The sequence below is a fragment of the Phoca vitulina genome, unplaced genomic scaffold (genome assembly GCF_004348235.1).
Source record: "Phoca vitulina isolate PV1807 unplaced genomic scaffold, GSC_HSeal_1.0 scaffold97, whole genome shotgun sequence".
Taxonomy (NCBI): domain Eukaryota; kingdom Metazoa; phylum Chordata; class Mammalia; order Carnivora; family Phocidae; genus Phoca; species Phoca vitulina.
The window spans coordinates 172,435-238,205 of NW_022589800.1; the positions used below are offsets into that span (position 1 = coordinate 172,435).

Here is a 65,771-nt window from a genome sequence, read left to right on the forward strand (position 1 = left end):
TCCTCACCTGCCTACCCTGTGTCTCTGCAGCCTCTTCTCTCTCCCACTGCTTGGTCCCATCCTGGGCCAAGTCCAGCCACCTACTTTCTTTGTTCTGCCCTCTTGGTGCTTCCTTACCTGTTCCCCACGGTCTTTCCCTGACAGTTCACTCAGTTGCCTCAGCTCTGGAAACCAGCCTCTAGGGGCAGAGGGCAGCACGAGGAAGCCCTGAGAAAAGGGAGGCCATGCCAGATTAGAGAATGGGAGCGAGAATTCTCCCGGGACCATGGCCTTTCTGTGCGTGTTGACCAGGCCCTTTCCCTGACTTCCTACCCCTCCTGGGGCTCTGTCCCACCAAAAAGGGAGAGAGACAGCTGAGAGCCGACTGTGGGGTTTGGGGAAAGGCTATGTCATCAGCTGGCCCAGTGCCTGTGATCCATCCGGCTGCTAGAGATTCCCCTCCCCTGGGCAAGTCCCATTTTTTTTTTAAAGGAAAACAAAAACTAGGATTTTTGGGAAGCAATGAGACACCCATCTGAGTCCTACCAACAGAGCTCCTGTCTGAATGGCTTATAGCTCAGCCAATCGCAGAAGCTCGGGATGCTTAAAAGAGCTGGCGCGGAGAGAGGCTGGGAAGAACCCACAGGGAGACCCACAGACACATAGACACGGGCGAGAGAGGAGGAGAGAGACAGAGACAAAGGCACAGCGGAAGGAGCCAGAGACAGGGCAGGCACAGAGGCAAAGCCAGACAGTCTGAGGGAGCCCAGAAGGAGAGGCCCGAGAAGCTGCAGAAGACACGGGCAGGGAGAGACAAAGACCCGGGAGAGGAGGGGGTGTGAGAGGAGAGTTTGGAGGAGCCAGGCCACTAGGCGCCTCTCCTAAGCCTAAGGGCCAAGTTTTCTCCATCTCCTCTGAAGGTCCCCAGCCCCTCTGAAAACTCTGCCTCTGCCCCTGGCACAAGTCCGAGCCCCCAGGCTGCAGAGAGGAGCTTTCCAAAGCCAGGGCGGGGAGAACTCGGTGCCCAGACGGCCTCATTCCCTCCCAGCTGTAGCGCCGGTGCCATGTCCCGGACGGACCGGCATCCCAGGAGGGGCTTGGCGGGGTGCTGGCCGGGGGGAGTCCAACCCCGCCTGCTGCTCCCCGCCGTGCCCATCTCCGGGCTGGTGGGGCAGCTGCTGCTGCTGCTGCCGCTGGTCTCCCTCCTGCCCTCAGCCCGGCCGGCCAGCCCCCTCCCCCGGGAGGAGGAGATCGTGTTTCCAGAGAAGCTCAATGGCAGCGTCGTGCCTGGTTTGGGCGCCCCTGCCAGGCTTCTGTGCCGCTTGTCAGCCTTTGGGGAGACGCTGCTGCTAGAGCTGGAGCAGGACCCCGGCGTGCGGGTCGAGGGGCTGACGGTGCAGTACCTGGGCCAAGCCCCTGAGCTGCTGGGAGGGGCCGAGCCAGGCACCTACCTCACCGGCACCGTCAATGGAGATCCAGAGTCGGTAGCATCTCTGCACTGGGACGGGGGAGCCCTGTTAGGGGTGCTGCAGTATCGGGGGACCGAGCTCCACATCCAGCCCCTGGAGGGAGGCACCCTTAACTCTGCCGGGGGGCCTGGGGCTCACATCCTCCGCCGGAAGAGTCCTGCCAGCGGCCAGGGCCCCATGTGCAACGTCAAGGCTCCTCCCGGGAATCCCAGCCCCAGCCCTCGAAGAGCCAAGGTAGGCAGCCCCGGAGTCTGTGTCCTGCAGCGTCCTCCCGCCATGTCTGTCCCACTGACCCCCATTCACCCTCTCTCCACCCACTTCCCCTGCTGGCCATTCTGCTTCTTCCCTGCCTTCTGTCTTCCTCTCCTCTTTCCGCTAGTCTCCTTTCTCGGGAAGGCTCTGGTTTCTCCCTGCCCCAGCCCTTCCCCTGGCCAGGCTGCTGACCCCGAGGAGGGTTCCCAGACGTGGGTCGGAGACTCTGTGCTGGGAAAGAGCACCCCTCTGCCCACCCCAGCCCTGCTTGGCCACGGCGTTCTCCTGGCACCATCTCCTGCCAGAAAGCTTTCCCGACAGCCCCCTGGGCCTTGACTCTTTTCTGTGCCCCAAATTTGATTTTCACCCCCACTGCCGGCTAAAGGAGTGAGGTTTAAAGCCCAAGGGATTGACCTCTGGCTTCTGGTGCTGCCTTCAAAATAGTTCTGGCAAACTGCAAAGTAGGGCAAAAGTGGACGCGGAGGAAAGGCATCCCATACCTCCTCTGGTCAGTCCCCTTCCCACACTGTGGACTGACTGCAAGGCTGCCTGACACTCCATCCTTTCCTCCCTCCCACTCCCGGCCTCCCCCTTCTTCCCTCCTTCCCTCTCTCGCTTTAATCCAGACCAGCCGCTCTCCCTCCACACCCGCCACGCTGAGATCTGGCCCTGGCCCTAGCCGCTGACTGAATTGTTCCTCCAACCACACAGGGCCGACACGTTGCAGCCCGGCCCTCCAGCTCCAGTCCTGCAGGCCCCAGCGCACTCGGCCTGGGGGACCCCAAAGCCCCTCCCAGAGGCAATCCCAGCTGCTTTTCACCTCGGGGCTCAGCAGCCCTGGGACGTGGCATCCCCTTCCCCTCCCCTTCTCAGCACCAACAGCTGATTTCTTCGAGTTACCACAAAACCCTGGAACTTGGGGTTGGGGGAGGGCCCAACCAAGACCCGTCAGGAATCCGCGGTGTATGTGCGGCCCAGCTGGCTCTGCTGAGTTCCAGACCCAGGAAGTAAGGGAGGGGAAAAGGAGCCAGGGGCCTGGGAGGCTCTCTCAGGACGCTCCTCTCCTTTTTCCAATCCAGCGCTTTGCCTCGCTGAGTAGATTTGTGGAGACTCTGGTCGTGGCAGATGACAAGATGGCAGCATTTCACGGGGCAGGGCTGAAGCGCTACCTGCTGACAGTTATGGCCGCCGCAGCCAAGGCCTTCAAGCACCCGAGCATCCGCAACCCCGTCAGCTTGGTGGTGACTCGGCTCGTGATTCTCGGGCCGGGCGAGGAAGGGCCCCAAGTGGGGCCCAGTGCCGCCCAGACCCTGCGCAGCTTCTGCACCTGGCAGCGAGGACTCAACACCCCTGAGGACTCGGACCCAGACCACTTTGACACGGCCATTCTGTTCACCCGGCAGGTGAGGCCCCCATCAGCCCCGTAGGCCCCGCGCCGCGGAGCTCCAAGAAGCACCACGGGTACACTGTGCTGGAAATGGTGCCCCTGGAGGTGTTCCACAGGGCACCTGGCCCCAGCCACACTGCCAACGCCATCTGGGCCCTGACGGCGCTGGCTCCTTAAGGCCCAGGTCCCCACGAGGCTAGATCTCATCCCAGTGGACCCTGGAGTCTCGGATCCTCATGCATCTTCTGTGATCCCTCTTCACAGGACCTGTGTGGGGTCTCTACTTGTGACACTCTGGGCATGGCCGATGTGGGCACTGTGTGTGACCCGGCTCGGAGCTGTGCTATTGTGGAGGATGATGGGCTCCAGTCGGCTTTCACGGCTGCTCATGAACTGGGTAAGTTGGGAGTGGGGCTGTGGGGCAACCGGGATGCATGAGAGCTCTCGGGTTGGGCGAAGGGGACAGTGAGCTCATTAGAAGGCAGATAGGGGGTCACAAAGTGGTGCTTCTTCCTCCCCAGGCCTAGGTCCAGGGCCATTATCTTTCTCTGCTGTGGGCATAGACGTTTAGATTTTTCTATTAAATGAGATAGTGTGTGGAAACTTACTGTGAACTCTGCGTGTGTGCGTGTGTGTGTGTGTGTTTGGGGAGGGCACAATATTGAAAGAGATGTTATTCGTAAGAGTCAGTGATGGAATGGGTGGGTTCAGGGTTAGGAATGTTGGCTACAAGGAAGAGAGGGTTGGGAGGTGCCCTGAGTGTGTTTGGGGGGAAGGGGAGACAGAGCAGTGGGGGCTCCATATTGAGGAGCCCTAGAGCTCCAGAAGGAAATTGGGGACAGTGTGGGATAGGGAATGGATCTGACCATCCACAGCTGCAACCAGGTTATTATGGGCTTGAAGCCCCCTGAGGGCACAGAGATGGGACCCTGGGACCCTAACAGGGCCTCCGCTCTCACAGGTCACGTCTTCAACATGCTCCATGACAACTCAAAGCCATGTGTTGGTCTGAATGGGCCTGGGAGCACCTCCCGCCACGTCATGGCTCCTGTGATGGCTCACGTGGACCCCGAGGAGCCCTGGTCCCCCTGCAGTGCTCGCTTCATCACTGACTTCCTGGACAATGGCTACGGTAAGCAGATGGCACCGCCCTGTCCCTGTGCGGCGCTCTGTTACCCTCCCCGCCCCCCCCCCCCCCCCGGGCTGTACTCTCTCTTCTGCTGCATTCTGCATGGGCCAACCTGAGTGCCTCAAATGAGTTTCCTCTGCAGTGTGGGATGGGGTGAGAAACGCTTCTGTCTTTGTGTGGTTCCCACTTCCTCTAGCAGAAATAGCACAGCCAAGGGAGGCAAGTTTTGGTGCAGTAGAATGAGATCTGACCTTTTAAGGGTCAGAACTGTTCGCACGAGAACGGGCTGGCTGTGAAGGGAGTGACTGCCTGTCACCGGAGGTATGCAAGCCTGGCGGGGTGGCCACTTCTGGGCAGGGATGCTGAGACAAAGCAGGCTCAAGAGGTCTGTAGTCGGTGAGAACAGGTAGGAAGACTTAGCGCTTCGGGTTCTTAGCCTGATTCTGTTCTTTAGACACGTGTAGATGTGTGACTGTGAGTTTCTTCACGTCCGTGTGGCCGATCTGTAAAGCAGGCATGAAATGGTAACCACCTCGCAGGTGTTTGCCATGGTTAAATGAGACAGGCTGGTCAGGCATTTAGCCAACGCTCATCACGTAATAAGCACCCAATAAATTGTATCTGCTACTTAAAGCTTTTTCCAGCGCCAGGATTTGGATTCCAGGATCCCATCAGGCCCCGGGGAGTCGAGACTCTCAGCTAGCAATCTAGACTCTTCCTCGGCCCATGGCTGACTTCGTGTCCCTACCTCCCCCCCAGGGCACTGTCTCTTAGACCAGCCAGCGGCGCCCCTGCCTCTGCCCGTGACTTTCCCTGGCAAGGACTATGACGCTGATCGCCAGTGTCAGCTGACCTTCGGGCCCCACTCGCGCCACTGTCCACAGCTGCCGCCGCCCTGTGCCGCCCTCTGGTGCTCCGGCCACCTCAATGGCCACGCCATGTGCCAGACCAAGCATTCCCCCTGGGCCGATGGCACCCCCTGCGGGCCGGCGCAGGCCTGCATGGGGGGCCGCTGCCTCCATGTGGACCAGCTTCAGGACTTCAACGTGAGATCCCGGGGCAGGGGAGGAGCGGAGGGCCTGGAGGAGAGGGGCCGGCCCTGGGCCCAGCAGAGAGTGTCTAAATGCCACCCTTCCGTTCTGTGTTTCTGCAGATCCCACAGGCGGGAGGCTGGGGCCCCTGGGGGTCATGGGGCGACTGCTCCCGGAGCTGCGGGGGCGGCGTCCAGTTCTCTTCCCGGGACTGCACGCGGCCGGTCCCCCGGAACGGTGGCAAGTACTGTGAAGGCCGCCGCACCCGCTTCCGTTCCTGCAACACCCAGGCCTGCCCAAGTGGCTCAGGTGAGGAGTGGGAGGGACAGAAGCCATTAGGAGGGGGTGGTAGGGCAGGAACCGTCTCGTCCCTGGAGCGGGGCGGGGCGGGGGGAGGGGGGAGCTGTCCCTGCTGTTGAGGGGAGTAACTTCACCCTTTGGGAAGCTTCTCTGGCAATCTGGCTGTCTAGAGCTCTGAGGGGCTTAGGTGGAGGGGCTCACATGGGGTGTCGTGAGGAAAGAGGACTCTGACTGGCCCTTTCCCCCTACAGCATTGACCTTCCGTGAGGAGCAATGTGCTGCTTACAACCACCGCACTGACCTCTTCAAGAGCTTCCCGGGGCCCATGGACTGGGTCCCTCGCTACGCGGGTGTGGCCCCCCGGGACCAGTGCAAGCTCACCTGCCAGGCCCGGGCCCTGGGCTACTACTATGTGCTGGAGCCGCGGGTGAGGGCCAGATGCCCCCGGGCACCGTCTGTCCTCCCTCTCTCTCCTGAAGCCCCCTGCTCTCTGACGGCAAAGATCCTCCAAAGTAGCACCGTTGCTGGCCCTCCCGCAGCCCTGCCAGGCCCGCCCGGGGTCCACTCACACTTCTCTGTCCGCGGGTATTTGGAAAACAAGCCCCAGGTTCTGGATCAGTTGCCAGTCAGGCTGCTGCAGCCCATCCCATTTGCCTTGGGTTCTTTATCTTTCTCTTCCCATCTCCCGGTTCGCATCTCTCTATTGCGTGAGAACGGACATGGCCTTTTGGGCAAGTCTTTGACCCCTTTCTATGGGCTCCTCTATCACTTACAGGGGTGGCCTCATTGGGCTCATGGGAGGCCGCGCCTCACTGGACAGGCCTCTTGGAGACAGTGGCGTCCCTGCACTCCCTCTCTGGGATAGGGCGGGTCGTCCAAGGCAGAAGGAAGAACAAGCCCTCGAAGAATTTTCGGCCCTCCCCTGGGGAGCATTCTTACACGTCGGCCGCCCTCTAGCGTCCGTCTGGGTCGCTACCATCAAGGTTCGGGGCTGGTGTTGAGACTCAGACCTGCCGTTTCCATCTTGGCTCCTCTGCTTGCCAGCCGTCTAATCTTGGGGAGAGTCTCTTCATCTTTCTAAACCACAGTGTTCCATCTCTAGAAACCTCAAAGAGTGGCTGTGAGATTTATATTCTAGCTCATAAAGCACTTAGCACAGTGCCTGATTCAGAGTGAATGTTCTGAACACGGTGGCTTTTACAATTACTATTGTCGTTAGGATTATTACCCCTTCACACGGCTGGGGCTCACTCCACACCTAGTCTTCATCCCCTCCCCCCCAGCCTTTATGATGTCCCCTCCCTGGTGGGATATGGGTCTGGTCTGGCTCACCAGCCCCTCCTGACTTAGGAAGAACCCTGGCATCGCTCCCTCTCTTGGCAGGTGGTAGATGGGACTCCGTGTTCCCCGGACAGCTCCTCGGTCTGTGTCCAGGGCCGCTGCATCCACGCTGGCTGTGATCGTGTTATCGGCTCCAAGAAGAAGTTTGACAAGTGCATGGTGTGCGGTGGGGATGGTTCTAGCTGCAGGAAACAGTCTGGCTCCTTCAGAAAATTCAGGTTCATTCTCTATTGATTTCTTCCTCCCTGGCCCTGGGGGTACAGAGGTGACCTTGACACTGTGTCTCCTCTCAAAGAGCTTACAGTCTAGTGGGGGAGACAGATGAGTAACGAGGTCCAGCACAGTGTTCCACCTGTTCAACAGGTTTCAGCCTCGGGCTGCTGTAGGGCCCTGGTGGGCATCAGGGAGGGCTTCCGGGGCGGGGGGCGGGGGAGGACTTGCTCCTGGAGGGAGAGTAGGAATTGGACCGGCACCAGCCAAAGAGGTGGGCTCAGAAGGGCACCTCAGTAAGGGGTCGAGAGGGGAGAGGGAGGAGGGTGCATGTAGCTCAGATCTAGGCTGGACACCTCACATAGGTTTGGGGAGACAACTCTCTGCACACAGAAACTCACACATACAGTTGTATGAACACAGCTCAGAAGGGCCAAGGGCATTCAGGAAGATGCTGAGCTCCCCATCTTCTCCTTCCACTCAGGTACGGATACAACAACGTGGTCACTATCCCCGCGGGGGCCACACATATCCTGGTCCGGCAGCAGGGGGGCCCTGGTGTCCGGAGCCTCTACCTGGCCCTGAAGCTTCCAGATGGCTCCCACGCCCTCAACGGTGAATACACACTGATGCCCTCGCCCACGGATGTGGTGCTGCCCGGGGCGGTCAGTCTCCGCTACAGCGGGGCTACTGCAGCCTCCGAGACACTGTCGGGCCATGGACCACTGGCCCAGCCCTTAACGCTGCAGGTCCTGGTAGCCGGCAACCCCCAGAACGCTCGCCTGCGATACAGCTTCTTCGTGCCCCAGCCAGCCCCGTCCACACCACGTCCCCCTCCCCAGGACTGGCTGCACCGCAAGGCACAGATTCTGGAGATCCTCCGGCGGCGCCCCTGGGCGGGCAGGAAATAACCTCATCATCCCCGCTGCCCTTTCCGGGCACCGGGGCCTCGGACTGAGTTGGCAGAAAGAGGGGGCTTCTGCGGCTGCCTCATGCGGACACATGGACACGCGGACACACGGACACAGTGGGGAGGGGCTGAGAGGATGAGGCCTGCCCTCCTCCCCGCCCCGATGTGCAGGCTGGCCCTGCCCTGGTTTCCTGCCCTGGACGGCAGGGACGGGTGGTGGATGGAAGGGCCTGGGAGACCGTCCCCATCCACACTGCCCCCTCTGCCCTGCTGGTCACGGGAGGGAGGGGGGAGCAGTTGTATTTATTTAGTATTTATTCACTTTTATTTAGCAGCAGGGAAGGGGATGAGGGCTAGGGTCCTGGGGAAACTGACTTCCATCCCTCATAACCCTCACCCTGGCTAGGAAATCCAGGGTGGTGGTGATAGGCATAACTGGTGTGTGTGTGTGTGTGTGTGTGTGGGTGTGTGTGTGTGTTCATGTATGAGGTACATCCTGCCCTTGCTTTCCTCTCCCTGAATTCTATTTTCTGGGAAGGAAGAGTCAAGGGTAGGATAGGCCTTCAGGGAGTAAGGGATTATCATATTTTTAAAATATATATTGACTTCTGCTATTTATGTGCGCTCCTTTCGGACTCAGACAGAGGTGGGTTGGACCCTGGCTCCGCATCTCTGAACATGAGTTTCCTCGTTTGCCAATAACAATACCTCCCTTGGAAATGTCGTGAGGCCTAAATAATGTAAATAAAGAACCGCATAACGCCTGGCCCTGGGTCAGCGCCCAGCACGTTAGCACTAGGCCCGCCTTGCTGCCCTCTCCGCTGCCCCTGGGGTCTGCAGCGCCCCTGAAGGTGGAAAGCTCCCGCCAGTGGTGCCTGCCCTGGCCCCTGAGCCCAGTTCCTCTGGTTGGCAGAACGCTGTCCTGGACTCTGAGGGATGATCAGAGAAAGGACAATTGCGTCCCTGATCGCCGGAGACCTCCAGTCAATGGAGATGTCATAAATACTCGGCTCCAAGCACAACCGATCAGAACAAGAAGGCGCAAAGAGAACAGGAACGGCTATGTCCACGCCAACAGGCCCTCAGTAATGAGAGCTCTAGGGGGGCCCTGGGGCGTAGTCCTCGGGGAGGGAGAGAGCGCTGGAGAGGGGAGCCCGTGGGTCTGAGTCTGAGCTGCTTCTTAGCTGCGGTGTTGGGTAAGTCACTGACGCTGAGCCTGAGGTGGCTCACATGTGTAAGGGGATAACGATGCCTGTCCCCACCGGCTTGTTCTGGGAACAAACGATACAGTATTTTCAAAATAGTAAAGGCTGAACCGTGTGAGAGGTTATCCTATGACTACTGAGTGATTGGGACGGGGGCCCCCAGAATCAACCAGTGTGGATCCAGCAGACTTCTCTGCCGATGTGAGGTTAGAGCAGGATTTAATGAAGAGGAGCAGGACCTGGGTGGGTGGGGGGCCGTCCAGGGGGCGAGAAGAGTGGCGCGGAGGCCGGTCTCGGGTGACGGGCAGCCAGGCATTGGCTGGAGGTAGCACACTTGACGGGCAGCAGGGCACGAGACACAGCTCTGCTTTTCCTTCTGAGCAGGCGAGGTCGCTTGGCAATCCTGTGTGTGTCGTGAAGGACACGGGGTTGGGAAAGGGCGGCAGGTGGATCCCGCGAGAACGGCAGGCAGTCGTGGGACTGCTGGGGACTGGGGAAGGGACTGAATACGGAGGTGAGGGACGATCCGTGGGTAAAGAAGCCCCTGGGGTGGGGGTGGAAGAGGGGAGGATGGGGGAGCTAGAGCCGCTTCACTCACCTCCAAAGATTCTTGGGGCATGGAGCTGGGGCCGGGGCTTGAGGCAGGCCATGGAGGTTGCGGTGGTTGCATGCGCTGTGCTCGCTGGGCCAGGCTCTGCTCGCCGAGTTCTGTACCAGGCGGTGCCTCACACAGCGCCCCGTACTTTCCGCCGACCGGCTCGGCAGCGACAGGAACAGGGCCGGTCCCTTCTCTCCCTCCTGCGTGCCTGACCCCCCCACCGCTTGGCGCCGGGCTTCCCCTCCTGCGCTCCTACCAGCCAGCCTGGAGGAGGTGTAACCGGGAGTCTGAGACAAGGTCTTCAACTGTCTCACCTAGTTAGCAAAGCTGGAGCCCCAATAGCGTGTTTACAGATCTCAGTACCATGAGCTCATGGCGCAATAAGCCCAGCTCCGCGCTGAGTACCTGCACAGTACAGACAGACAATGCGCGGCTGAAGGAGCTCGCTGCGTGGGGGGGGGGGGGGGGGTGCTGTGCCCCCACGAAGAGAAACAAGGGGGTGGCACAAAGAACTGCATGGCGCGGCCGAGCCCGAGCCCAGACTTGATGGCCACGAGGGTTAAGGAGGGTGAGTCGCAGCTGGGCCGAGGAACAGGTCATCCTGATGGCCTGCTCACCTTCCCAACACACTCCTGGGAATTCCCGCCTTGTAAACCACTTTCGTGTGTATTATCTTAACCGGAAGCTCTTCACTCACTGAGTAGGGTTCTGATTGGCATAAAGAAGTTTTTCCCAGAAACGGATTGAGCTTAGTGGCCACGTCAGTGATTGGGTGGGCGTGTGGAGGCATACCATGAGAGAGGAGGACGGAGAGAGCTAGCTCCCCAAAGGGAAGTGACGGGCATCACAGCCCTCCCTCCCAGGCGAGGCCCCGGGCCCTTTCTGGAATGCCCTCCCCCCTCCCACCCTTCCCATACCCGGGCTGTAGACTCTGCCTAATATCCTGAACTCAAGGGTCCAACAAGTTCTTGCTAGGGATGAGGGGAATTCATACCTCCCTGCAAGAGCTACGATGAGCTTTCTCTCCCCAGTCTGCCTACTCATTGCCTTCATGGGCCTGTGCTGGGGTGTGGGTGTGTATTCAGGAGAAAACAGGAATAACAGGAAGGAAGCAGGCACAGAGATAGTTCAAGTATCTGGTCTTAGAGGGAAAAGAGGGAACAATGATGAGCTGAAGAAAGACCAGTCAGGGAGTGCCGGGGCAGCGAGTTCCCTGTCCCTGGGGAAGTTCAAGCAGAGTTTGGACAACCATTTTATGGGATGGTAAGTGGTGTGCATGTGTGTGTGTGTGTGCGTGCGTGTGTGTGTGTGTGTGTGTGTGTTTGGGGTTGGGGAAGTTGAACAATAACTCTGAGCCGAGCCGATTTCTTTAAGCTCTTTCTGCCCCTCAGATTCTCTGCCTCTGTGGTTAGAGCAGAGGAAATCTGGGCATTTGTCCAACCTCTATTTTTGTGGTGCGGGTGGGAAAGCCAGGTTTCAGGATGAGCTACTCGTGCACACCTCTACTCCATCCCTAGCCCCACTTCTTTAATCTCTACATAGTATCACAGTATTGTGTCTTCTGAAATACCAGGTTGACAGTAAGTGACAAATGCCAGCATCTCATTGGTCAGGGCTTGTGGGGGAAGAAGGGGGAAGAAAGTGGAATTCGATGTATTAATATTTTATTGGCTAAGAGAATGTTTCTGAACCAATTGAATATTTTCCCCATTGACTGTTGCTAGAAGGGAAGCCAAAATCATTGGCAACAAGACTTAAGCAGCTGACAGCTAAGGGAAACCACAAGTTCTAAAAATGCTCAGAGAAAGGTTGAGGGGAACAGGGTTGGGGGGGACTGGGGGGCTGAGAGCAACAATACTGAATAATTTCCCCAGAAAGGACCTTATATAGGGACAGGTCCAGAGTACTAAGTAGCATTAGGAAGGAAAAGGAGGGGAGGAAGTACATTTAAGGCATCCCTCACAGTCTTTGGGAAACCAGCAAGAGGACTTAACCAATACACAAGCACACAAGCACACAAACAGTGACACACTTGGACATACACCTGTCCAACTTCACGAAGACACACCAGCACATTCTCTTGATAAGGTAATAAGCATTGAGAAGCTGAAAATATGAGAATTTGGGCCTGAAAATGGGTCAGAGGAAAATATATTAATTGGCCTAGTTTCCCAAGGAGAATTGACTATTTACCGCATTTGTTTGTTCAATAAATAAAGCCATTGGGTTATACACTGTAATCAAATCATGCTCTCACAGCATCGGGAAAGGACACAGATTTTTGGAGTCAGACTCAATCTAAGCTTTGCTACTTACATGTAATGATGTGATCTTAAATTACTTGATCTCTGGGAGCCATGGTTTCTTTATCTGCAAAATGGGTATTACTACCACCTGCCTTATGGAGAGGTTGTCAGAACTTGAGAATATAATGGCGTACATGCTTGGCCCCATGTCTGGCTTCTAGTAAGTGTCAGTACATGCTGACTCTCTTCGCCTCAGATCTCTTCCTTTGCCAGCCCCCCTTCCCACTCCTGCATTAGCATCAGAAAATAATTCTACCAAGGAACTGTCTAGGTCAGATCTAAGATAGGTTATTTTGTCGAATTTGTGCTAAAAGGTCTTGGTTATGTTCAGGGGATGATAAAAGGGAAGACGTGGTCCCTGTCCTCAGAGTTCACAGTCTGGTGGCTGAGACCAAAATGCCAGACCAGTGTGACAGATGTCATGAGAGATGAGGGGAGCCTAGCACAGAACATGGCGTCACAGAAGGATTCTTGGAGGAGGTATCTGCCTCCCCTTCTAGAAATAGGCTGTAAGACTGCAGGGCCCCTAAGGAGAGTAGGATGGCGATGGAGGAGGAAAGAATTTCTGCTTGCTAAGTCAGCTCCAGGGTTCTTCTCTGTTATGCAAAACCAAAGAGACCCTAAAGTGAACAGACTCTAAGCTGGAGGATAATATTGTAAGGAGCCAAGTAAGTTTCGAAGGGAGAGTTTTGGGGAGAAGCTACCATCTCAATGGACAATGTTGAATGGGGGAGAGGATTTTAAAGACATTGGGCAATGCATTAAATGTGCTCCCGCTCCATGCTCTCCTCCCCCCACCTCCGATGTTTCCTTGAGAAACCAGAGATTTAAATCATTCTGAAGCAGTTTTGAGTAGTAGACTGGGTTTCTTCTATTGCATTGCGTGTCATGACTGGGCCATTAGGAGCCCCAGAATTTATTCAGAACATATAAAGACAGGATATTGTGGTAAAAAACAGCACATTAGAATTTAAGCTTTCAGAGATGTAGCAGTTCTGGGTGATGACTAAGTCCAAAGAGTGGCCAGGGTGAGATGGAGTGGAGGTGCGAGTTCTTGAAAACAGGAAACTTATAAGTGAATGCAGGACAATTGTAGCACATGGCAGGCAGAGAGCTGGGATAGAAGATGAAGGCGCCAGGGTGCTAAGTCAGTTAAACGTCTGACTCTTGATTTTGGCTCAGATCATGATCTCAGGGTCATGGGATCCAGGCCTGAGTCAGGCTCCATGTTCCTGCTTGGAATTCTCTCCCTCTCCCTCTGCCCACCCCCAAAAAAACTCTCAATAAATAAATAAATGAATAAAATCTTAAAAAAGAAAAAAGAAGATGGTCAGTTTTACAGAACTGAACACCATAGAGGAACAGAGGTCCTCGGGGAGAACCACATTTCCATTTTCTTTTCTTTTTTTTTTTAAGATTTATTTATTTATTTTAGAGAGAGAGAGTGGAGAGAGGCGCAGAGGGAGAGGAAGAGAATCTCTAGCAGTCTCCCCGCTGAGTGCAGAGCCAGACACGTGGGGCTCAATCCCACCACCCGGAGATCATGATCTGAGCCAAAATTCACAGTCAGACTCTGAACCGACTGAGCCACCTATGTGCCCTTCCATTTTCCATATGTTTGTCTTTTCTACTACCCAGTGAGCTCCTTAAAATATCAGAGCTTTTACTTGGCTCCTACTTTGTGCTCAAATTCAGATATACTGAATACCTAACTTCCGCCATCACTGTCCCATAGTTCTAATTATCACAAGCCTCCTTTACATGGGGTTCATTTTACAGATGAAACGCAGAAAGTGTATTGTTCAACATCACACAGCCAGTGGGGTTCAGAGCCAATCATACTGAAACCCAGGATTGTCTCATTTTGAGCCCCCACAGGTATCTCGAACTCATTAAGTCCAAAGTTTAACTTGTCATCTCTACTGTTTCACCCATATGTGCCTCTTCTAAGTTTTGTTTCTTACTGAAAGGAGCCGCCATCCACCCAGTGGCCCGCATTAGGAATCGGGGAGTCTTCTGACTCCCTGAATAGGCACATCCATGCAATCACCAAGCCCTATTGGCCTTGTAAAGTCCTCAAAGACAACCTCTTCCCTCTATTCCCACTGATTTTGCCTTTTTTTTTTTTTAAGATTTTATTCATTCATTTGACAGAGAGAGCTCAAGCAGAGGGAGAGGGAGAAGCAGGCTCCCCGCTGAGCAGGAAGCCCCATGGGGGCTTGATCCCAGGACCCCGGGATCATGACCTGAGCAGAAAGCAGAAGCTTAACCAACTGAGCCACCTAGGCGCCCACCGCCCCCACTGATATTGCCTTATTTTGCGTGAGCCTCACCTCACTCCTGGATTTCTGCAGTGACCTCCGAAATGGTGTTCCTGCATCCAGTCTTGACCACTCCAGTGAATGCTCTGTGTTTCCACCAGAGAGAACTTCCTAAAGTTCTGACAGTAGCACTCTCCGTTTAGAGCACTTTTCCGCCTTCCTCTTCCCCCAGGATAAAATCCATTCTTTTTAAGCGTTTATGGAGTCTTTTACTACCTGGCACCTGTTCACCTCTTCTGACTCCTAGCTCACCATGCCCTTTACCTGATTGGCTAGCCTTACTGATCCATTTTTAATTTCCCGAACTCCCTCCTTTCTTCTCATTTTTAGACTTTTGCACTTATGGTTTCCTGTGTCCAGAACTCTAGACAGCTATTAAAATACAATGTTCTGGGGAGCCAGGGTGGCTCAGTCATTTAAGCGTCTGCCTTAGGCTCACAGTCATGAGATCAGGGTCCTGGGATCCCTGCCCAGCAAGGGTCTGCTTCTCCCTCTCCTTCTGCCCCTCTCCCTGCTCGTGCTCTCTCTGTCTCAAATAAATAAATACAATCTTAAAAATATATAAAACACAATGTTCAGAAAAAGGTGAAATTATGACTCTCCCGCTGCTGAAGAGAATTATTCTGACACTTGCTCAAAAGGTAAGGAAGACTTTTTTTCAGGACTATTGGGATAAGTGTGAAGACTATCCCAACCGGAGAGAGGTGGAACTTGACTCTGAATACAATCAGGACGAGGGGATATGTATAGGGTCAGTGGATGATTACATCAGGGATGAGGAGATTCTGGTTAACCTGACTTAGCAGAATTCTTGCTCAAAGTGGCCAGTGGTCCAAGGATGAGGCTTATTTGAAAAGAAGCCTCAGAGGAGCCTGTCTAAAGTTTGGCCAAGGACAGAGTTATTGTCAATACCCAAATAAAAATGAACATGTGTTACAGATTTTATTTAACTCACGTGGGAACTGAGAGATGTGTGTTCTAAAGAAAAGATTCACAGCAGCTGTACTCTCCGTTTCGAAGGGAAAAAAACACTTTATTGATATTATAAAAATCTAAAAGAAACCGAAGAAAAGGAAAATCTAAAAGAAACCGAAGAAAAGGAAAATCTGCGCATAGATGAAGGCAATCTAATCGGGTACTTACAACATCCAACCTCATCAGCGGGTAGGGAAGCCCCCATGGAGTCAGCCAAGCTGGAATGCCGATGGAGAGAGGCCTCTCCAGCTGAGACTTCCAACTGACCATCCCTATAAGGGCCGTACTTGTAGGGCAAATGATGGGGTCTGAAGTTCAACATTTGTTTGCCTATGTGCAGCTTGGAGCCAGCTGCATTCCTATGTTATCATGTCTTTACATATTCAAGGAGCCTGGGCTAGGTGTGTTTGCCTCCCCTCCTGGATTCCATTCTGGGGAGCCAGCCCAGCCTGGAGATGGTGGGCTGTAGGCAAATTTTATAGCTCTTGGCGCCCAGACCAGAAGGGCCAGTTCTGACCTGGAGGCCAGTTAATGTCAATTAACCAGCCTCCTTGGGTCACTTATGTCTCACAAACAACATTCTTTAGCTTGCCTGCCAGTGTGCGGGTGGGGTGGTGGGTTATGCAGGACAAATCACAGAAACCTCCGTCCATTCAATGCAATGTAATACCTAGTTTAAAAGAAATCTAAAGAACACACATTTACAGATCAGGAACACAAAAATGAATATGAACATGGACTGTTCATATTCGTTGTTTTTTGTTGTTTTTTGTTTTTTACAATGTAGGGAGTAGGGAGCTCACTGAACCTCAGTCCTCACAGAATTTGCATGTGGATCAGTTACCTACACAGAGTTGTAAAATAGCTCCCTCGGAAACAGAATCTCATAGGGCAGATGGATGTGCTATAGATGAGTCCTTCTGGTTCCCCATTAACCATCACTTCTGGGAAGTCTTTCCCAAGTCTCTACGTCTGAATGAGTTGCAGTTTCTGGGCAATCATATTTACCGCACTGTATTGTTTATATCCCTCCCTTTTGGAGGCACACACTGTGAGTTATTCTAAGTTTCCTGGGTGTGAACATCTGCTTCTAAGAAACACAACATGCTAAGAGGGTCGTGAAAGCCACAAGATAAACACATTGCGTACTAATGGAGCGTCCATTTTACTCTAATATCTGGGAAAACACAATTTTACATTAAAGCAGACGCCGCCCTTCCCTCCTCACTCAATGTTTCCTTGTTTTATTAACTAATCGTTTCTATTTCAAGGCCTGCGGGACACCATGGGGATACAAAAATGCGCCAGAGCAGTCGCAACGATGTACCCTGAGCAAGAAACAATTCTGATACTAAGTGGCATTAAGTTGCGGGGGCACCACGGACACTCCGGGAAGCGGCTGGCCCGCGGTGACAGGTCTCGGGACGCGCCAGAAACTGTCGCACTGGCCTCTGGGCCAAGCTCGGCCCTGCAAGAAAGTCCTGATTTGAGCTGCTATCCTCCCAGTCTGAGGGGTGGGAAATGGCATCCGGTCAGGAGTGGAACCAGAGGGGAGAGGCCCCCGACGACTCCCCCAGCAGTCCAGCCGCGCTGGGCTGCGCTCGGGCCTCGGTCCCACCCCCCCCCCGCGCCCCGCCCGCCCGGGCGGCTCCACCCAGGCCCCGCCCCGTGACGCGAGGCCCCGCCCCGTGACGCGAGGCCCCGCCCCGTGACGCGAGGCCCCGCCCCGTGACGCGAGGCCCCGCCCAGCGCCGCCCGCTTCCAAGATGGCGGTGACGATGCCTGCCAGGCTGTCGGGGTGGCGGTGACGACGGGAAGCAGAAGAGCAGGTACGTGGGCTGGGGATGATGGGGTGAGAGGCCCGGGAGAAAGGTTCGGGCGACTAGGAGGATGAGAAGTTTCGGGTAAAGGCTGGAGACCAGCTTGAGCAGGGAGGGGGTCCCAGGTGGAAATATGGACAGAGGCCGGTGGGCTCACATTGCAAATGCAAGAGGAGGTTGGGGTGGGAGGTTGGGGTGCTCCGAAAGAACTGGGCTGTGACCCTCCGCAGAGCGCTGACCACGCCCCTTAGGTGAGCCAGCCCAGATACCCCCGACGGGCTCTGCCCAGCCCTCCCACTCCCCATCTCACTTTTAGCGGTAACCCTCCTCCCTACCCCCGCTAGGACTGGGATAGGGTAGAAAAGGTAGACGACGCCACCCCCATCCTACTCCCCGCCGCGCTCCGGGGCTGTTTGCTTGCAGCTCCCAGGTGGTCACGCTCCCTGCACCTGCGGGGCTAGCGCCCAGGCACGTGAAGAACGGAAAGGAACCTGTTTCCTACTCCGCCCTGGGTTCTCCTGAGGCCACTCCACAATCCTGTCGTGACTGCCTCACCCCTTGGCGAAAATAATGTCTCCATTAGCAACCCCGTCCCCACTCCCCAAACAGGTCGGTCCTGTCGGGGTGGGGTATGGTTAAGTACAGGTACACCTGACACTCCAGGGCAGCTGGGGCACAGGCCAGGGACCTAGCATCTCTGGGTCCTCCCCTTTTCCCTCCCAGGCCACTTTCCCTCACTTCTACTGCTGGGAAACCAGTTCCACCCTGCTCTTGATCTCTGCCCCTCTGGGTGAGTGGTTATCCTTGACCACTTCTGTTCCAGCTGGTCCCAGGATCGCTGTTGGAGTGCTGGATGGAGCCTTTCTCTGTCCTCTGTGACATTTCCAATTTTAGATAATGCCTCACAGCTCTGCCCCCCCGGGACCCCCTGAAGTCCCCATGATCCCGAAGAAGACAGCTTGAACCTAGGTGAGTCCACCCCTCTCTAAAATTGGGAGGGAGGTTCTCCAGAGACTCCTTTGAAAAGGACCTGAATGATGTAAGCATCCTTGGGGGTGGGGACTGAGAGTAATTGGCCTGAGTGGTTTGGAGAGGAGGTGGAGGAGAGTGAAACTTAGGCTGGAAATGGCAAGTGGTAGGGCTGCTGGTGGTTACATTCTGTTTCTTTTCGGTGCATGACTGTACACCTGTGTGCTCCCTTCTGTGACCTTTGCTCTTTGCGTCTTTTCCTCTTAACTCTTGGCACCACCTTGGTTCGTAACTGATGATCTCTCTGCTGGCTTGCTCTTCGCCTGCCTGCCCCCAGAACTCTCCTCTCTCCCTCCTCAGACCTGAGCCCAGGATGTTGCGGAGGCTGCTGGAGCGGCCCTGCACACTGGCCCTGCTTGTGGGCTCCCAGCTGGCTGTCATGATGTACCTGTCACTGGGGGGCTTCCGAAGCCTCAGTGCCCTATTTGGCCGAGAGCAGGGGCCGACATTTGACTATTCTCATCCCCATGATGTCTACAGTAACCTCAGTCACCTACCTGGGGCCCCTGTTGCCCCAGGGGGCCCTCCAGCTCCTCAAGGTCTGCCCTACTGTCCAGAACGGTCTCCTCTTTTAGGTGAGTGCAGAAAGGAGGAGGAGGTAAAGGGAAGGCCAGGGTGTGGGGACAGGGCTAGGGCGGCAGGCGTGAGATTTAGGACCTGGGGTTAATGTAACCAAAGGTGGGCAGAGGTTGAGATCAGCAGGCTCTGGATTTGGAATTTAGATTGGACTCCTGGGTTGAGCCACAACCTTTCATTGCCTGGCCGTTCATGTTCTCTTGCTGCCTTGGGCCGGCGATTACTTCCTTTGTAGATGAGCCCCGGGTTGGTTAGTTAGTTAGCTTGAGGTCCTTCTGTGTTCTCCATCTTCTAACCTAGTGAGGCAGGAGTTATGGAACCCTAAAATAAGGTAGGCTAAGTAAAGAGCCTGCACCTTTCAGACTTTGCAAAGCTGTCCCAATGATGGGAAGCTCAAGGTGTGTAGATTTCTGTGTAAGCCCTTGGGGGAGCAGAGTCCGAGAACCAGACTGCCGGGGCCAGCGGTGTTCCCAGGCCCTGCAGGTCCTTCTTTTCTCGTCGCCCCTCTAATCCCTGACCTCGCCATTCCCTCCCAACAGTGGGTCCCGTGTCCGTGTCCTTTAGCCCAGTGCCGTCACTGGCAGAGATTGTGGAGAGGAATCCCCGGGTGGAACCGGGGGGCCGGTACCGCCCCGCCGGGTGTGAGCCCCGCTCCCGCACAGCCGTCATTGTGCCCCACCGGGCCCGGGAGCACCACCTTCGCCTGCTGCTCTACCACTTGCACCCCTTCCTGCAGCGTCAGCAGCTTGCGTACGGCATCTATGTCATCCACCAGGTACTCCCAGCCTCCTCCACTCGGACTTTCTGGTAGGAAGCCTCGAGGAAGTGCCGCACAGCTCTCCGACTGTGGGTCCCTGGAATAATTTTAAGAGGGTCAGACTGTTGAATGTGGAGAAGCACCTAGCCCTGCTCTGCCAGCTTGTTAGCCCCCTAGTCCTCCTTACTCTGTTCAGGGTATTCCGACTGCCCTGTACTCTCCATGATTTTTCCTTGGTTGAATTGGGAATGGCACAAATTTGGAATTGGACAGATTTGGACTAAAACCAGTCTTGCCATTTGTCCCATATGTGACCTTGAACAAGATTCTTAACCCCCTAAAATGAAGCAAAGAATGAAAACTAATAGACACCTGTTTTCCATGGCTGTTGGTTGTCAGGATTAAATGCTAAACAGTAGCATGTAAGTAATCGGGCACATACTGATGCTCAAAAACGATTTGTTGGATGAAAAAATGAAAGTTTGGCTTTCTCTTCATTCTCCTTGCCCCACTCCCCCCACTTTGATTCTCCTCCTTTCACTTTTGTCCTTCTGCCCCCTCTTCTCCACGCTACTACCTACAGATGTGGTCTGGTTCTTCTCCATTACCTTCCAGGCTGGAAATGGAACATTTAACAGGGCCAAGCTGTTAAACGTTGGGGTGCGGGAGGCCCTGCGTGACGAGGAGTGGGACTGCCTGTTCTTGCACGACGTGGACCTTCTGCCTGAGAACGACCACAATTTGTATGTGTGTGACCCCCGGGGACCCCGGCATGTTGCTGTTGCCATGAACAAGTTCGGATACAGGTAGAGGGCATGAGAGGGTGCTGGGAAGTAGGGACACCCACCATCCATTGGAAGAAGAAGAGCCAAGGGGATTGTGGGGTAGGGATGTCTCCCCAAAAGACTCGTGGAACCCACGGATCTTTCTCTCCCTAGCCTCCCGTACCCCCAGTACTTTGGAGGAGTCTCGGCGCTCACTCCTGACCAGTACCTGAAGATGAATGGCTTCCCCAATGAATACTGGGGCTGGGGTGGTGAGGATGACGACATTGCTACCAGGTCAGACTTCCTGCCACCACTCCCCACCCCCACCTTGGCCTGGATCCCTGTCCTCCGAGACCACCCCTGGTTCTAACCCTTTAACACCGGCTTTAGCTCCCTGGTCCTGCACTGTGCCCATTCCTCTCCCTTAGCTTTTCCCATCTACCCAGGTCAGGCTTTTCGTGCTGTTCCCCATTCTGTCACCCTTCAGTCTCCTAGATCTGGTGAGTTCTGTTTCTGGGAGAGAAGGGAAGATCAATAGGCTGTAGGATCATGGGATTCCAGAGCTGGAAAGGGGCCTAGACATACTTCAGTCCTGCCTTCTGCTAACGTTGCATCCAGACCACTTCCTATGGGGCTGTGGAGGAGGGGCTCTGCTCCATATCGCCCAGAATCGCTTTCTGGTTTTAAGTCTGTGTCATTGGCATGATGCCAGCTCATTTTTAGCATGTGAAACATTTTGACCTTCAGCCTTAGCTGACCCAATTTCCTATCTGTGGTGTGAAAATTTGGGCTTGCTATGCTGGACCCATTGCTTCCCCTCCCCCTCGTGTCCTCCAGATGACCTCTCTGAGTTCTTGTCCTCTCTATGTGTGTAAAGGATCCAGCAATTTCTAAATGTACGTGTTCCTTCAGTACTTTCCCAGGCCATCTTCGGCTCTTGCTTCTGTGTGTCAGAGGTGGGGTCCTGATTACTTGGTTCCATTCTTTTCCTAACACTAATGGTTGGGGGGGGTGCAGGGTGAGGGAGTCAAGGCCGCTTAGCCACTGTTCTAAGTAGGAATTGCTGAGCTTGGGGCTGCAACTCCTGGGCTTGTCCTGTCCTTTTGAGCAAATGCCAGGGCAGTTCCTGGGAGCCACTTAGAAAACAAAGATGGGAGGTGCGGACCTACCTGCCCATTGTTAAAAGGCCAAAGGGTGCCCGGACTTGGCTGCGTCCAGCCCTTACATTCCCTCGTGCCGTTTCCTTCGCTCTGTTTGACTTTCTCTCTTCCAGTATGTGGCACTTTTTTTGCCTAACTAATACTAGTCGTTGTGTACAGAAACATGTGTTGCTTCCTTGCTGGCCGTAGCTCTCCCTGTTGACCAGTCAGCAGCTTTCCTCCACTTGGGGTCCTCCAAGGTGCCCTCCCTTTTCCCGCAGGGTGCGTCTGGCTGGGATGAAGATCTCTCGCCCCCCCACATCGGTGGGGCACTACAAGATGGTGAAGCATCGAGGCGATAAGGGCAACGAGGAAAACCCCCACAGGTAGGGAGGACTGCCTGGGAACCGCTATGCCTCCGTAGGGCTCTGCACCCCCAGGGAAAGTACTGCATCCTAATGTTCCCTAGGTTCCTGGCTGTTTCTTTCTGGGCCTTAGTTCTCCAACCTCTGACCCTCAGATTTGACCTCCTGGTCCGTACTCAGAATTCCTGGACGCAAGATGGGATGAACTCACTGACATACCGACTGCTGGCTCGAGAGCTGGGCCCTCTCTATACCAACATCACAGCAGACATTGGAACTGACCCTCGGGGTCCCCGGACTCCCTCTGGTCCCCGTTACCCACCTGGTTCCTCCCAGGCCTTCCGTCAAGAGATGCTGCAGCGCCGGCCCCCAGCCAGGCCCGGCCCTCTGCCTGCTGGCAACCACACAGCCCCCCGTGGTTCACACTGACTCCTCCTTCTTGCCCTCCTCAATCATGAGACTGAATCAGAGGGGTTGTACTCTCCCCACCCTCAGCTCCTCACTGGTCTTAGAGGGATGTGGGGGGACTGAACTCCAGGGCTGCGCTGGAGGCGAGGGCCTCTCCTCACTGCTGGACTGGAGCTGGGCTCCTTCAGTCCTGGGGGTCCCTCTTTCTAGGGTCACCTGCTAGGGCTTATGACTGTGAATCCTTGATGTCATGATTTTATGTGATGACTCCTCAGAGTCCCTGGCCCCTGGGGTAAGAGCAGGGCTGGACCCCAAGTCCTTCCTCTTCCGTGGAGAGAAGAGTGATCTGGCTTTTCCTGGGACCTCTGTGAATATTTATTCTATTTATGGTTCCGAGGAAGTACGTTTGGTGAAGGAAGCCCCTCCCTGGGTACTTTCTGCCAGTGCTGGAGTCACTTCCTCTTCTGGACCTGGCTCAGGGGGCTGGGATTTTGATATATTTTCTAATAAAGGACTTTGTCTTGCCTCTGCTCCTGCTTGCTGCATCCCAGGCACCTTGTGCCTACCTTTGCGACCCGCTCCTCCACCGCCAACCCCCCCCCAGCCGCCACCATATGCCTGGAGGTGACGGAACAACCAGACCCAGCCAAGCTCCAGCAACTTGTATTTTCGTGGGTAAAGCAGAGCAAGGAGGAGGTGAGAGCTGGGGATCAGCCGTTAGGCTCCGAGCCCAGGACCCGGGCTGCTGCCTGGCGTCCACTCTCTATACAGTCATTGACAGCAACCCCCTCATAGGAGGCTCCGGCCAGAGTCAAGGGCAGCCTCCGAGAAGCCAGGAACTGGGTCGCTGCCTCTGGAAGGAGAAGATGAAGGGACTGTTACTGCTGGGGGTCTGGTTTCCTTGCCCTCCTCACACAGCCGCTTTCCCAACTCACCCAGTTTTTGCCAGTGGCCTAGCGTATACTGGGGGATGCAGTTCTGGGGAGAGAAGAGGGGATGCGGGGAAATTCTGGTTGGTGACGGCCAAGCCCGAGTAGACGGCAACAGGTACACCGGTCCCTGCCTCCAGTGGGAGCCAAGCGGCGAATCCTCAACTCACCTTGTGTAAGTGGACCAAGCAGTGAGTTGGTGGCTCCTTCAGCCCTAACTGGGTGGCAGCCGCTTGCTGCGCCTGCTGTCGGAACAGCTCCTGAGGTAAGACAGAGCCCCTGGCTTCCAGCGTATGTAACCAGGATCCTCCCAGCATCACCTAGGGAGAGAACGTGGCACTGACCAGCCTGGCCTGACCTAGTGGGCACAGAGGGAGCCTCTGGAAACCCCCACTAAGCAAAGCTGCTGCTTCTCACCGTCACTCGGAGGCCAGGGGGGCTCCCATCCTGCTCAGGAAAAGCAACGGAGTCATACACGATTCCCAGGACGCCCGGGTCTTCTGAAGATGGCACCAAGTGTCCAAATCCCTGGAGGCAGCAAGAGCCCGGGTCGGGAAGGAGGGTTCCGGCTGGGCCCGTGGCTCTCGTTCATCTGTGCCCACGCCCACCTGCACAGGCAGACGAGCTCCTCGGTACTGGAGGTTCACCACAGCCACGGACACAGCATGGATGGCGCTCAGGGCGCGGGCCAGAGGTGCGGCCTGGGCGGGGAGCAGCCCGCTGAGCACTGGGGGACAACAGCCAGGGGCCTGCTTCAGGAGGCGTTCACAGCGTGCTCCCGCTGGCCCAGGAAGCTACACTTGGCCTCACTCTGGCTGGGGACAGGGAGGGCGGCTACCCCAGTACCTGAAGCTGGAACAGCGCTAATCACATGGTCTGCCTCCAGACTGCTGTCCCCCAGAGACACCTGACAGGACGAAAACATGTGAGAACAGAGGTAATGGGAATTTTGCCTCCAATTCCCAGGCACCGAACTGGCAGGAGACACTGAGTGCTGCCCCAGGATGAAGAGACCCCCCTTGCAGTCGGCACGGAGCCCACCCCCGCCATCACTCCAGGCAGTGGGCCGGACGGAAGCCAGTGTGGCCACTCGGAGATGTGCAGTGGGGCTGGGCTGTCCCTTCCCCTATCTAAGCCACTCACAAACACCACCTCTGTCCAGAGTTGGATCCAACAGGTCTTGGAGGAACGTCTACAAATAAGGCCTAAGACCCTTGGATAGCCCGTGTTTAAATAGCATCTAGGGCAGGAAAACAACGAGTAACTAGTCCTGCCAACCCTGGCCATTCAGGCAAAGATGGAAACTCGAACACACATGTTACACACCAGGGGGCTCTCCTACCTTCCAGCGCCCTTCTGCCTGGAGGCTGAGGCCACAGACAGGCTGCCCTCTGAGAACATGAACCCCCCTACTAGTCAGGTGGGTGTTAAGGGCCTGGGGCAACGTCTCCAGCCCTCCACGCAGTGACCATTGGCTCCAGCGCTCGGCTCGGGCCCGGCGAATGAGTGCTGAGTCGGGCTGTGGGCCCCGGCCTGCACGAGGGGAGGCAAAGAAGGATCATTGAAACAGCGTCCCTGGCCTCCAGTCCCTTACTCCGGCGGTCCTTAATATCTGCATCCCTTGAACCAGCCCCCCCACTCACCTGCCCCCAGCAGCAGCCCCAGTAAAACGGAACGATGGGTTTGCTCAGCTTGGAAGAGACTGGGAAAGCAGGACCTGATGCTGAGCTCCCGGCTGTCGCCTGCAAACACTCCTCGGCAGAGACTGTCCATGGCTAGAGACGCCACCTTAAGGGAGAGACTGGGAGTGAGAGGCCAAGGAAGAAGCTGCACAGACTACTTTCCAGTGCCGCTGCATTGCAGGGATCAGAGGTGGGGTAGGGTTTGGGGTGGGGAGCAGTCCCCCTATAACAAAAGAATGGGAAGGAAGTGGAGGCATTCAGTCTCAACGCTGAGTTTTGGGGACTACTGGGTGTGAAGAGAGGGAGAGGATGTTCCCAAATGATACAGAAGAGCCCCTAGGTGGAAGGTTTGAGTAGGGGGCTCTGCTGCTGGTTAGGAGGAGAGGGATTTGGGGGCCTCTGGGCCGTGTTACCTCAGGTCCAAGGCGACGCTGGGCAAAACTGTGCACAGTCTCATCAGGGTCTTTGCCCCTGGGCGCAGTCAACTCTTTCAGCCCAGCCCAAAACAGAGGTTTGGAGAAGGGAGGCGAAGGGCGGAATAGCCCCCTGCACTGAGGAAGGCATAGTCATTTCTGTTCATCTGGCTCCTCTTGCTGGGAGGGCGGACAGACTGGGAGATGGGGAAATGGAAGGGGTGACAGGATGCGGGCAAGGTAGAAAGACAGGCGGTAAGGAGGTGACAGCGTTACCTGAGGCCAGAGGGCAGCGCATGCAGGGCACCACCTACATACAGGAACCTGTTCTGGGCAGCTGGGTGGTCTCCCCGGACAGGCAACACTTCTGAGTCCAAGCCAAGCTCAGAAACCTGCTCTCCAAACATCCTCAAGAAGAGGAGAAACTAAGGAAAGGACTGGCCCACCAATACTTCCTCCCAAGTCTGTCCTCTAGTGAAGGCCCCTCCGCAAGCCCTCCTGGGCATTCCATAATCCCCTCACCAGGAGCAGGGTCCGGGCTCCCAGGGCTCCCGCCGGCCGAATTCCTCGAGGTCCAAGTTCAAAGATAGCATCACCTGGCCCTCGGACCGAGCGGATCCAGCCTCCCAGACGCTCACTGCCCTCCACCAGGACCACCTGGGGACAGGAGCGAGACACGCTGCACGGCCTACAGCCTCGGGGTAAAGGGTCCGCAGGGGAAGACGGTGGCGCGCTCCCTTTAGCCGGATACGGGAGGAGAGTATTAAAGGAGGCTCCCTCTGGCATGATGGGGCACTCACCTTGGGGGGACAGGGGGCCCGGCTCAGGTGGTAACTGGCGGCCAAGCCGCTGATGCCACCGCCCAGCACGACCACGGTCCGGCCCATTGGGAAGCCTAGGGGAGAGGGGCGATCGGACAGGCTGACCGGGGAGCACCCTGCTCTGCAGAAGCCCCCCGCAGGTTCCACGTTCCACCCCCGGCCACGCACTGCTTCGGGGGAAACTACGGCAGAGCCGGCGGACGAGGTGGGGCCAGTGAGGTCCCCGCCCAGGGCCCAGGACTCACCCGCGAGAGGACTGAGGGAACCGGAGGGAGAGGTCTCGGGGCCCCCGGCCGGCGCTCGGCGGGGAGGCGGATAAGGGCCCCGCCCACGCTATCTGCCCGCGCAGGGCTCCGGGAGCCGCGGGGCGCCCCACCCCCACCCGGCCCGCGGCTCTGGGGCCGCCGCTCCGTTCGCCCCCTTCGGGCCCTCCGACTCCTGTCCACTCCCTCCCGCGGCCCCGGGCTCCCCCGCCTCCGGATTGGTGGCCCCCGGGAGGCCCCGGATCACGTCAGCCAATGAAAGCACAGGGCTGGCGGCGGCTCCTCCCGCCCCGCGGAGCCCGGCCGCGGCGTGCGGCGGCGGCGCGGAGCGGCGCTTAACTGGAGGGCGCCCGGCCCGGCCCCGCCCGCCCCCAGGGCTGCGGCGGCGCGGGCTGGAACGCGGTCAGCGCGCCCCGGCTTCCCAGGCCCGGGGAGGGTGACGGCCCGCGGGGAGGCCACGCGAGCGCGGGGTGTAGGGAGAGCAGATAGGGACACTGGGGCTGCTCCGTGGGGAGGCGGCGCCGTAAACAGCTCCTTGATGTTAGCAACAGCCTGGGCCTACGGGAGCCGGGGCCGCCCGGCAACGTGCCCCGTGTTTGTCAACAGGGGTCCTCGGTGCCTCGCCCTCGAGGGGCAGCCCCCTTTCGGGCAGAACCCGGCGCCCCAGTGCTTGCACGGGCTTCCCCGCAGCTTCACGGGGCCCCGGTTCGCCTTCCCTCTTTCCCCCCAACATAGACCTTCGCTGCTTGGGCAAACGGCGCACCCGCGTGTCCGCGTCCGGCACCCCCACCTTCACCCGGCTCCGAGAGCACCCCCATCTGTTCAGAGAGGGAACTGGGTCCGAGGAGCACTCCCAATTCGGCCCAGTTCTGTATCCACCCCCTAAGCACAAATAGAAATAAGGACATCACTTTTTCTTAATAAATTTATTCACAAAAAGTGAGATTGTAGAGGGGCTGGGGGCTGTACACGGGCAGGGGCCTGGGGAGCTCTGTACATGGGGCTGGGAGACAAGGGAGCCTCCAGGTGGAAGGATACTTTTTAATAAAAAAAATAATGGGAGCTACAACCACCGCCTCCCCCCTCCCCGATTAAAAAGACACAAAAATAGACGTCTCTGAGGTAAATGGGGAGCCTGGGGCTTAAGGGTGTTGAACGGGTTTCACAGGTGCCAGGGCTTAAAGGGGGTGTCACAGGCACCGGGGTGGCTCCTGCATCAGTTGGTAGAACAGCACGTAGCCCTCACTGGACGCCACCTGGTTTTCACTGACAGGGGAGACACTGGGAGGAAGGCAGATGGGGTGGGGGTTGGGGTCACTCCCGTACATCCCCTCCTCCCCACCGGAGCAACCTCCCAGCAGCTGGGAGAGCACTCTGCTCTCCGGGGGCGGGGCCGCCTCGTCTTAGGGAAAAGTGTGTGCGCCGTGTGCGCGCTGCAGCGGGAATGGGGCAGGAATGGGGCAGGAACGGCGCGGGAGGCTGTTCTCACCGAGAGTCATTGTACACATGCCAACCAGTCTGGCACCGGCACAGGGCTGTGTAGTGGCCATAGTGGACGCTGCCCGAGTGGTTGCAGAGGGCATACAGCTGATAGACGGGGCTTCCTGGGGGGTTAGAGGCCATCGCATTCTACCGTCAGAGCTGTGCCCGCGCCCACTCTCCCTCCCCTTCAGAGGAGCTCAGCAGGTCCTTCCCTTCCAGACTCACCGGCTTTGTCACTGGCAAAGTCCCCTAGGCTCAGTCGCTGCAGCGGGAAATCCACACCTACTGAACTTTTCTTGATAGAGCCTCGGGAGGCGGAAAATCGATTAAGATCTAAGCCCTAGTTAAGGAGCATTTGGGGGGCAGAGGGCCTTCGAAGGGGGCAGAGGTCGTGAATGGTGTCCACTCTCCCCTCCGGGAACACACCCTGGGAGTGTGGTAGGAAAGTTCAATTCCCAAATGTCCAGCCTCTGCAGACATGGAACATGCGGTGGGTAGGGGTGGGGGGTAAAACGGATGGGAGAAGTAAGAATTTGAGGATTAGGATACGGAGCACGAGAATTCGGGGGAATCTTTGTACTGTCAACTTTTTGGTACTTCGTGTTTTCTGCCGACATCGGTCACACACCTGAATAAATGTCAAATAATGTCATGTTAATGCACTCCTCACCTCGACTGGCTTTTCTGACCCCTGACTCACATACAAATTCACTATGCTCCCTGTGACTTCTGTATCCTCCGGGCTACTCCCCTTGGCCCGAGGATTATTAGGACATATCTGAGACTCCAACACAAGCCCAGACATACAAGTATTATTCCCCCATACCAAAGCATCATGCAACCCCTTTTACCCATAGCCCCCCGCCTCCCCAGGTCTCCCACCCTTACTGTATCCCTTGTGAAACTTCACATACTGGAGCATTCTCTGACTCTAGCTCTTCTTCCTTGGTGAAAAGGCTGAAACAATCCCGCAGAGACACCTTGCCCCCAGCAAATCCTTTCTGGGGGGAGGGAGGGGAATGGGAATGAAAGGTCAGCATGTTCTGAATTTCCTTCTCCGAGTCTTCTCAATCAATCCAGGCTTCAGTTCTACTCCAGAGACCCACAGGGCTCCCTCCCACGCTCTGGGGGTGGGTAGGGATGGGTCACAGAACCCATGTCCCATCCACCCCTGGAATCCTCTGGAATCCCACCTTGGGGATGGGCAGGGACAGGTCACAAAAAACCTCGAAGGTCGTGGAGCGATACCCACAGGCCTGGCACTTGAGACAACTTTTCAACTGGCCCACAAACAGGTCTAGATAGAAGCAAAGAGGCAGGAGAAACAGTCACTGTGGGGCGCCTGAGATTCCTTGGGTCCCCGTCTCTTCCCACCCCTCTGCCCGTCCCTTCCTTTCCCAATGCCAGCACTCCTAACAAACCCCTCACCCCTGTCCGTCCACACTTTCATCGTCTAGTCTTGTCCCCACACCCCTTCACAGTGTCAATTCTTCTCCCAAGCCCGCACCCCCACACACACCAATCATCCCGCGTAGCTTTGCCCACTCCGTACCCACAATCTTGCTGTCTTCTCGCTCCAGGTAGCGTTTCCACATTAGGTTGGCTCGGTCGTCATCACTACCGCAGATCAAGGGAAGTAGGGAGCACCCATGAGACGGGGGATCACTGGGCACCCCAGCACCACGGAAATGACCCACACAGTCCTGCACCCCACCCATACCCCAGCTCCTTCTCGACATTTCGGAGAAGTGTCAAAGGAGTAACGCTTCAGAAGACTTTTGGGGGAAATCCAAGGTGAGAGGAAAAGAAAGGGACAAGAGAAGAATAGCTGACTTCCCTGAGCTTTAAACTCTTTATGTGCCTGGCTGTGAATTAGCTATCCCCTCTCCCTCAGGCCAAGGACATCCCTACCCTAGCCTTGGCCTCCATCCCCACCCCTCGGCCTCCTTCCTCCTCCTTCTGCGCTGCTTCTCAAACCATTTTCTAGGTTGAGCCTTTCCCTGGACTGAGCCTTTCCCATCCTCATTCTGTGAAGGATGCATGCTGCTGAGAAACTGCCAGGGAGAGTGACCTCACCTCAACTCAGGTTCCTCCAGCAGCACTCCTCCACGGCGCGGTTGAGAGGGCGCTGGACTGCTGGCCAGGATCGGTGGAGCCCGGCGGCCCCGTCGGTTGATTTCGAGGTGTAGCCGCTCCATGAGGAGCTTCAGGAACTCTTGGGCATCCTGCTGGCTACAGCCAGAAACAGAGGGTGGGCAACTGACACCTCCCCCACCCCCATCCCCGAATCCAAAGACACTATCTCCTGCCCAGACATCGGTCCCCACTTCCTGGATGAAGAACATCTGAAGGCTCCGAACAGCGCTACCAGGGCCCCGGCTTGGCCCAACCCCCACACATGGCCAGAGAGAAATCTCATACCCTCTAGCTCTCCCACCTGTATCCAGAGAAGGAGGGAACATATTTCTGGAAGACAGCTCGGAATCGAGTAGGATTCACAGCTTCACAGGAGTCAGGGTGCCACAGGGCACCAATCACATCCGCGAAGGCTGTTGGGGTGGGTGTGGGGAAACAGAGGTTCATGACTGGAAGAGGCAAGCCCAAGCAGGCTGAGGGCAGAAAACAATCTCTAGGGAAGCAGGCACCAGCAAAAAAACACAACCGCCAGATTTAAGGGTTGGGGCCGCCATGACCGGCACATGGACCCAGAAGTTGGGGAGGGGACTGGAGAGGTGGGAGCAGGAGTGGTTGCCGCACCTTCAGTGAGCTCTTGGGCTCGGCCCCCTCCAGGCACCTCTTGCCGGAAGTCCCTTCGCAGACAGAAGTCCCGAAGAGGCCGAGTGCTGCTCAAACACTGTAGCACTGCGTTCAGGAAGCACTGGGGAGCAGGAGAGACATGGACATTATTTCTGCAGACCAGGGCCAGGAAGCCTAGGAGAGCTTCAGTGCTCTCCTTCCCCACCCTCCCCACCTTCCCCAAGTCAGCGCCCCTCCCCCAACCCCACTCCACATTCCTGTTAGCAACGAAGGGCAGGAGAGTGGCTCTCACCGTGTTCCCCAGATTTCGGAGGCCAACATGACCAGAGCCCAGAAGCAGTGTGTGATGAGCCTGGAAGGTCAGAGGTGAGTCGGCAGGTTCCCATGTATCCCACCTGGCACTTTAACCTTTCAACAGCATGCTGCCCACAGCTTTCCCACCCCTGAGCCTCACCCCCAAACTCCACCCTCTTTCCCTCACAGGGTCTTGGGGGCTCCCTACCTCACAGGCCATGAGCAGTAAGCCCATCACGGCTGAGTGTACCACGGACTCGGCCAGGGCTGTCCCACCTGTTCCCCACCTACTCCTCTGCCCAGCCAGCCGGCGCTGCAGCTCCTGGGGCAGCTCCCCAAGCACTGGCATGGCTGCCCAGCTGCTCCCCACACCCACCCTGCTTCTCCCAAAGCCCCCTCCCGCCCCCGTGGCCCCTTCCTGAGCCCTCTCCTGATGGCTCCAACTGCAATCAAACCTAGCTCACTTAGCTCGGGAAATGGACAACCACACTAACTCAGATGTTCTGAGCCCGCCCCTCTTCAGCTCCAGAGATTAATTAGGCCTAGGCAGCATCCTAGGAGAGAAGGTGAAGCAAGGGAGAGTAAGGGCCTGGGGACCCGGAGAAGAATTCCAAATGGTTGGGTTAATTCCCTGGAGACTGAAATGGCACACCATGCTGGGGAGTCACAGAAAACCTGAAAAAGGTCTATGAAGCTCAAGGGTACTTAAGGGAGTGGAGAGTCCAAGCTGCTGTAATGAAGGATTGAGAAAGGAACTTGGGGAAAAGAGGGAAAAGAAAGCCATGTGATGGCAAGAAAGCTAGAGGCATAGAGGAACATGGGCATGAAAGGCCACGTGTGCTGGCAAGTCCTCACCATTTTGTCATCGGAGTAGAAAGACTCAGAGGGCCGGGCAGATATGACGTGGAAGGAGCCATGGGAAGTAGGGGGCTCCGTCCGTATACTGAGCAAGGTGGGGGGACCAGGAAAGCCCCCGAGGCGGCGGAGAGAGGCGCTACGTCTCAGAGTGGGAGGCTCAGGCCGGAGCGCCAAGCGGCTCAGTGCAGCCCCTAGCTCTCCAGTACCACGATGCCCTCCCAAGGCAATCCCCATAGGACGCAAGTCCCCACTGCTCACAGACTTGGAACGAGCTAGGTTGGTCCTGGAAGGGAGAGGCAGAGCCACAGTTGGGGGTGGTGAGCCAGGCAGGGGAACTCCATGATCTGCCCGAAGGGGTCCTCTGGGACGAGGGCCTGAGGTCCGTCCCCGTCCCAGCTCCAGTTTCTTGAGCCGTTCCTCAGGGGGACCTGGCCGGGGAGGCAGAGGTCTTAACATGGGGTTCGGCCCAGGGGCTGGGTTTCGGCGCTCCTTGCTTCGGGCCCTCGGGGCAAATGGTAGCTTGGATCCCACTCGGGTCTGGACATTAACAGGTGGCTCTCGGGTCCGGCCCAGGCGGTGCTCAGAGGCCTGGGGCATTGTGGACACCACAGGCTGGACCTGGGAGGAGAAGAGAGGGTCAGCATTTGAATGTGGAGGGAGATGGCAACCTACATTACCACACTAGCTTCTACATACACTGAGGGCAGGAACTGTGTCTATCATATCAGTCATTGTATCCCCAGTACCTAGCAAAATGTTTGACACAAAGTAAATACTTAGTATCCATTGAGTAAATGAATGAATGATAGCAGCCCACCACTGTGATTCTTTCTAAATTCCTCACGCCCTTCCTGCAGAATACAGCTTTACTGAAAAGCCAATGATAGTCTCTATATGCTGTCTTTATAATCTAACCGCTCATGACAAGGGCCCCCACACCTGGCTAATCAAGTGGGATGTGCCCTGGGTCACTCAGAATTTCTGGACAAATGAGGGTGTGGATGTCAGAAAAACAACCCAAAAGACAGCATTCCACCCTCAAACCCCTGTCCCTCTGGGCTGCAAATGAAGCAGACTAAATGAGTGATTTGCGAATCACTCCCTCCCCCACCCCTGAGCTCCAACGAGGTGTCGGGGCTCAGGGGCAGCGGCGGGGAGGGAGGAGGAACGACTTCCCGACCCTAATCTCCGCACCTCTCCCACCACAGCAGGGCTTCAGCCGGGTCCGCCCCCCTCGAGGGCAGAAAGGCCGAGGCCGCTGATTGGCTACGGGGTCCAGCGGCGTATTCCCTGCGGTCCATGGATGCTGTCCCTCCAGCCCAGTTCCCCCAGGCCTGCTGGGCCCCCCGCGCCCTGCCTTTGTGGAGGGCGTCCTCTCGGGTCCGGAGCAGTCTTCCCGCGGCCCCCCCCCACGCCATAGCGCCCCGGCCCGTACCTGTCCCCCGGTGAGGCGGCGGGGGAGGCCAGCCGGGGCCAAGCCCCAGCTCAGGGCCACCCCCTACTACCCCCGTGCAGCCCCCCCGAGGGCCGGGCTGCAGCTTTAGCCGCAGCTGTTGCCCAGATCTCTCCCGCCGCAGGGGCCGCCGCCATCTTTGTTGGTCCCGCCCGGCCACCGGCCACCGGCTTCACCGCCTCTCACAGCGCCTGCGCACCCCCACTCGGAATCCACCCACCTGCTTCCTCGGCGCTTGCGTGAACCCGCCCCTTGGCTCCGCCGCCGCCACCATGGAAACGCAGCCAACTTTAGGACCGCCGGTTCCCAGATCTGCCCTGAATTGTTTTAAAACCATCGCTCCAAACCATAGGGATGTAGATCTGATAATCGTAGTATGGCCCCCAGGATTGCAGCACAGATCCTTCCCAGGGAGCAGGGGTGCGAGTGTGGGACGCTGCAATGCCTGGGTCCAGCCCGCAGACTAGTGGAGAAGCATCCAGCACTCCACATAGGGATGGGAAGATCCCTGGAGGGCGGGGAATGCTGGTCCTGCAAAACCATTCTTCAAGCATCTTGCAGACCAAAGCAGTAGGCACCCCGCTAAAGGACACAAGCAGATCTCTGCAAGCAGATCTCAGCAGGAGGGAGAGCAGTCCAAGATTGCCTTTCATTTCCCAGCTCCTGACCACAGCATCCTCCTCCATTTTCCCCTCCCTCCCAAACTAATGTAGTTGTACATGTGCTTTGGGTCTTAGCCTGCTCACCCTCTCTTCACAGCCACCAATGAGAACCACGGGCCACCAGAGGAAGCAGCTTTTATTGATGAGTTATCTCCAGAAACCAAAAAGACTATGCACCCACTTTCAGCACTCCCATCCTTCCTGGATCTCAAATTGCTCCACCTGGGGAAGAGATACAAATTGCCTTTTGGTTCCCCAAAACCCCAGTCTTACTCCTCCCTGTGTAGCCTTAGAAATTCAGTAGCAATGCTGTTGTTTCTTTTTTTCAGCAATGCCTGATGCAGCTACTTAGTAACAATTATGGGTGAAGGGGTATGGGAGGAAGCAGTTGGATGAGTAAGAGTGATGCACAGAAAGCAGGAACGTAGCCTATCAAAGGTCCCTCTGTCCTGCCTCAGTGGCTTGATCCTTCATTGGTTACATTTCTCTTTATGCTGAATCACGCCCTTCTGAATCAGATCAGGGATTTCCACTGCCAGCCATGGACCCAGCTGCAATACAAGGGAGACCCTGTGAGATTACTACCACACGGTCGATGCCTCTTGCTCCATCAGAAGCTCCTTCCCAGAGAGATTCTACGGGAACATGCCCAAGGAAAACACTTGTCATTCCTTGTTTATTCTCAGTTACTTTTCTTATATTGCTCCGTGACTAATTCCTCCCCCTTCCCTTATATATCAAATACCCCAAACTTACCCCCAGAGCCATAAGATGAGCTAGTCCAAACTTGGGCACATTCCTGGCCCACAAAGGCTTAAAGTGATCAGTTAGGCATATTTTGCCACCCCTATGAGAGGGACAAGAGGAAGAAGGTGTTGACATGCGAAGTTTACCATAAAGCATAGTGGCCTCTGGGAAGCACAATATAACTACTAGTGATCAGAACTGAGCACAAGGTTAGTTAAGTACTTTGCCCAGACTTGGCAGAGGGAGGCCTTGAAGCCCTTGAGGCAAGCTGACTCTGGGAAAATTCCTGTCCCAGAGTTCTCTCCTAAGTCCTCTTTGTCCTTTTCCCATCTCCTATTGAGTCCCACCTGTACATCTTTGCTGTTTTTCCATCCAGTCCAGGGACTGCAATTTCTGGAGCAGTAGTAGGATATGTGATAGGAATCTGGAGAAATTACAAGGCCTTAATGAAACAGAAGCAGGATAGCAGGATAGAAATGAACTAATCTAATCAATACCCATTTCTTGGTTGAACTGAAATGTTTGACAACGCCAATCCCCCAAGAAGCATGTACACACCAGGATTCTGGATATGGACATGAGTAGCTGTAATCTATGCTTGCTTCAAACCTCAGCATTTCCCTCCCATTTTAAAAGTTTTCTTTGGTCCCTCCAAGAAAGGTTAGCTTGTTAACAATCACCTAATCCCTCCCCTTCCACTAACCTCCATACTTCCCATTCCATCATACTCACGTCAAACTCAATGTCAAACTCATATTTGAGCAGGTCATGGATGTACCAGCATTTTCCAAACCACCTATAACAAAGACCAAACCTCAGTCCAATCTGCCCGTTCTTCTGGGAGACTCATGGGATGGGAATTGAGGAACTCTGGAGCTGTGGGAGTGGAGACAGCTAACAGGAGGCAGGGAAGGCCCGGCAGTGGGCTTTGGGACATTAAAATGCTCAAGCCACGTAAGATTCCCACCCCCAAAACTCCCAAGAGGGTCTGCCTACCGAGTCCCTTCCTTGTTGGACTCCAGTCGGAACCAATCATTGTCTGCATTCTTGTTGTTCTCCACATACTAAAAGCAGAGAATGAGGTCTTTGAGAGGAAAGTTGAAGCCAAAGGCAGTCCCTCTTCCCTCAAAAGAAAAGCATGCAATTACTTTCTCTCTTAGTATGTACCCAGCTTTTCTGACATAAGCAAAGCTGAAGACAAAGTTACACTGGTAAGCAGGAGACTTGCTCAGAGCAGAGAATAGAACAGTTGGGTCCCACTCAGTTTAGCAAGGACAAAATACTTGATGACATTGTCTGGGTTCTCGTCCCACTTCTGATAGTGTCTGCCCTCAGCCCACAACTCATTTTATGGTACACTCCTTCCCTGGAGGATCTCATATAGTCCTGGTTTTGACTAGTACCCACAGGGTGTTGATTTCCAAATCTTTATTTTAATCCAGACCATTTCTCAGAGCTTTGGACTCCATATCCAATTATATACTGAGATTTCTAACTTCATTTCACAGGTACCTCAAACTCAGCATCCCCCCCCCCCCCATTCTTCAGACCATTTCTCCACTGCATCAATCTCAGATGACAGTATTAGCATTCACTCAGTAATGCAAGCCAAACCGTGGGAATCATCCTGGACGCTCCCTCTCCTCTCCTCTCCACCAATCCTTCACGGTGTCTGAAGGTTCTTCAAATCTACCCCTTCTCTCTATCCTCTCTAAAACTATCCAGTTTAGGTCATCACCTTTCTTTTGCCTGGATTAATGACAGCCTCCTAATTTGTTTTCTGCCTTCAATTTTATCTCTTTTAGTTCTATTTTCCTCTCTACTCACTGTGATTGGTCTAAATCCAATCTGAGCAGGTTACTCTTCAGCTTAAAATACTTCAAAGTGCCTCCGAGATAAAATTCAAGTACTCAAGCCTATCTCTCAAGCCTTGTCTATCACTCCCTGTCATACACTTGATGCTTTAGCAACTCTGAACTTATGTTTCTTTATACACATCATGCCATTTGTTTGTAACTCCCATGCTTTTGCTCATGCTGTTCCTTTTGCCGTGAACATCCCTCTCTCATCTCATGTTTATCAGGCTAACTTATGTTTACCCTTTGAGGTTCAGCTCAAGCACTACCTCTTCTATGAAGCCTTCCCCAACCAGACCCAAGGTGGATTAGGTGTCTCACCTTCTGCTCTCAAAACATCCTAGCAATCTCTCCCTTTCCTTCCCCTTAATGTTATTATAATGGTTTGTTTCCATCTATCTCAGTAGGCTCCACCTTATTCGGATTTGGATCCCGTCCCTAGGTGCTAGGTGTACAAATATGTTTGTTTTAGTGAAAATAAATACGTGTGTCAGGAGAGCTGCTGGCCTTTGAAACAGGCAGAGACCACTGCAAGGAAGATAAACTGTCTTCTCTTTCCACAGAAGGGAGATTTGCTGAGAAGATGGTTCACTCCTAACGTGAGCTTAACTCCTCAACCCTCTGCAACTAATGCTTACTTGAATTTTAAGCTCTAGCGTGTGTTCCTCCCTTAGGAAAGGTAAAAGAGGGAACAGAGAGAAGCGACTGGGACTTAGAGCCCCAGGAATTCCTTTTGACCACCTCCCCTACATCCAGGAGAGCAAACACCTGGAGCCAGAGGGACACGTCACCTTCCGGGAGGGCGTATCCCTAAAATAACTGCTGCTTTGGCCCCAATGGGGCACCTAAACAGAGTTTCTTTTGCCTCCTCCCCACATACCTCACTAAATTCCCCCAGCCCCACAATCGTCCAGCTTCTATGAATCTGGGAGTTAAATTTTATAACCGGAAGCGGCTTCCAGACGGAGCCTATTCCTAAGAACACCTGATTACCCGCAACCCTTCTGCGACGCGGTCGGCCGCAGAAGCACAACTAACCCGGATAAGAGACTGATATTCCTCTTTGAGTCGCTGCACCCACAACTCACGATCTCGAGGTCCGGCGTTAGTCTTCAATACCGGGATCTCGGACACCACCCGCCGGGTGGCCTCGTCCGCCATGTTGGACGAGGGCGCACGAAAAACGCGGAAGTAGTACTGCCTGTAGTCTATACTCAGGGGGCCGCCATCTTTACTATGGGAAGATGGGGTATTGGGCTGCTTTAGGGCTTCTGTGAGTGCGGTCTTTATTTTCTTGTAACGAAGACAAATTTGCCACCTGGTCACTTGCTTGTGGGTGCGACGGGAAAAGCAGAATGAAGGTGATTGCTCCTTAATATAGCACCTATCATTTGAAAAAACCGCAGACTGCCGAAAGGGTGACTTCCGCTCATGCTCAGAGAAGTAATCTCAGAAAACTCGGACGCCTTCCCAAACTTGGGAGAATTGTTAGATTTTCAGGCTGTTCCGGGCACCGTGACGGGCACTGTCTTTCTGAAATGCGCTGTTCACATGTGTAAATAACGGTCCTTAGCTTCTGTGTAGTTTGGCTCAGGTAGCGGAAGCAAAGCAGTCATCCAATAGAAGGGCATTAAACTTGTGCTAATTATTGGAAACCATGGAAAATCAAAGTATACTAGACAGCCTCGATCCTGAAGAATTAACAGAGTCGAATTAGAGAACTCTTAATAAGTGTCAAAGGAGTTTAGGGATCGCAGGAAATTTTGCCTTAGTCTAGCCTGACATTTTTTTTGGTCTGGAATCAAATCACCCAGTGAGGATTCTAGTGCATTCTAGTGCATGGCACGCAGTAGGTACTCGGTAATGCTTTTGCAGAATTTTGTATCTTCCTGTTGCTTTTTCAGCCTGAACACATTAATTTTGGCTTTAATTTATATTTCATGTTTACTCCGTTAATCTTTCAGCCTGTGGCAGTAATTTTGGATCATATTCTATTAATCATCAACTTCTATAGTCCATCGACAAAGCTGTGTCTTAATTATAAGCATGCTATATCTTAATTTCTAATGGCTGTAACTTCCAGTACAATGTTGAATAAAAGTTTTGAGAGCACAGATCCCTGTCTTATTCTGGTTTTAGGGGGGAAAGCATCATCTTTTTTCATTAAGTATGATATTAGCTGTAAGCTCTTTGTACATGCTCTTCATAAGGTTAAGAAAGTTCCTTTCTATCTTGGTGTTGAGGGTTTTTATCATGAATGGATGTTGGATTTTTTCTAAATGCTTTGTCTGTGTTCATTAGAATGATAATGTAGTTTTTGTCTTTTATTAGAATGCTATATTACTTTCTTTAAAACATTACATATTGGGGGGCACCTGGGGGCCTCAGTTGGTTGGGGGTCCAACTCTTGGTTTCTGCTCAGGTCTTGGTCTCCTGGTGGTGGGATCAAGTGCATGCTTCGCACCAAGTCTGCTTGTCCCTCTTTGTCTCTCTCCCTCCCCGTCCTGTACTCTTTCTCAAGTAAATAAATAAATAAAATCTTTTTAAAAAATTACATATTGGAGAAAGCTAAGGCAAAGCTTTGTAATATCTCACTAGAGACTGCTCTTCTAGGGGAAATAAAAATTTATTCACTTTTGGGTGTGGGCACTGTGGGGTGGTACAGAGTACAGAGATTTGGAATGAGGCTTTCTATTTAATTGTCACAAGACTTTGTAGATGGGGTGAGGGAACAATGGAGAAATATAGGTCAAAGGGTGCAGAGTTTCTAATAAAAAGAATAAATTCTGAGGACCTAATGTAGAACATGGTAACTATAGTTAGTAATATGGTATTGTATATTAGAAAGTTGCTGAGAGTAGATCTTAAGCATTCACACACACAAAAAAAGAATTAACAATGTGAGTCAACTATATGAAGCATGTGTTAATTATCTTCATCTTGATAATCATTCCACAATGTATATGTATTTATAATCATCATGCATATATGTTTATGATATATACACATACATGCATATTGAATCATCACTTTAAATATATACAATTATATTTGTCAATTACTCCTCAATACAGTTGGGGGGAAAAGATTTTGGAGAGTAACTATTTTCTCATGTATAAAAGGAGGATAGTAATGCTTACAGGGTTATAACTATATATGCAGTGTCTCTTCATTCACTCACTCACATAATAGGCTTTCGGAATGAAACTCAGATTAAATATATGGCAAGAATTTTCAAGCTTTCTGTAGTAGTGGAGAAAATTTACAAAGAAAATCTTGACTTGGAATCTCAAAATACAAAAATGGTCAATGCAGAGCTGCCCTTACTCAAATGCAGGCAGAAGACCTCTAGTCCTTAGCATACTTCCCTATATTAATGATACATCACACTTTGTTAATTGTTTGTCTTGAAAGACTTGAAGCTCAAGGCAGAGACCATGTGTCTATCTTGTTCACTGCTGTATTTCTAAAATGTAATACTGTAAGGCCTAGCACAAAGTAAGGGCTCAATCAATATTTTTAAAATAAAAATCTGGGGTACCTGGCTGGCTCAGTTGGTGGAGCATGCGACTCTTTTTTTTTTTTTTTTTTTTTTTATTTGACAGAGAGAGACACAGCTAGAGAGGGAACACAAACAGGGGGAATGGGAGAGGGAGAAACAGGCTTCCCTCTGAGCAGGGAGCCTGATGCAGGGCTCAATCCCAGGGATCATGACCCAAGCAGAAGGCAGATGCTTAACTGACTGAGCCACCCAGGCACCCCTGAACTTCTTTTTTCAAAGGAACTCCTTCATGAGCAAATGTTTATGGAATCCCTACTATACCCAGGCACTGGGAACACAGTAGTGCACAAGGCAGGCAGAGTCCTTCCCCTCATGGAAATTATCCTAAAACAGCTACAAAAAGGAATTGAACAGGATTGATTGGATAACTCAATTCTAGGAAATGCACTGATGTCAGATCATTATTTTAATGGGATAGTACAGTTGGGTATATGGGAGAACCCTTGAAAGTAGTTGAAAGTCCCATTGTCAGTCATCATAGGAAAAGGTAGCTCCTGGGACAAAAGGAGAAGTAAATCTTGGATTAGGGAAGAAATTGAAATCTTTCCCCATTCTGGTCTTTAAGGGGTTGGTCCAGACTCCAATATGCAGGAAGATACCTCAGAATGGTGAGGGAGGGCGCCTGGGTGGCTCAGTTGGTTAAGCGACTGCCTTCGGCTCAGATCATGATCCTGGAGTCCTGGGATTGAGTCCCGCATCGGGCTCCCTGCTCCGTGGGGAGTCTGCTTCTCCCTCTGACCCTCCCCCGTCTCATGTACACTCCGTCTCTTTCTCGCTCTCTCAAATAAATAAATAAATAAATCTTAAAAAAAAAAAAAAAAAAAGAATGGTGAGGGAAATGCTGGCTCTATTACAGAGAGGGAGCCACCCTAAAGAGAATCAGTGTAGATGGACAGTCACTTTTGGAAATTTTTCTCTGTTACTGACTAATTATTCTGGATTCTTCCGCAAAGAATTATTGTAAATTATAACTTGGTCTCTGTTATGCTGCGGGAAATTGGGTCTGCACTTAGAAGCACTGGGTAAAAAGAATGATAATAACTAACATTCACACACTGCTTACTATATGCTAGGCCCTGCCCTAAGCATTTTGCAAATGTCCTAAGCATTTAAGTATTTAAATCTGGCAACAACCTTAAGGAAAGTATTCTCATTATCCTCATTTACATTTGAAGAAACTGAGGCACACTCAGGCTCAATGAAAAAAGCCCTAATTAACTGACTATGTAATATAGGGCTTTTTTAGAACTGGAATTAAATCCTGCATAGTCTAGCTCTAGAGATCACATCTTTAACCAACAGATAATGTCCTTCTACCATTTCCAGGCCAAAATAAAATTAACAACTGGGATATAAGGAATTGGAAGTGGTGGCAAGGGGTTATTGATGACTCCAAAAGAGCGGACAGCTCTCAGTAATAAACCTGGGCTTCTGGAAACACAAAGAGAATCTGGTGGTTCTGAGCCAAGCATTGCAGAACTGCAGGCGCGTATATGAGACAACCAACCTCTTCCCTGAAATTGGCTGAAATGGGGACTCACAGGAACTTTGGAACTATGGACTTTGAGTTTAACTGTTCATGTGACTTCACTTCTACCTACTAGCTAGTAAGATCTGGGCAAGGGTTGGGGTGCCAGAGGATTTGGTTAACAAAGATGAAAAGACGTAGTCTTTGGGGAGGAGAAACTAATATGCAGACAATCATAAAATAAAAAATCTCTGTTCTGGAAGTATACAAAGTACTGTCTGAGTAACAATGCATGAGAGAATAGGGTAAAGCTGATGGCATTCGAACCAGAACTCTCAAGATGAGTACAAGGAGAGCAGGGGAAGTATGGCATTCTAGGCAGACAGCACAAGTAAGGCAGGAAGGCATGAGAAAATATCACATTAATAGCAAATATCCAGATCATTATTTATAACAGAAGGGGGAAAATGCTCCTAAAAACCATTAATACTATATCAATTCTATGCCATATGCTATATGAAAATACCTGTGAAATAAATATAACATCAGAACACAAAATTTTACATACATGTGGTTTTAAAATATTTGCTTTTATTTATTTTTATTTAAAAAATTTTTTAAAGATTTTATTTACTTATTTGACAGACAGAGAGAGCACAAGCAGGTGGAGCGGCAGGCAGAGGGAGAAGCAGACTCTATCCTGGGCAGAGAGCCCAACGTGGGGCTCAATCCCAAGACCCTGAGATCATGACCTGAGCCGAAGGCAGACGCCCAATGACTAAGCCACCCAGGTGCCCCTAAAATGTTTTTAAAAGATTCTATTTATTTATTTGAGAGAGAGAGAGAGAGAGAGCGCGGGTGCGCGCGCGCGCGCGCGCGCGCACACACACACACACACACACACACATGCATATGCATGAATGGGGGGAGGGGCAGAGGGAGAGGGGGAAGTAGACTCCCTGCAGAGCAGGGACCTCAAGGGCAGGAGTAGGGGGGCTCAATTCCAGGACCCTGAGGTCATGACCTGAGCCAAAGTCAGATGCTTAACCAACTGAGCCACCCAGGCACACCCCCCGCTTTTTTAAAAAGATGTATTTGTTTATTTGAGAGAGAGTGCTGGTTTTGGGGGGGAGGGACAGAGAGAAAGGGAGAGAGAGAGTCATAAGCAGACTCCACACTGAGCGTGGATCCTGATGTGGGATTCCATCTCAGGACTCCCAGACCATGACCCCAGCCAAAACCAAGAGTCAGGCACTACCCAGGCACCCCTAAAATATTTGCTTTTGAATAGCTAATCCACGTACCTGCTCAAAATTCAAAAGGTACAAAAGGATATAGAGTCAAATGTTAAGTCTCCCTCTTACCCCATTCCTTAGCTGTTTAGTTCCCTTCTCCAGGGGCCCCTCTCCTCCAGCTAGTTTTTTGTATATCTTTCCAGATATATTCTATGCACTTACTAATATCTACACACATATATATATTTTAAACTTTTTACACAAATGGGAGCACACTATACACATTTCTGCACTTTCCTTTTCTCACTGAATAATGTATCTTTTTTAATTTAATTTAATTTAATTTTTTATTTTTACTTTTTTTAAGATTTTATTTATTTATTTGACAGAGAGAGACACAGCGAGAGAGGGAACACAAGCAGGGGGACTGGGAGAGGGAGAAGCAGGCTTCCCGCTGAGCAGGGAGCCCGATGCGGGGCTCGATCCCAGGACGCTGGGATCATGACCTGAGCCGAAGGCAGACGCCCAACGACTGAGCCATCCAGGCGCCCCAATGTATCTTTTAAAAAAAAAAAAAGATTTTATTTATTTATTTGACAGAGAGAGACACAGCAAGAGAGGGAACACAAGCAGGGGGAGTGGGAGAGGGAGAAGCAGGCTTCCCGCTGAGCTGGGAGCCTGATGCAGGCTCGATCCCAAGACTCTGGGATCACGACCCGAGCCAAAGGCAGACACTTAACGACTGAGCCACCCGGGTGCCCCACACTAAATAATATATCTTGGAGGTTGTTCCATATTAATGCTTATAACACTATCTCATTTTTCTTTTCCTTCTCTTTCCCCCTCTTCTTCTGTAGTAGATACACCCCATTGCAGGGATCTACCATAACTTATTCAACCAGACCCTAGTGAATAGATATTTAGATTGTGTTCAGGTTTTTGTTATTACAAACAGTTCTGCAGTTAATAGGTTTGTCCACCCACCATTTTGTACATTGCAATAAATACGCAGATATGGAACTGTTGCCTCAAAAGATGTGTGCCTTTTAAATTTTGTTAAATATTGCCAAATTGCCCTCCATAAAGATTAAACCAATTTGTATTACCATTGGCAATAAATGAAATATCAAGGTTTCCTCCAAAACAAATCATTATTAACAACAGAGTTGTTTTTGCCAATTCCTTGATGGAAGAAGTGGAATCTCAAGACAGTTGTGTTTTTTTTTAATCTTTTAATCTTTTTTTTTTTTTTTTAATAAGTAAGCTCTGTGCCCAACATGGGGCTTGAACTCAGGATCTTGAGATCAAGGGTCACATGTTCTACCAACTGAGCCAGCGAGCCCCCCCGGCTAAATGTCTTCTGAGAAGTTTAGCATTCATTTGTATTTTTTTCCTTTTCTATAAATTCTTATATCCTTCGCCTCTTTTAAATTACTATTCATTTTTTCTTAGTGATTTGTATGAGGGTTTGTTGTCGTTGTATCAAAGCAATTAGACATTTGTGATTAGTTATAATCTTCCCAGTTTATTATCAGTCTTTGCTTTTCTTCACAGTATTTTTAAAAGATTTTATTTATTTATTTATTTATTTATTTATTTGAGAGAGAGAGAGCACACAAGCGCAGAGGGAGAGGGAGAAGCAGACTCCCCGCTGAGCAGAGAGCCAGACAGACATGGCCTCCCAGGCCCCTGAGATCATGACCCGAGCTGAAACCAAGAGTCCTACACTTAACCGACTGAGCCACCCAGGTGCCCTTTCACAATATCTTTAACCATGTATACATTTTTCACATATGAGGTTGAGTTAATCAGTCTTTTTACTTACAGCTTCTGGTATGTCACTACAACAGTCTAGATTATCTTATAAAAGTTACCCTCAGGGCACTTGGCTGGCTCAGTGCTTAGAGTGAGCAGCCCTTGATCTCAGGATCGTGAGTTCAAGCCCCGTGTTGGGTGTACAGACTACATCAACAATAACAACAACAACAAAAAGATTATCCCATGTTTTCCTCTACTACTTTTTTTCCTAAAATGAAAATGGCTTTGTTTATTGTACCTTACTTAAATGATATAGAAAAATGAAATTAATTAAAAATCTTGGGGCGCCTGGGTGGCTCAGTCGGTTAATCGGCTGCCTTCGGCTCAGGTCATGATCCCGGGGTCCTGGGATCGAGTCCCATGTCGGGCTCCCTGCTCAGCGGGGAGCCTGCTTCTCCCTCTCCCTCTGCCTGCCTCTCTGCCTACTTGTGCTCTCTATCTCTCTGTCAAATAAATGGATAAAATCTTTAAAAAATAAAAATAAAAATCTTACCCCAAGAGATTAAAAACTGCTATCATTTTGAGTGTATATCCTTCCAGACATTTCTGTGTGCACACTTTCTTTCTTCTACTCTCTTTGGGTTTAATTTACTCTTCTCGGTTCTTGAGATAATGCATTTTCAGCTTTTCTTTTTTCCTAATATGTGCACTTAAGACTATATATTTTCTTGTTAAAACATAGCTTTAGCCCCATCCCGTAAGTTTTGGCATATAGTATTTTTATTATCATTCAGTTCAAATTATTCTCTGACTTCAGTTGTAATTTGGGGGGTTATTTAGAAGTGTATTTCATAATTTCTAAATAGACTTTCTAGTTACCTTGTTACTGATTTCTAGCTTAACTGTAATGAGAACAAGAAACAGTGTATATTTTCAATCCTTCGAAACTTGTTGAAATTTGCTCTGTAGCACAATATGTCAGTTTTTAAAATGTCCGAAGTGTGCTTGAAAATAATTTGTAGGGTGGGGGATGGGCTAAGTGGGTGATGGGTATTAAGGAAGGCTGTTGTGATGAGCACTGGGTGTTATATGTTAAGTGATGAATCACTAGATTCTACTCCTGAAACCAAGATTACACTATATGTTTACTAACTGGAATTTGAATAAAAACTTGAAACAAACAAATGACAAAGAAAATAATTTGTAATTTGCAGTTGTTGGGTATAGTGAACTACATATGCTTGCTGAATTCAATTTGCTGCTCATATTATTTAAATTTTTTATATCCTTATTGATTTTTTTTTGGTCTATTCAATCTTTTTTTTTAAAGATTTTTTTAAAAATTTATTAATTTGAGAGAGAGAGACACAGCGAGAGAGGGAACACAAGCAGGGGGAGTGGGAGAGGGAGGAGCAGGCTTCCCGGGGAGCAGGGAGCCCGATGTGGGACTCGATCCCAGGACCCTGGGATCATGACCTGAGCTGAAGGCAGAGGCTTAATGACTGAGCCACCCAGGCACCCCTCCCCCGCCTTTTTAAAGAAATATTCTCTATCAGTTAAGGGACGCTCTTTACAGTGAGGTATGTTCAATCTCCTATAATGACTGTAAATTTGTCTATTTTTTTCCTTGTAGCTCTGTTCCTCTACATAATTTGAGATTATTATTAAATGCATACAAATTTACAGCTTTCTGGTAAGTTGAATTTATTGATATGAAATGCCCTTTATTTCTAGTACTCTTTTTGCCTTGAAATCTACTTTATCCGTTATTACATAATTTTCTGTTGGTTTCTGTTTGCATGGTGGATCTTTTGCCATTGTTTTATTTTCAACATTTTTGTGCCCTTATGTTTTAGTTTCTAGTATTTTACATTAATTGTGATTGGCTATTAATGTATATGGAATTAATTTTGGTGAAGAGTATGACGTAGAGATCCAACATTTTCCCCCAGATGTTGACTCAGTTGTCCTAACACCACATATTAAATAACACAAATTCTTTCCACTGATCTAAAGTGACACCTCTATCAATACAAAATTTCTGTATGTATTTAGGTCTTTTCACTTCTATTCTGTTCCATCAAGTTGTCCATAGGGTGTTATCCCCTTGTTTTAATTATTGTAGCTTTGTAATACATTTTTTCTATCTGGTTGGGCTAGCTTCTATTCGTTCCTTTTCTTTCCCAGGATTTTCTTTTCAATTCTTCTTTATTTCTCCATGTGAACTTAAAATAAGCTTGTTTTATTTTTTAAAAATTCTGCCAAGGGGTGCCTTCGTGACTCAGTTGGTTAAGCATCTGCCTTTGGCTTAGGCCATGGTCTCAGGGTCCTGGGATCAAGCCCCACATGGGGCTCCCTGTCCAGCGGGGAGCCTACTTGTCTCTCTCCCTCTGCCCCCGCCCCCCCAGCTTGTGCTCTCTCTCTAATAAATAAAATCTTTAAAAATTGCTTTAAAAAAATCCTGCCAATATTTTTCTACAGATCATATTAAATTTATAGACAACTTTGGGAAAGTGACATCATTATATATTCATTCTCTCTATCCAAGAACATGATGTTACTTTCCATTTTTCAAGTTTTCTTTTATGTGGGTAGCATTTTAAAATTCAGACAGATCCTGCACATTCTTGTTAAGGTTATTCCTAGGCATTTTATCTATTTTGTTGCTATGGAGTCTTTTCTTTAATTACATCTTTAACTTACTGTTTATATATATAAAGGATATTTATTTCTGCATGTTACTTTTTTCCCACTTAACTAAATTCTACTATTATTTGTAGTAATTTTAAAGTGGATTCTCATGAGTTGTCTAGGTAAATAAGACATCACCTGCAATAAAGCTAATTACATTATTATTTTAGCTATATAAAACTGTATATAAATAGCTATAGCTTGGAACATGAAGAAATGATGAAATAGGAGGAGGAAAATTCTTTTTATTAGTTATAAGTTCATTAATGATAAACTAAAATAGTAACAGGATTCTTAGCATTTTAAATGAGTTCAGGCCCTGGACACATGGTATTCTAGAAATCAGAAGTATTATGTAAGTGAAATTGTGTCCCCTTTATATAATCTAAAGAACTCACAATACCGCAAATGTCCACATTTTTTTTTCTTTTTTTAGAAGATTTTATTTATTTATTTGACAGAGAGAGACACAGCGAGAGAGGGAACACAAGCAGGGGGAGGGGGAGAGGGAGAAGCAGGCTTCCCGCGGAGCAGGGAGCCCGATGCGGGGCTCGATCCCAGGACCCTCGATCATGACCTGAGCCAAAGGCAGACATTTAACGACTGAGCCACCCAGGCACCCCAAATGTCCACATTTTCAAAGAGGGAAATTCTAGATGGTGAATTCTGGAAACTAAAAAACAGATTATTCTTAGTAAAATTATAGAGGAGTTATTAAAGAGTGATTTATGAACAATGAAAAAGAAGGCTGTGATCCCCAGATGCCTACAGTGATCCAGGCTTCCAGGGTGCCGGGTCTTTCTTGCCTTTGGACCTTTTGCAGGTGTCCTCAGCCTAGGATACTCCTCCCCATTCTCTGCAAGATGGCTGGCTCCGTCTTGGCCTTCTGGTCTCTGTTTCCATGTCACCTCCTCAACGAGACTTTCCCTGATCATTTATTTTTCTGTCTGTCATAGCATTCCGTTCTTTTCCTTCATAGCACCTATCTCAATTTACAATATTTTTCTTTCCTTAGTGAGCTCTGTGAAGACATGTCTGTTTTGTTCACCACTGTGTATCCTCTCCTATATGCCTATCACAGCATCTGACATTAGTAGACAGTTATCATACACTCATTAAGTAAATGACTGAATGACTTTCCTTGCCAGTGTTACTAGATTGTTTAAATACAATTTATTTATTTACTTTGAGAGAGAGAGAGAGAGAACGCAAGTGGGAGGAAGGGCAGAGGGAGATAATCTTTCAAGCCAACTCCCCACTGAGCAGGAAGCCTGCCAGCTGTGGGACTCAGTCCCACAACCCATGAGATCATGACCAAAGCCAAAACCAAGAGTTGGATGCTTAACTGACTGAGCCACCCAGGTGCGCCAAATCTCTTTCTTTTTTTAAAAAATATTTTATTTATTGGGGTGCCTGGGTGGCATCAATCAGTTAAGCGTCTGCCTTCAGCTCGGGTCATGATCTCGGGGTGCTTCTCCCTCTCCCTCCCTCTCCCTCCGTCCTGCTTGTGCTCTCTCTCGCTCTATCTCAAATGAATAAAAAAATCTTAAAAAATGTATTTTATTTATTTGAGAGCACGAGCCAGAGCAAGAGTGGGAGGGAGAGGGAGAAGCAAGCTCCCTGCTGAGCAGGGAACCCAATGTGGGGCTTGATCGCAGCACCCCAAGATCATGACCCAAGCCAAAGGCAGATGCTTAACCAACTGATGCCACCCAGGTGCGCCTGCCAGTGTTACTAAATTAACGAAACTAGGAAAATGTCAGACAGTTATGTCTTGATTTCAGAAACACATAGGTTTCCTGACACATTCTTTTAAAAAGATAGCAAATGGGCTGGAATACAGAAGCATTTTTATTTGAACAACCAACCAAAGAACTGATTCTCTTAATTAGCTGGTGAGGTTGGTGTAACAGGGCTGCTTTGAGGCAGGACCTGTAGGATACCCAGTGACTCAGAAAAAGTTATCCCCATGGGGGCAGCAGAGAGCACTGATAACCTTGGAAATTTCTGAAACCTGGTGAAAAGCATAATACATAAATATTAGGTAACACTTTTAGAGCACTTACAATGGGCTAGGCCGTATGCTAACATCTCATCTGCTAATTTAATATAATCATTAAAACAATGACCTATGGGGTGGATGTTATCTTTGCCCTTTACAGATAAGAAAAGCTCAGAGAAATTAAGGAACTTGCCCAAAGTCCTATTGGTGAAAGTCAGAGCAGGGGAACGAAAAAAAGGGAACAGATTAAGGAGATTTTTAGACAGATCATTGATTTGAAAAAAAAAAAAAAATTAGTGGGGACATGGTAGCTATCTGGAGCACTGACATGCAGCTGTGCTATGTTGACCCGGAGGGGGAAAAATGGGACCAATAAGCAGAAGTGATAGATTTTTCTAAGTTCAGAAAAAATGCTTTTCTAATCACTGAGCATTAGTGAGTTAAGAACTATAGGGGAGGACACAGTGGAAATGGGAATACGTGAAAGGTAGCTGAGGGATGTCAGGGTAAAGACTCCACTGAAGGAAGAGGCAGCTGTGGGAATAGTGTTGAGAAGCAGAAGAGGAGGGGAATTGGGGTCAAGCTGAAGGGGCCAGTGTTGGAAAGTCGGAGGGACGACTTCTCTGCTGAGGCTCCGAGGAAGGGACAGGAGCTGATGTAGAGGAACATCACAGCTACCTCTGCCCTGATGAGTCTTCCTCTAGGAAAAGCTAGGGAGCGTTCTGTGAAGAAAATGAGGCTATATAGGAGATTGCGTACAAAGGAACAGAGTTCCCCCCGCGGGCTCAGGGGGAAAATGAGTGGGGTAGAAATTTCGACTTTGTCTAATGGAAGCAAGCTTCTAAAGCAGAGGCTGTTCATCCTCAGATGATTGTGCTTTCCTTTTCTTGCAAAAACTCGTTCCTCCTGGAAGCTGACGCCACTGGCTCTCTGGCCCGTTAGCCCTTGTGCTTGTTGACATCAGCACCTTGTTCATTAACCTCTCAGCCAGCTCTTCCCCTCATTCTGGGTGGTTTTAGGAAAATCCATGTGACTCCTAGTTATTTTTTTTTTAATGAGTTTATTTTTATTTATATTTTTTCCCCTAGTTACTGCTTGACCTTCTCAACTCCAACCCATACTCCTACTTTCAATTCCTTATCTTCACCATTTCTTGCAACACAGGTTTTTTTCCCCCCTTCTTTCTTTCTTTCTTTTTTAAGAGATAATCCACCTCCAATTTATTATTTTATTTTTTCAAGTAATCTTTATACCCAATGTGGGGCTTGAACTCACAATCTTGAGATCAAGAGCTGCATGCTCTACCCATTGGGCCAGCCAGGCACCCCCACACAGGTTTTTCTTTCTTTTTTTTTTAAGATTTTATTTATTTATTTGGGGGAGAGAGAGAGAGAGCACAAGTGGGGAGAGAGGGAGAGGGAGAAGCAGACTCCCCATTGAGCAGGGAGCCTGATACGGGACTCGATCCCAGGACCTGAGATGATGACCTGAGCCAAAGACAGAAGCTCAACTGACTGAGGCACCCAGTCGCCCCCAGGTTTTCCTTGATAGCAGCTTCAGGGCCATAGTAGGGAACGGGAGAGGCAGCACTGGTGGCGCCAGAGTGGGCTTCAAGGCCCCTTGAAAGACGGGGACTGGCAGCCATGATGCGTTAAGGGTGGAACAGCACAGGGATCAAATTCCACATATTATCTGGGGGAAGGTTCATGATCTGGATTTGACCTTTGTACCAAGCTTCCAGGAAAATTAGGTCTGGAGCTAAAATCACCTTTCCTGTTAGCTGCCTTTCTGGGGACAACTCTGAAACACTCTCTTCCTGGGCGCCTGGGTGGCTCAGTAGGTTAAGCATCTGCCTTTGGCTCAGGTCATGATCCCAGGGTCCTGGGATCGAGCCTCAAAGCTGGCATTGGGCTCCCTGCTCAGAGGGGAGTCTGCTTCTCCCTATTCCTCTCTCAAATAAATAAATAATATCTTAAAAAAAAAAAGAAAGAAAAGAAAAGAAAAGAAAAAGGGACACCTGAGTGGCTCAGTCAGTTAAGCTTCTGCCTTCGGCTCAGGTCACGATCCCAGGGTCCTGGGATCGAGCCCCACATCAGACTCTGTGCTCAGCAAGGAGTCTGCTTCTTCCTCTCCCTCTGTCCCTCCTCCTGCTCATGCTCTCTCTCTCTCAAATAAATTTATAAATAAATTAGTTAAAAAAAAAAGGAAAAAAAATACTCTCTTCCCTCAGATTCTATAAGAATCATCACCTAATTTTTATTCTTTCTCATTGGCTGTTCCTTTTCAAAGATTCTCCAAGGGCTCTTCTTTGTGTACTACAAATGTTGGAATTCCCCCAGAGCACTCTTCCTAGCCCTCTGCTGTTCTCTGGAGTTTGCCCAAATCTATGGCTTCAACTGCCACTGAAATGTTCATGATTCAGAATTTCTGGCCTATACATCACTGGAGTTTTAAAAAAGTAGTTTTCTATAAAAGTAATATATGTACATAGTAGAACAAATCCACACAGTAAAGATGGATCTAAAATAAAAAGTAGAAATTTCATCCTTCTCAGACCCACTCTTCATGGTTACTTTTTAAAAAAATCTTATTTATTTATTTGAGAGGGCACGAGAAAGAGAGCGAGTGAGCGAGCACGGGATTCGATCCCAGAACCCTGAGATCACGACCTGAACATAAGGCAGACACTTAACCGACTGAGCCACCCAGGCGCCCCCATGGTTAATTTTTAAATGCCTGTGTAAATGTGCCACATGTATTCTTCTACTCATGCTTTTTTTCATTTAATAATTTCCATTTAATTTTCCTACATTTAGATCTGTGTATTCAATTGCCATTGGTACGGTAGGTCTGGTTGTCCCACAGGCATCTAAAAGTCCTTCCCTTTCTTTGGAATCCCACCTCATGCTACACCCTACCTCTGGCCTCTTTTTTACAGTCAACACCACAAGAAAACTCTTTATACATCGTCTGTTTCCAGTCAGTCAGTTTACCTCACTCTGGTTTCTATCCCACCGTATCTCTGAAACAACTTCCTCTAAAACTACCAAAGGACTTCCTCTTGCAATACCCAATGGACACATTGTAGTACATACCTTAGCTAATCTGTTACCTTTAACACCTTGACCAGTTTCCCTGGTACTTCACTCCTGGATTACTTCTTTCCCTTCTGTCTGCTCCTTCTCAATGTCCCTTTTTCTGTTTTCTTCCCTCATCTCATTCTCCAGATGCAGATACTCCTCTCTAGGCCGTATCCAATTCCATGGCTTCAACACCTAACTATATTCACACGCTCGCTCGCGCACACACCTCAAACTTTTGGGTTTCCAACCCACATGATCTAATGTTCAACTGTCTAATGGATGGATATCCATCCACAGGCACCTAAACTCATTCTCTGCCCCCAAACCAAAGAGAAGATGGCATCACTTTTCCCCAGTTACCCAACTCAGAATACTGGGAAATAATCTCTGCCTCATCCCCATTTCCGATGTTCTTTCCCATCCTCAGTCTCCCTCCTCTAGGTCAGACCACCGCCGTCTCCTGCCTGGAGAAGAGCTTTCCAATTGTTCTGGCCTCTAACTTCGTTCCCTCCTATCCATTCTCCCCATTGCAACCAGCGATCTTTTAACAACGCAAATACAATTGTTCACTTCTCAGCCATGCTCTTCAAGGCCTATCCGTTGCCCTTCGGATAAAATCAACTAATTCACAAGGCCTTGCGTAATCGGTCCCTCCCATTCTCACGGGCCTCATTTATTACCTCTCCTTTAACCAACAGGCTGCTGACAGCTCCAGAACGTACCCGGCCCCCCAGCCCCATTTCCCACCAGTCCAGGATTCGGCTCAGGCGACACTTCCTTCAGGAAGCGGGTGCTTAAAAGGCAAATGCTCAAAGAATGAAATCCGAGGGGCATCTGGGCAGCGCTTTCAGCTCCGGACTGAGGTTTACGGAACGTCCGGATTTACCGGAAGTCCAGGGCAAAGGTCAAATCCCGATCGTGAACCTTTCCCGAAGTTCGCGGGGCAGTCCGACCCTTGCAATATTCCGCCCTTATGAGTCATGGCTGCTAGTCCCAGTCTTTCGATGGGTCCTGAAGTCGACACCAGCCAGCTCTGGCGCCCCCAATGTTCTCACACTCGAGAAAGCAATCCTCACTCCCTCCTCGCTAGGGCCCTGAAGCCGCCGTCAGGCAGAACCTGCGGTGCCCGCTTGCCCCAAAGCAAGATGGCTACCAGTCTCTAGTCTCTCCTCCCAAAGTGAAGCTATCCACGCCCCGGTTAATGCCGCTGCCAGGCTGCCCTCACCTAGCATGGCCACCCCGGCTCAAGCCTCACTATGGTTTCGAAGCCACTGCTAACCGGCCAGGTTCCGGGAGGCGCTGCTCAGGACGAGGCCGCCCCCCCCTCCACGCCCGCGGCGGCGGCGGCGGCGGCGGCAGCGGCAGCGGCTGGAGCCCGGATGCGGCGGCGTGCAACGGGACGGGAGGGCGGCGCGGATGGATCCAACATGGCGACGCCGAGCCTGAGCCGAGAGTGAGGCGGCGGGGCGGCGGAGTGGGGAGGGGGAGGCGAGCGGGACGGGGCGGGGCCGGGCGGGGCCGCGGAGGGCTTGGGGAAGGAAAGTGGAGGGGGAGGCGGAGGCGACGTCCAGCCCGAGAACCTCGAGAGAGGGAGGTGACGGGACGCTGCGAGGTGGGGGAGGGGAGCGGCCGAGGGGGCGTGCGGGGGAGGTGGCAACTGTGGGAGAGGGCAGGGGCGAGGCGGGGGAGTGGGCGCGGGGAGGGGCGTAAACAAGGGCCGGGCCGGGCCGGGCCGGGGGTGTTGGCGCGGCCGAGGTGGGAGTGGGGCTGCGATCCCGCCGGATTGAGGGCGGTGGGCTCGGGAGGGAGCGGCGGAGGGTGCGAAGGGGAAGGGGCTGGTGGCATGTGGTGGGAGGGACTGGACTCTTGAGAGCGGTGTTGTGAGGAGGTGGGAAAGGATGAGGAGGGGACTTCAGACGTTTTGGGGGAGGCTTTGAAAGTGTTAAATTGGAGGTGGGAGGGGGAAGGGCCTAGGGGAGAATTTGGGTGGAAAAGGAGAGCACGGAGGTTTTGGGGGAATGGAGAGCGTGGCGGTGTGACGAGGTAATGGGGAAAGTGAGAGACTAGGCGGAAAGTTTGGGAGGAAGGGGAATGGGCTGGTAGATAGGACAGTGGAGCTGCACGGGTGATAGAGGTTGGGGGTTTCCCTCACCCCCAACCCCCCCCCCCCCCCGTGGAAAGGAAGAGAGAGAGCAGACTTAAGCAGCATCAGTTGCAACCAATTCTAATTGCCAGGCCTTTAGCTTTTAATAGGGTGGGAAGGGCAGAAGGGAATGGTTCAGAGAATTGGGGTTGGATGAAGGTTCAACTGGATTTGCTTTCCAAAGGCTCCCTGACTTACTGCTCCCTTGTTTTTCCTGGTTACTGAAAGAAGGGGAAATGGGGAAGCCAGTGTCATCGCCGCCAAACTGTAGGAGGAGTAAAGGACTTTTCTAGTTTCTAGCAATTAGCAGTTTAAGACTGGGGAAACAGCCGTGCTGAGTTGGACCCCTATATGCCAAGGAGGAGGCTGTGGAAGTCCGAGAAAGGGAACAGAAAACAGGATGGCATCTAGGCAACCTGGATAATTAAATGAGTGCTTTAGTTTCCAGACCTTTCTTTTGCTGTTTATGTGCTAAGAGGGAGGGGTCAGTATTCACATATAGAAAACGTTCCCTGGTGAAATGTAGATGTCTGAGCGAATGCGGCCCCAGTGGATATTTTGTTCTAACTGTGTGCTAAGGGAAAGGGCAGAAGACAAAATTTGGAGGATAGTTCTGGTCTGATAAGCGAAGTGATACAAAGTGCCTTCTTTGGCTGTAACCATTTCCCCGCCCCCAGTTCTCCCTAAAGCTGAAAATCAGTGTTAATATTGTAACAAAATAGGTGGGTCTCAAGGAATCGAGGAGTCAGGTGAGAAGGTATCAGAGCATAATTGGTTTTCCCACAAGTTGTTGAATTTCCCACAAGTTGCCATGAGCCATTGAGTCTGGAAATTCTTGATTTGGTATTGTTTTGTGAATTGGTTAGTAGAGAGGGAAGCCTGGGGACTTGGTTGGGGTGAGTTCTCTCATTTTGCTCAGAGTGGATCACTTTAATCGAAATGGCTTTAGGTGTGTTTGTGTATTTTTGTAACTGAGACTAACTCTTTGGGCCTTTGATGTTTCAAAATAAAGCTTGAAAATTGACTCTTTCCCCCCCCCCCCCCCTTATTTGTTTTTGTTTTGCTGCTGGCTTCCAACCTTGTGCTAGGAAGAGACCTGGGAAATTAAGTTTCTTGCAAAGGTAAGTCTGGAACTTTTTATTGTTTTTGAACAATGGAAGGGAATGGATGGGAATGGCATGAGAAATGTGTTGGGGTTGGCCCAGTAATGGGTTAGATGCCAGGGAAAATGAGTTTTCACCTACACAGCTGAGTGAATAAGATCTGTTGCAGTCACTGTCTTTCTGGGTAACTGGAGATTGGTAGGAAGGAAAAGAGAGCAGAAATTAGGTGCTGGGGGGCAAGCCCCCAGCTTTGGTTTGTTATTATGTAGTCTTCTTGGTCAGCTCCGAGAGAAACATTGTTTTACATATGGAACATTATACTCTAACGGGACATCTACTAATGTTACCCTTGGGGGGTTGCTGAGGCACCTTCCATGGGAAGGCTTTTCCTCTAGCTTACTCTTCCTTCTAGTTGTTCAGGGATCCTGGAATCTTCCTTTTGAAAACATACTATGTAATTCTGACTTTCAGATACTTGGTTACATTTTCCTTGTCCCACCAGCAAGAAAGCTCTTTACTTTCTCTCAGTCATCTTGAAGCTTTTCCATGTCGTTTTCATTCCAAGTTTCAAAACATCACTCTTTTTTACTTCTTCCACATGACTTTCCTCCCTAAGGGCTTCAGAGAGAGTCAAATACTTCTGGTTCTGTGAAAATATACATGCCATCCCTGTTGAGATGAAACTAGACTTTCATCTTCATTTCAAGAAATCATTCTTTTTGTATTTCTTTCCTTTTTTTTTTTTTTCTAAGATTTTATTTATGTATTAGAGAGAGGCAGCGAGAGAAAGCACGAGCAGGGAGGAAAAGGAGAAGCAGGTGCAGGGAGCCCAATGTGGGGCTCGATTCCAGGACCCTAAGATCATGACTTGAGCCAACGGCAGACACTTAACTGACTGAGCCACCCAGGCGCCCCTCTTTCTGTACTTCTTACACATGACTTTCCTCTACGGACTTCTGAGAGAATCAAGTACCTCAAAAAAATACAGATGTCATTTCTGGTTGGGATGAGACTAGACTGCTTGGAAGTAGAAACCTGATAGGCAGTTCTGTAGATACATACAGACCGTCTGTTGGCATTTGGCTGGTTTGGACCTCCCTAAAGGAAACAAACAAAAAACTACAGGAAATGCAGCAGCAATTCCTGGGAATAAAGAATTATTCTTGGGGGTTAAAAAAAAAAAATTGGGAAACTGTAACGGGGGGACTCATGTTAGGTTCTCAAACGGACCCAAACCAGCCAGCGGGATCAGGACTCTTTGGAGTGTTTTGTGTCCTGATATCTGGCAATATTTCAGGACTTAGGAGTTCTTTTTAATCTATTGTTTACAGGGGGTACATTCTTCTTACTACTCTGATTATCTTTCATCTAGGATCTCTGTATATTTTAAGCTGTGTTCCCAAGCTTCACTGCCACAGAAAGCTGAGTATATTTTGGTTTAAGAGGAAGTTGGCCATGTTCTTTTAATGCTGAAGTTAGATTCTTGGAACCCCATCTGGATTGCTAAGTGAGTGAACTCACCATCCTAGGAGATAAGTAAGGGGGGGGGGGCTGCCTATTAGCCTGCATGTCAGCCTCCTGACATTTCTTTCAAGGACATGGCCTTGGGAAACTTAGACTTCTTCTACATTTTGCTTCATTGAGTAAGCAGAATGTCTGATCAGCAGTCGAACAAGGAAGGGTCTGCAACTGGTCTAGTTTCAGGACTTTAAAGATGGCTGTGAGAATTAAGTGCAGGATCCTTTTTGTTTGTCTTGCAGAGGATGGCATTTCTCTTATCTTCACAGAGGTCCGGATTGAACGAGGTCACATTCGACCTCCTGGGATGGGGCAGAGGAGAGTATAGCCCCACCACTCGTTGCTCACCTGAATGGCAACAGCAGGTGATAGAGAAGCCAGGGTTGGAGTGGGATGGAACTCCTTAGTGCTCGTTGAACTTAGGAGTTAAATAAGTCTATGTCTGACTGGCTTTTCTTTTCTTCTGGAATATTGTTTGATGGGTTTGGGTCAGAAGGACCCAATGGCATCCTTCTCTAGATCTAGGGTGGAAAGTGACATGCTGTCTCTCTTCTTTTGACCCTTCATCATGGTCCATCTACAATAGGGTTTCTCAGCTTCAGCATTATTTTTTTTTTTTTAAGATTTTATTTATTTATTTGACAGAGCACACAGTGAGACACAGTGAGAGAGGGAACACAAGCAGGGGGAGTGGGAGAGGGAGAAGCAGGCTTCCCGCGGAGCAGGGAGCCCGACGTGGGGCTCGATCCCAGGATCCTGAGATCATGACCCAAGCTGAAAGCAGACGCTTAACGACTGAACCACCCAGGCGCCCCTTTTTTTAAGATTTTATTTATTTATCTGAGAGAGCGCATGCACATGTGTGCGCGTGTAAACGTGAGAGAGGGGAGAAGCAGAGGGAGAAGGAGAAGCAGACTCCCCACTGAGCAGGGAGCCCAAGAGGACACAGGGCTTGATCCCAAACCCTGGGATCATGACCCAAGCCAAAGGCAGACGCTTAACCAGCCATCCCTCATTATTGACATTTTGGGCTGGATAATTCTTTGTTGTGGGGGCTGTCCTGTGTATTATAAGATGTTTAGAAGCATCCATGGCCTCTATTCACTGCAGGCCAGTAGCGCGGTCCCTTGCCCCCTCCAGTCATAATAGTCTAAAATGTCTCCCGACATTGCCACATGTCCCCTGGGGGGCAGAATCCTCCCTGGTTGAGAACCATTGACCTGGAAGCTATGATAATTCCTGGCCCTTTGAATGATCCAGCCTGGGATCTAGGACTTAAAGGTGGCTGTTTTTTCTCTCATATCTAGAGAGTTAACTCTCAGAGGACTGAGACCTATTATAGAATTGCATCCATTGATACATAATTAGGACCATAGTGCTTTCCTATGGCCTCATTTTCCAGTGGGAAGGTATGTGGAGACAATATTCCTTCATTTCTAGGGGCTCATAGTCAGGACACTTTGAATTCGGGAGCTCTCTAGCAACCTACTCTTTGGATTGGTTGAATGTGAAACCTGCCCATCTGCTTTTTCTGGGATCCTCATAATCAACAGCTGGCCAAAAGGAACAGGTGGGATAGGGAACAAGAAGTCTAAGGCTCAGTTTTCTCATGTTGCCTGCTATGAGCAAGGAGTTACTTTCCTTCATCCTCCGCCCCCCGCCCCCCCATTTTGTACCCAGTAACTACAACAGGTGAAACGAGAGGAAGAGGCAGAGAAAACCAGTCCATAGTTGGGTAACTGTTTTCCCAGCTGTTTCCCATGCTCGGGGTTAGGGGTGGGGTGGGGGCATCTGGGCTCTCATAAGCAGATATGAGCTATATTTCTTGTCCACGTATCAGAACCCATGATACGGGGCTAAGTGATTCCAGGGTGGACCTCCCCTTTTCTTAAGGGAAGGAGTCTCTCCTTCTTTCTTAGGATTATTGAGCAAGAGAGGACCAGGTTGTACTTGCTCTTCAGTTTTCTGAGAGCCCATCAGCTTGACTCTTCTGAAGCAGCTTATCGTTTATTCTCTTTCTTAACTTAGCCTCAGTTTCTTGGCGTATAAATTGTCAGGACAACCTATCTTGTTGCTGAGTAGGGTGCTGCGGTATGGGAAGTTCTGCACAGCGTAGGGGAGCCTGCAGCTAGCTAGAGAGTATGCATGTAACTAGGTTGTGTGTATCTGTTTCTAATGAAGTCCTCTCTTAGACTTGTATGAGTTTCTTAATTGATACTGCTTGTGATGATGTCCTAAGTTTAGTTCAGTAGGTTGCGAGTACTATGTGCCAGTCTCTATCCATTGCTAGGCACTGGGGATATGAAGATGAATATGACTTAGTCTGTCTACATGAGTTGTTTAAGGTCTACTAAGATAATAATACACAGATAGTTTTAGTACACTTTGATAAGGGGTTTAAAGAGAATATGCACGATGTTCCGTAGGAGCACAGAAGAGTACTACTTAGCCCAGCATGGAGGTGTGGAGAATGAATTTGAAGATCTTATCTGAGCTGACTTTTAAAGGATTAGTAGGAGTTTAGCCATCTGAAAAAGGGTGGTGATGGGGCATATATGGGACAGTGAAGGGAGAGGGGCACTCAGGCAAAAGGAGTAGGCTGAAGAAAGGGACAGAGAAATGAACTGCGTGCTGTATTTGAGCTATAACCAAATTGATAATGGAGGAGAATAAAAAGTGGGTTATGAGGTCTGAAAGGTAGGCAGGGCCAGATCTCAGAGGTTTGGTGTGTTGTGTAAGGAGTGGTAAGGAGGAGGCTGTAGATAGGTCTTAAGCAGAAAAGTGATGTGGTCAGTTGTGCATTTTATTTATTTTTCTAAAGATTTTATTTACTTATTTTAGAGAGAGTGAGCACAAGCAGGAGGGGTAGGAGGAGAAATCTCAAGCAGACCCTGTGCTGAGCGTGGAGCCTGATGCAGGGCCCTATCCCAGGACTCTGCTATCAAGACCTGAGCAGAAACCAAGAGTAGGATGCTTAACCGGCTGCGCCGCCCAAGCGCCCCTCAGTTGTGCATTTTAGCTAGCTGATTCACCTGGATGTGGGGAATGGATTTAGGTAGGTTAAGATTGTTGGTAAGGAGAGCCCTTGAAGAGGGTGTTACCATAGTCCAGGTGAGAGATTATTAGGACCTGAACCAGGGCAGGGGCAGTGGAAAGATGAGGTGATTTAAGACATATTTAGAAGTAGCTTCAATGGAATTTATAATGATTCGAGTGATTGGAGCTGTGGTCAGGGGTGGAGCAGTACTGGATGGCACTGTCTGGAGGAGCAGCACACATGTGTGACTAGAGTGGACATGGAAGCCTCTGGACTTGAAGCTTGGTTACTGGCTGGTCATTGACATTACCCAGCTTGCTGGTGGAACTTTGTGAATCAAACACCAGATTATAGAATGAATGTCAGGCTGCTGTCAGTCGTTTTGAGGGGATGGGCAGATGACAACCAGGAGGGAAGGTCAGAAGGGGGTATATCCACATGGTATGTGGCCATCAAGGGAGTACACCTGGCAGAGGAGCATTAGAAGAATGCTCAGTGCCGGAGCTTAATAATGTTTGTTGATTTAAATCCGTGAGTTTTGGTGAATATTATTAACCTGTGCAGTTATGCTTTTGAACTTAGTTGGATTGTAGGAAAAATGAGGATAGGAATGTGGGGGGATGGGTCTGGGCTGCAGAGGTTAGGGATGCTTATCTCTTTGAATCTCTTTAGTTGACACAGCAATTTCACATGTATTTTCTAATTGGATCCTTGACAAGTCTGAGGAGTAGTTTCATTCATGTTTTGTAGATGGGGGCAGTGAGGCTTTGAAGTGAAGTGACTCGCATAGGGTCTTACAGCTACACGGCTTGTTAATGACACAGGGAGAATTGAAACTAGTTCTCAACCTAAAGATTTTCAGGTTCCCTACTGTCAGTCCGTAAGTTCATCTGCTGCAGCTTCCATATTAAGAGTGAATTCTCTACTTCTTCTCAGTTTTGCCTACATTTAAGAGGTGAGGTAGTCGGCGGGGTGGGAGGGAGAGCACAAGGGACCAAAAGCAGTATTTTGGGGACTGGAGAACAATCAATTGGGGTAACATCTAATAGCAACTCCTGCTGAATATGCAGCCCTGAAATTGCATAGAACATTCTCACTTAGGGGAAGTGACTGTATTTCTCCAGTAGGGTGTGGACTTAGGACAACATCTGTTGGATGTGGAGAGCTCTAGGCTTTACTTTTCAATGAATACTTTTTGAATAAAGACTCAGTAAGCACTCCTCTGTGCCAGGCACTGTGTTAGGCACTGTGGACAGACAAGTGAATGAGACCAGTTCTTGCCATCGAGCAGCTCACGGGTTCTTTCCTTGTCCCTACAGCATAGTGGGGACTGCAGCTGCTGAGCGGGGGTCGTGGGCAGCGCTGCGCACCTGAGCCCCCAGCATGGCGGGCCGAAAGCGGCGGGCGAGCCAGCTGTGGCCGGAGGAGCGCGGTGAGCAGGAGCACGGGCTCTACAGCCTGCACCGCATGTTCGACATCGTGGGCGCCCACCTGACGCACAGAGACGTGCGCGTGCTTTCTTTCCTCTTTGTCGACGTGATTGACGACCACGAGCGTGGCCTCATCCGGAACGGACGTGACTTCTTACTGGCGCTGGAGCGCCAGGGCCGCTGTGACGAGAGTAACTTCCGCCAGGTGCTGCAGCTGTTGCGCATCATCACTCGTCATGACCTGCTGCCCTACGTCACCCTCAAGAGGCGGCGGGCTGGTGAGGGTGCACGGGGGCTGGGGACACAGGGGCCTGGGCAGAGTCGTGGGAGGCCGGGGTGAGCAGCGCAGGAGTCCACGTGGGAGGAGGCGCTGACCCTAGGGGTGCCCAGGGCCAGTTAGGAGGCCCACTGGAGGGGGATGGGGGGGGGAGGATCTTTTCCTGAATGACTCCCTCCCCTCCTATAGTGTGCCCTGATCTTGTAGACAAGTATCTGGAGGAGACGTCAATTCGCTATGTGACCCCCAGAGCCCTCAGCGATCCAGAACCGAGGCCTCCACAACCCCCCAAAACAGGTAAGAAAATATTAACTCCTCCTAATTTTTGTATTCAAGAAAGAAGGAACCAGGGGCACCTGGCTGGCTCAGTCAGTCGAGCATCTGACTCTTGATCTCAGGGTTGTGAGTTCGAGCCCCACGTTGGGTATAGAGCTTACTTTTAAGAAAGGGGGGTGTGCCTGGATGGCACAGTTGGTTGAGCATCCGACTCTTAGTTTTGCCTCAGGTTGTGATCTTAGGGTCCTGGGATCAAGCCCTGTGTTGGGTTCCATGCTCAGCACAGAGTCTGCTTGGGATTTTCTCTCCCTCTGCTCCCCGCCCCCACGTGCTCCTGCATGTGCTTTCTCTCTCCCTCCCTCCTCTCTTTTCCTCTCTCTAATAAGTAAATAAATCTTTAAAAAAAGGAGGGGGTGGGGGTGTGTGCTGCCTGGGTGGCTCAGTCTGTTGAGCATCTGACTCTTGATTTCGGCTCAGGTCATGATCTTGGGGTCGTGGGATCGAGCCCCGTGTTGGGCTCCTTGCTCTGCGGGGAGTCTGCTGGAGATTTTCTCTCTTTTCCTCCCTCTCCCTCTGCCCCTCCTCCCTGCACACACACACTCTTTTTCTCAAATAAATAGATAAATCTAAAAAAAAAAAAAACACAACAAAAACCTGCACCGCATGTTTGACATCGTGGGCACCCACCTGACACACACAGATGTGCGCGTTCTCTCTTTCCTCCTTGTTGAGGAAAACCCGTTCATTGTCCCAGCTTTGCCAGCCTGAATGAAAGGATACTGTGTCTCTCTCACTGCCCCCCAACCCCCCCAGTATCTAGCCCCCTATGAAAATCAGGTGAGGTGTTAATGCTTCACCTGGGTCCTGTAATTGTCCCCACCTTTTGTCCTCTTTTCAGGTCACTTTATTGATACGGTTTTTGGTGCTAACTCTAAAGGAGTCCTTTCTCATTCCAAGGGACGTGTTTGCATTTCTGCTTTTACCCTATGATGTTTTTTCCCCTTTTACTCTCTGATCAGTGCCTCCCCACTATCCTGTGGTGTGCTGCCCCACTTCGGGCCCTCAGATGTGTAGCAAGCGGCCAGCTCGAGGGAGAGCCACACTTGGGAGCCAACGAAAACGCCGGAAGTCAGTAACACCAGACCCCAAGGAAAAGCAGACATGTGGTGAGGAAGTTGAAGGGTTCTAGAGGCGGAGTGGACCTGAGGGGGAGACAGAAAGAACTGCTGAGATACCGGGCAGTGCAGGGCTCATGTTGAATGGTTGAATGATGTGGTGGGATTGAATGCGTTAGTCTCTGGGGAGAGAATTCCTCTGTCTTTGTGGCGGAGTACCTTTCAGCTCTTTCTAGTTAATACTAATCAAAGGGATGGTGTTACAACATCCTTGTTGTAGGATGAACCAAGCATGATCGAGTACTAAAATGGACTTGTGTGCCTGTTAGTTAGGAAAAGATCTCCTAGAAGTTAAGGTGCTGCTTGTGAGCAGTGGCGATAATCTGACCTGGCCTTGGCCCATTTAAGGGAAACTCTTGCGTTCAGGCAAGGATTTCAGGGGTACATAGAAAAGAACTAGTCCTGGGGGAGAGGCAGAAAGGCTGGCAGGCGATGCGCCCAACTTCACCGCTCAGCTGTTCGTTTCCACCCCTCCGCCCCCCTTGCAACCACTCGTGCGTGTCTTCTCTTCCCCACAGACATCAGGCTGCGGGTGCGGGCTGAGTACTGCCAGCATGAGACCGCTCTGCAAGGCAACGTCTTCTCTAACAAGCAGGACCCACTTGAGCGCCAGTTTGAGCGCTTTAACCAGGCCAACACCATCCTCAAGTCTCGGGACCTGGGCTCCATCATCTGTGACATCAAGTTCTCTGAGCTCACCTACCTCGACGCATTCTGGCGCGACTACATCAATGGCTCGCTGCTAGAGGCGCTTAAAGGCGTCTTTATCACAGACTCCCTCAAGCAGGCTGTGGGCCACGAAGCCATCAAGCTGCTGGTGAACGTGGACGAGGAGGACTACGAGCTGGGCCGGCAGAAACTCCTGAGGAACTTGATGCTGCAGGCGCTGCCCTGACCGTCCCCTCTCACCCCTCGGGGGACTGTCCCCACCGCCCGCCTCTGGAGCTCACGGACTGTTCTGGGGTTGGTCCTCTGCCCTTCCGACCAATCACACCCCTGCCTTTTTTTTTTTTTTTAAAAGGAAAAGACGAAAATGGAAGTGGTGTTCCCCACCCCTCCCTGCACCCACGTGCCTGGGCCTCCCCCTTGTTTCCCTTTCCCGCGTACCCTCCTAATGTGTCTCTACAGCCACCTTGCCACTGAGCCGTAAGACAAACGTAGAGGGAGAAGCAGAGGCTACAGAACGTAGTCTTTGTAAGGGATGGAAGCGAACACTGCTTTTGGGTGCGTCGAGGGGTTATCCGTGCTTCTGGCTTTACGAGGGCTCTTCAATTTTGTCTGAAAAACCAAAGGGCTGTGAGTAAGGGAGCTGTGTGGAAGGTGGGACTCTGAAGTGTATTTTGGAAATGAATCACCACCCTCTCCCAAATTATAGAATTTTTAAAAAACAAAGAAGCTGTGGCCCTTTCCGCTCTCTCCTGGCCTCTGGTGCTGCTCCTCTCTGCCCCGTTCCCTCCATTCCAGGGCTTCAGACCTCTGTCGGGTGCGGCTCCGTCCTTTGTCCCCTTTGCCAAACCCTCTTCAAGGGAGGACTGGGTCAGCCGAGTTGCCCCTCCCGACAGGGTGGACGGAGAAGGGGGTGCTGATTAAAATACACTCCCCCTGAGAAGGGGAAGGGGGAGTGTGAGACTTCCCTTCCATGTTCAAGTGAAAATAAATCATGTACCCTGCAGCCCTTTCCCCTTGGCTTTCTTCTGGCTTGGGCAAAGGGCATCACAGGTGAAAGTGAAGTCATTCAGTATCACCTCCTGTCTTCTCTTTCCTTCCCCATTCTCTATCCCACTCCCACTCCCAAGCTTCGGAGCGCGGGGCTGGGACATGCACTGAGTGTTGCACTTTTATTTGGGTAGGGAGGCTTGTCGAATGAGCCAGGAGGCCTAGAGCTGGAGCCTAGTCCAGCTGGTACACCACCACCTCCCCTTTCAGCTCCCAAAGGAGATGCCCAGACACAGACTTTATGATGATTATATTTTTTCCAATGCCAGTGCTGCTCAGCCCTCAGCATAACTTCAGTTTTCATGAAATAAACAGTGACTATATAAAATTCCACCTTTCTGAAGCTGAAATCTGAGCTCAGGTGAAAGTTTCTTCTTTCCCAAGAAGCTGAGCCTGTGTTCCATCGAGAAAGTCAAGGTTCTCCAAGTGAGGGGAGCCGCACCTGGGCCCTGCCTTCAAGTCCCAGCCACGCCAGCTCACAGTGGGAGTCTCAACTCCCAGAAGTCAAAGTCTTAAGACCGCGGGCGGCCCAGACTGCCGTAGAGGTCAGGCCTGCGGTGCTCGAACACGGGCAGGTGTTGGCGCAACTGCCGCATATAACGCAGGTCGATTCGGGCGAGGCAGAGGCCTGGGCCTTCAGGACAGCGGGCCACCACGGTTCCCCAGGGATCCACCACCATGCTGTGGCCATAGCTGGCTCTCTTCTCGTGGTGGCGCCCACACTGTGCTGCAGCCACTACGTAGCACTGGGTTTCAATGGCCCGGGCCCGCAGCAACACCTGGGGATGGGGAAACGTGCGCTCACT

The 65,771-nt window shown here is 51.3% G+C and overlaps 7 protein-coding genes across 21 annotated transcripts in view; 3 read left to right on the top strand and 4 right to left on the bottom strand.

Moving 5' to 3' along the window:
- The first annotated feature begins 429 nt into the window (after positions 1-429).
- ADAMTS4 (ADAM metallopeptidase with thrombospondin type 1 motif 4) lies at positions 430-9,703 on the top strand. The gene is made up of 9 exons (XM_032397203.1): positions 430-1,682; positions 2,780-3,103; positions 3,352-3,484; positions 4,049-4,219; positions 4,976-5,262; positions 5,370-5,556; positions 5,799-5,974; positions 6,931-7,106; positions 7,583-9,703. Exons 1-9 carry the CDS (start codon positions 1,044-1,046, stop codon positions 8,007-8,009), a joined length of 2,520 nt encoding a protein of 839 aa, XP_032253094.1. The 5' UTR covers positions 430-1,043; the 3' UTR covers positions 8,010-9,703.
- Positions 9,704-17,153: 7,450 nt separating this feature from the next.
- Positions 17,154-22,804, top strand: B4GALT3 (beta-1,4-galactosyltransferase 3). 5 transcript variants are annotated; one of them, XM_032397272.1, is made up of 8 exons: positions 17,154-17,242; positions 18,057-18,202; positions 18,563-18,837; positions 19,378-19,613; positions 20,211-20,401; positions 20,534-20,656; positions 21,783-21,887; positions 22,022-22,804. In XM_032397272.1, exons 3-8 carry the CDS (start codon positions 18,576-18,578, stop codon positions 22,293-22,295), a joined length of 1,191 nt encoding a protein of 396 aa, XP_032253163.1. In that variant the 5' UTR covers positions 17,154-17,242; positions 18,057-18,202; positions 18,563-18,575; the 3' UTR covers positions 22,296-22,804. The 5 variants fall into 5 exon arrangements, with proteins under 5 accessions (XP_032253163.1, XP_032253165.1, XP_032253167.1 ...); XM_032397274.1 differs by having other exon boundaries at positions 18,540-18,837; positions 22,022-22,357; XM_032397276.1 differs by having other exon boundaries at positions 18,128-18,202; positions 18,540-18,837; positions 22,022-22,357.
- Positions 22,794-27,233, bottom strand: PPOX (protoporphyrinogen oxidase). Of its 5 annotated transcripts, none has more exons than XM_032397271.1 (13): positions 27,173-27,233; positions 26,099-26,193; positions 25,821-25,955; positions 25,575-25,723; positions 25,299-25,431; positions 24,847-24,991; positions 24,546-24,736; positions 24,050-24,110; positions 23,812-23,930; positions 23,621-23,731; positions 23,374-23,523; positions 23,210-23,252; positions 22,794-23,127 (listed from the first exon to the last, which is right to left on the bottom strand). In XM_032397271.1, exons 1-13 carry the CDS (start codon positions 27,198-27,200, stop codon positions 22,985-22,987), a joined length of 1,503 nt encoding a protein of 500 aa, XP_032253162.1. In that variant the 5' UTR covers positions 27,201-27,233; the 3' UTR covers positions 22,794-22,984. The 5 variants fall into 5 exon arrangements, with proteins under 5 accessions (XP_032253162.1, XP_032253157.1, XP_032253159.1 ...); XM_032397266.1 differs by having other exon boundaries at positions 25,575-25,690; positions 27,173-27,232; XM_032397268.1 differs by lacking the exon at positions 27,173-27,233 and adding an exon at positions 26,365-26,553 and having other exon boundaries at positions 25,575-25,690.
- Positions 27,234-27,291: 58 nt separating this feature from the next.
- USP21 (ubiquitin specific peptidase 21) lies at positions 27,292-33,903 on the bottom strand. The gene is made up of 13 exons (XM_032397262.1): positions 33,209-33,903; positions 31,771-32,391; positions 30,914-30,973; positions 30,622-30,742; positions 30,302-30,413; positions 29,941-30,096; positions 29,417-29,481; positions 29,058-29,161; positions 28,779-28,865; positions 28,414-28,492; positions 28,090-28,197; positions 27,872-27,986; positions 27,292-27,663 (listed from the first exon to the last, which is right to left on the bottom strand). Exons 2-13 carry the CDS (start codon positions 32,368-32,370, stop codon positions 27,573-27,575), a joined length of 1,698 nt encoding a protein of 565 aa, XP_032253153.1. The 5' UTR covers positions 32,371-32,391; positions 33,209-33,903; the 3' UTR covers positions 27,292-27,572.
- A 102-nt stretch (positions 33,904-34,005) lies between these two features.
- On the bottom strand, positions 34,006-37,873 carry UFC1 (ubiquitin-fold modifier conjugating enzyme 1). The gene is made up of 6 exons (XM_032397263.1): positions 37,530-37,873; positions 35,632-35,699; positions 35,368-35,431; positions 34,983-35,059; positions 34,645-34,735; positions 34,006-34,439 (listed from the first exon to the last, which is right to left on the bottom strand). Exons 1-6 carry the CDS (start codon positions 37,650-37,652, stop codon positions 34,359-34,361), a joined length of 504 nt encoding a protein of 167 aa, XP_032253154.1. The 5' UTR covers positions 37,653-37,873; the 3' UTR covers positions 34,006-34,358.
- A 15,762-nt stretch (positions 37,874-53,635) lies between these two features.
- DEDD (death effector domain containing) lies at positions 53,636-65,293 on the top strand. Of its 4 annotated transcripts, none has more exons than XM_032397182.1 (6): positions 53,636-53,743; positions 55,522-55,554; positions 61,411-61,799; positions 61,988-62,095; positions 63,094-63,240; positions 63,768-65,293. In XM_032397182.1, exons 3-6 carry the CDS (start codon positions 61,475-61,477, stop codon positions 64,142-64,144), a joined length of 957 nt encoding a protein of 318 aa, XP_032253073.1. In that variant the 5' UTR covers positions 53,636-53,743; positions 55,522-55,554; positions 61,411-61,474; the 3' UTR covers positions 64,145-65,293. The 4 variants fall into 4 exon arrangements, with proteins under 4 accessions (XP_032253073.1, XP_032253074.1, XP_032253075.1 ...); XM_032397183.1 differs by lacking the exon at positions 53,636-53,743 and adding an exon at positions 53,819-53,902; XM_032397184.1 differs by lacking the exon at positions 53,636-53,743 and adding an exon at positions 54,315-54,333.
- Positions 65,201-65,771, bottom strand: part of NIT1 (nitrilase 1) — a 3,191-nt gene continuing 2,620 nt past the window's right edge. For all 4 annotated transcript variants that reach the window (XM_032397187.1, XM_032397186.1, XM_032397189.1 and 1 more), the window contains exon 7: positions 65,201-65,744. In XM_032397187.1, the coding sequence (XP_032253078.1) occupies positions 65,478-65,744 (267 nt within the window). In that variant the 3' untranslated portion in view covers positions 65,201-65,477. The remainder of the gene's footprint in view (positions 65,745-65,771) is intronic.

Excerpts from the sequence above, each read along its gene's own strand:
- ADAMTS4 (XM_032397203.1), top strand. The coding sequence starts at position 1,044 with ATGTCCCGGACGGACCGGCATCCCAGGAGGGGCTTGGCGGGGTGCTGG. Across the intron at positions 4,220-4,975 it reads CTTCCTGGACAATGGCTACG|GGCACTGTCTCTTAGACCAG; the intron begins GTAAGCAGATGG and ends CCTCCCCCCCAG. Across the intron at positions 5,263-5,369 it reads ACCAGCTTCAGGACTTCAAC|ATCCCACAGGCGGGAGGCTG; the intron begins GTGAGATCCCGG and ends GTGTTTCTGCAG.
- B4GALT3 (XM_032397272.1), top strand. The coding sequence starts at position 18,576 with ATGTTGCGGAGGCTGCTGGAGCGGCCCTGCACACTGGCCCTGCTTGTG. Across the intron at positions 20,402-20,533 it reads ATGAACAAGTTCGGATACAG|CCTCCCGTACCCCCAGTACT; the intron begins GTAGAGGGCATG and ends TTCTCTCCCTAG. Across the intron at positions 21,888-22,021 it reads AACGAGGAAAACCCCCACAG|ATTTGACCTCCTGGTCCGTA; the intron begins GTAGGGAGGACT and ends TCTGACCCTCAG.
- PPOX (XM_032397271.1), bottom strand. The coding sequence starts at position 27,200 with ATGGGGGTGCTCTCGGAGCCGGGTGAAG. Across the intron at positions 24,111-24,545 it reads AGGCAGAAGGGCGCTGGAAG|GTGTCTCTGGGGGACAGCAG; the intron begins GTAGGAGAGCCC and ends TCGTCCTGTCAG. Across the intron at positions 23,128-23,209 it reads AGGCCACTGGCAAAAACTGG|AGGCAGCGACCCAGTTCCTG; the intron begins GTGAGTTGGGAA and ends TTCTCCTTCCAG.
- USP21 (XM_032397262.1), bottom strand. The coding sequence starts at position 32,370 with ATGCCCCAGGCCTCTGAGCACCGCCTGGGCCGGACCCGAGAGCCACCT. Across the intron at positions 30,743-30,913 it reads TCCGAAATCTGGGGAACACG|TGCTTCCTGAACGCAGTGCT; the intron begins GTGAGAGCCACT and ends CCTGCTCCCCAG. Across the intron at positions 28,866-29,057 it reads TGTCCCTGCCCATCCCCAAG|AAAGGATTTGCTGGGGGCAA; the intron begins GTGGGATTCCAG and ends CCCTCCCCCCAG.
- UFC1 (XM_032397263.1), bottom strand. The coding sequence starts at position 37,652 with ATGGCGGACGAGGCCACCCGGCGGGTGGTGTCCGAGATCCCGGTATTG. Across the intron at positions 35,060-35,367 it reads AGTTTGACATTGAGTTTGAC|ATTCCTATCACATATCCTAC; the intron begins GTGAGTATGATG and ends TAATTTCTCCAG. Across the intron at positions 34,736-34,982 it reads AAAACAGCAAAGATGTACAG|GGGTGGCAAAATATGCCTAA; the intron begins GTGGGACTCAAT and ends TCCCTCTCATAG.
- DEDD (XM_032397182.1), top strand. The coding sequence starts at position 61,475 with ATGGCGGGCCGAAAGCGGCGGGCGAGCCAGCTGTGGCCGGAGGAGCGC. Across the intron at positions 62,096-63,093 it reads TCCACAACCCCCCAAAACAG|TGCCTCCCCACTATCCTGTG; the intron begins GTAAGAAAATAT and ends CTCTCTGATCAG. Across the intron at positions 63,241-63,767 it reads CAAGGAAAAGCAGACATGTG|ACATCAGGCTGCGGGTGCGG; the intron begins GTGAGGAAGTTG and ends TCTTCCCCACAG.